At 41.4% G+C, this 69,893-nt stretch overlaps 1 protein-coding gene and 1 pseudogene across 4 annotated transcripts; both read right to left on the bottom strand.

Moving 5' to 3' along the window:
* Nucleotides 1-16,693: 16,693 nt before the first annotated feature.
* On the bottom strand, nucleotides 16,694-59,423 carry TMEM87B (transmembrane protein 87B). Of its 3 annotated transcripts, XM_079792044.1 has the most exons (20): nucleotides 59,132-59,423; nucleotides 55,820-55,880; nucleotides 48,857-48,948; nucleotides 45,755-45,886; nucleotides 44,861-44,914; nucleotides 43,326-43,416; nucleotides 41,854-41,915; nucleotides 41,448-41,631; nucleotides 38,728-38,827; nucleotides 35,912-36,005; nucleotides 34,176-34,249; nucleotides 28,729-28,835; nucleotides 28,587-28,645; nucleotides 26,956-27,059; nucleotides 25,107-25,180; nucleotides 24,120-24,193; nucleotides 21,497-21,549; nucleotides 20,649-20,679; nucleotides 19,438-19,536; nucleotides 16,694-18,829 (listed from the first exon to the last, which is right to left on the bottom strand). In XM_079792044.1, exons 1-19 carry the CDS (start codon nucleotides 59,258-59,260, stop codon nucleotides 19,477-19,479), a joined length of 1,635 nt encoding a protein of 544 aa, XP_079648170.1. In that variant the 5' UTR covers nucleotides 59,261-59,423; the 3' UTR covers nucleotides 16,694-18,829; nucleotides 19,438-19,476. The 3 variants fall into 3 exon arrangements, with proteins under 3 accessions (XP_079648170.1, XP_079648169.1, XP_079648168.1); XM_079792043.1 differs by lacking the exon at nucleotides 34,176-34,249 and adding an exon at nucleotides 30,494-30,567 and having other exon boundaries at nucleotides 16,694-19,536; XM_079792042.1 differs by having other exon boundaries at nucleotides 16,694-19,536.
* A 7,215-nt stretch (nucleotides 59,424-66,638) lies between these two features.
* LOC307112084 (dehydrodolichyl diphosphate synthase complex subunit NUS1-like) lies at nucleotides 66,639-67,660 on the bottom strand (annotated as a pseudogene). The gene has a single exon. The product of its transcript is annotated as a dehydrodolichyl diphosphate synthase complex subunit NUS1-like (transcript).
* Between the last annotated feature and the right edge of the window lie 2,233 nt (nucleotides 67,661-69,893).

A 69,893-nucleotide genomic window follows, 5' to 3' on the forward strand; every position in this document is an offset into this window, starting at 1 on the left:
TCAACATAAGAAAGAAACCAGCACCCACTGTAGGCGAAGCCCTCTGTTAAGCACTTTGCGACAACCCAGCAAAATGGGTCCTACTGTGATCTCCACTTTGCAGATTGGGAAACTGAGGCTTAGGCTGCTTCAGTAAGTTGCCGGAACTCCAAACATCACGTGGCAATTGGGAAAGACAGGACTTACGCTTGGCTATGCGATGCTGGGGAGTGTGCTGTCCGCTGCACCAAACACAAGGACCTGCTCCTGTGCTCCCTGGCTCTTGGCCCACAGCTTCTAAGGCAGATGTATCCACATTAGCCTCAGAAGAAACTTTCCAGGGTACATTGTTACTGTAAGCTGAGATTGCAAGTATTTGGGTTAGGCCCAATTACAGTAACCTCCAAGGCACTGTGGAAATTAATTCCTGGGTCTAGCATTTCATCTTCAACAGTGTTCAAAACAGACGGCTTCGCCAGGCGACTCTGTGTGGCCCTCAGATGCACTCTGCACCTTTCCCCACCCGCTGTCTGTCCCGGAGGCCAGCCTGCAGGGACAGCATCAGGTGACCGTGCCTCACTGGTTGGGTGTGACCTGTGAGAACACAGTTGGACGAGGGTGATGTCATGAGGTTGAGTCAAGCTGGCTGTGTCCCTTGATGGAAGGTCACTACCCTTTTCAAGGAGACCTGTTCTCCACAGTCTCTCTCCTGGGGGATTCTGGCCTCAGCATAGTAACAGCACCTGCATTAGGAGCCCTGGGATAAGGCCCTCCTGGTCGGTACTTCTACCAAAGATAGGGTCCTGTCCATAACTTTGCAGAAAGGTCCTCCTCACATTATCCTCACTTCAGCAAGCCATCTCTTGGCTTTTGACTGATAAAATGAGCATCAGAAAATATGTTTTGCCTCTAGAATTGTGCCTCTAATAGGAAATGAGGTAGAACGCACATTTGATCAAGCTTGTACACACACACACTCTGGGGAAGGCACTGAGATGATATTGACTGACCAATATCCAGTCTTCTCCCTTACCAACACAATCCAATTTTTGTACAGGGCTGTAATATACCCAGTTAAAAATGCCCCTCCTCTCACCCCTGTAGATTGGTGCAGCCACTATGGAAAACAGTATGGAGTTTCTGCCGGAAGCCAATTCCAGCATGTCAGCAGGGCTGAATCATCTGGAAATGGCTGAGGGCATTTCCCCAAACCTAAAAAGGATGCATAAATTGATTGTTTACTGCCAGACAGCTAAGGGCATCTCAATCTACATGTTATTGCCTCCTACTGGCCAAACACCTGAAGGGCCGTAGGCAGTTTCACCAATCAGACAATGGACTCTGTAGACCAAACCCTGGCCTTTGAAGTGTATATCTACCTTGCCTTAGGAAAATTTGTGTTAATAAAAAGCAAGGGGTCCTGAGACAAGGGACAACTTGATTTCTTCAGCCAAGCTCCTCTGGCACCCTAAATGCCTTCCAAAATTATGTTTTGTCTCTGGACTCTTTAATAATTTACACACAGGTCTTCTCCAGATTCCTGAACCCTTCTAGATGCTGGATCAAGACCAGCATCTAGTTTCCTCAAAAAGTTAAAAATGGAACTTTCATTTGACCCAGCAATCCCAATTCTGGGAATATATCCCAAAACATCAAACAGAAAGAATATATGCATCACTATGTTCATAGCAGTGTTATTTACAATAGCTAAGATTTGGAAACAGCCCAAGTGCCTATCAGTAGATGAATGGATAAAAAAGCTGTGGGACATTTACACAATGGAATACTATGCAGCTATAAAAAAGAGGGATCTTTTACCCTTTGGGACAGCATGGAAGGACCTGGAAAACACTATGCTAAGTGAAATAGCCAATTTGAGAAAGACAAATATCACATGATCTCACTTATTTGTGGAATCTAATGAACAAAATGAATTAACCAACAAAGCATGAAGGCATGGAACAGACTGACATACTTCAATATGGGGGTTTGGGGGACAAGAAGTGGTAAACCAAAGAAATTATATGCATAGCCCATGGACACAGGCAATAGGGTAGTGAAGACCTGGGAGGGGGGGGGGGTGAATGGGGGCTGGGAGGGGGGATAAAGGGGAATAGACAGGAAATATCTATAATACTATCAATAATAAAAAATATTTACTTTTTAAATGCCCCCAAACTCTTCAGACTTCTTTGCAATTTAGACTCCCTTAATTCAGACCCTGTTGGCTGTGTGACCTGCTCTGGCTAATGAGATGCAAGTGAAATATACTGGGTGGGGCTTCTTTGAGATTTCCTATTTATTACAGACTCTTTTTTTTCCTGTTAGCTCCTTGAGCACAGACATAATTGCTGCTTTAAAATCCTTGACTGATAATTCGCCATCTGTTATACTCTCTGGTCAGTAGCCACTGATTGTCTTCTGAGTGTGGATCATTTTTTCTGGTTTACTGGTATGCCTAGTTGTTCTGGGTTGTTATCTAGGGATTGTGAGTTCTATCTTATAGATACTCCTTTTTCTGTGATGTTACTCTGAATATCATTTTGAAATGGAAATATAATTCACAGACCATAAAATCAATCACTTTACAGGGTATACTACCATGGTGTTTTCCAGGATATTCACAAAATTGTGCAACCATCACCAGTCATTGCTGAACATTTCATAACAACAAACAAACAAAACAAAAAAAAACCATACCCATCAGCAGTCATCCCCCATCTCTTCATTACCTCAACACCTGGCAACAACTGATTTCCTTTCTCATCTATATGGATTTGTCTATTCTGAACTTTTTGTAAAAATAGAATTATACAATATGTGGCTTTTTGTGACTGCCTTATTTCACTTAGTATAACATTTTAAAGGCTCCTTTCATATTGTAGCATGTATCAGTGCTTCATTCCTTTTTATGTTGAATAATATTCCATTGTATGGACATACCATATTTTATTGATTTATTTGTCAGTTGATGGACAATTGGGTTGTTTCTAATTTGTGGCTATTATGAATAATGCTGCAAGGAGCATGTATGTAAATACATGTTTTCATTTCTCTCAAGTATATACCTAGGAGTGGAATTACTAATGGTAATTCTTTAATCATTTGATGAACTGACAAACTACTTTCCAAAGTGGCTATGCCATTTTAACTTCATGCCAGTAAATTATAAGGACTCCAAGTTATCCACTTCCTTATCAACACTAGTTTTTTTTTTCCTTTTTCATAATAAATAAAAATCAATATTATTGTTATAGCCATTTTAGTGGGCATGGAGTTATAATGTGGCTGTGATTTGCATTTCACTGATGACTAATGATGTAGAGCAGAGATTTTCAACCTTTTTCATCTCATGGCATGAATAAACTAATTACTAAAATTCTGTGGGCTATAATTTTGACCAAAAAAAGATAGCTATAATTTTGATTGATTTACAAAAAATACCAATCCAATTAGAAAATGGGCAAAAGACCTTGATAGACATGTCTCCAAAGAGGACATACAAATGGCCAATAGTCATACTACTGGTAATTATCTACCCTTTTTGCTCCAAAGTGACTTTTTAAAAAGCCAGGTGCCTATCTAGTATATAAAAGCCTAAGCCAGTGATGGCGAACCTATGACACGCGTGTCAGCACTGACACGCGTAGCCATTTCTGATGACACGCGGCCGCTGAGGCGGCCGCATGCCGAGGATGAAACATTTGCTGCTCCTGAGGATGAAACATTTGCGAAATAATGTTTTTTCCTCAAAGTGACACACTGCCCGAGTTATGCTCAGTTTTTTGGCGAAGTTTGACACACCAAGCTCAAAAGGTTGCCCATCACTGGCCTAAGCAACCATTTGACCATTCAACCGGTAGCTATGATGCGCACTGACCACCAAGGGGCAGACGCTCAATGCACAGACATGAAAACATAGAACAGACTGATGAATCTCAGAGGGAAGGGGGAGGGAGGAGGGTGGGAAGAGATTAACCAAAGATCTTATATGCATACTAGAGGCTCGGTGCATGGATTCGTGCACCGATGGGGTCCCTCAGCCTGGCCTGTGGGGGATCAGGCTGAAACCGGCTTTCCAACATCCCCTGAGGGGTCCTGGATGGTGAGAGGGTGCAGGCCAGGCCGAGGGACCCCACCAGGGCACGAATCCATGCATTGGACCTTTAGTACTTATATATAAGGATTTCTGGTACCAGGAAGTAACTGATCAGATGCAACCTTACTTTGTGACATGACTAATAAGATGCAACTCTATTATATGATCTACATAATTATGGTTCAGGATAGGGCATTCACAACAGACAGCTATTGTGTTGGCTTTTGTAATTTTTTTTTTTCCAATCTAAGTAAAAAGAGGTGAGTGCCCCAACCAAATAGTCAGGTATTGCATGTTTTAAAAATTCTTGGGGCATACCAGTTGAAATTGCTGATGTAGAGCAACTTTTCATCTGCTTATTGACTAATTGTATATCTTCCTTGGGAAAATGTCTACTTAGGTCCTTTGTTGTTGTTGTTTTTTTTTTTTTTGGTTGAGTTATTTGTCTTTTTATTATTGAGTTAATGGAATTCTTTAAAATTTTTACTATTATCATTTTTTTTAAATCTACTTGATATTTATTATACTTAGTTTCTCCAATGATGGTTTAGCAAATGAATTCTTTATATAGTGTAGATATATGATTTGAAAATATTTTCTCCCATCTGTGGGTTGACTTTTCCTTTTTATTGAATTTATTGGGATGACTGATTAATAAAGCTATATGTTTCAGGTGTACAATTCTATAATACAACATCTGTATATTGTATTGTACTGGGGTTCACCACCCCAAGTCATGTCTCCTTCCATCACAATCTATCACACTTTTACATTTTTCTACCTCCCGCACCTCCCTTTCCCTCTGGTAATCACCATACTGTTGTCCGTGTCTGAGGTTTTTTGTTTGTTTGTTTGTTTGTTTTCTTTGCTTAATGGTTTCACCTTTTTCACCCAGCCCCCAACCCCCTCTCCTCTGACAGCTGTCAGTATGTTCTCTGTCTATGAATCTGTTTCTATAGTATTAGTTTTTTTCACTTGATTCCACATATGAGTGAAATCATATGGTACTTTTCTCTAACTGATTTATTTCACTTAGAATAATGCTCTCCATGTCCTGGCTGGTGTGGCTCAGTTGTTTGGGAGTTGTTCTATGCACATAAAAGTTGCTGGTTTGATTCTCATTCAGGGCACATGCCTGTGTTTGGGGCTTGATCCCTGGTTAGGGGCCTTGCAGGAGTCAGCCGATCATGTTTCTCTTCCACATTGATGTTTCTCTCTCTCTCTCTCTCTCTCTCTCTCTCTCTCTCTCTCTCTCCCTCTCTCCCTCTCCTTCTTCTCTCTATAAAATCTTTTTAAAAAATGCTGTCTAGGTCTATCCCAGTGACACAATACTACTTTTTATGCTTGAGTAGTATTCCACTGTGAAAATGGAATACCACAGCTTTTTTTTATATTCTCTTCTATTGATGAACACTTAGGCTGCTTCCAAATCTTAGCTATTGCAAATAACACTGCCATGAACATAGGGATGCATATATTCTTTTGAATTAGTGTTTCAGGTTTCTTTGGACATATTCCTAGAAGTGGAATCGCTGGTTCAAAAGGCAGTTCCATTTTTATTTTTTTGAGGTAACTGCATACTACTTTCCACATTGGTTGCACCAGTCTGCATCCCCACCAACAGTGCACAAGGGTTCCCTTTTCTCCATATCCTCACCAACATTTGTTTGTTGGTTTATTGATGATAGCCATTCTGACAGGTGTGAGGTGAAATCTCATTGTGGTTTTAATTTGAATTTCTCTGATGACTAGTTACATTGAGCATCTTTTCATATATCTATTGGTTATATGTATGTCCTCTTTGGAGAAGTGTCTATTGAGGTCCTTTGCCCATTTTCTGATTGGATTGTTTTTTTTGTGTTTTTGGTGTTAAATTTTATTAGTCTTTATAAATTTTGGATATTAACCCCTTATCAGATACATAATTGGCAATTATGTTCTCCCATTCAGTGTTTTTTTTTTCATTTTTTTAATGGTTTCCTTTGCTGTGCAAAAACTTTCTAGTTTAATGTAGTCCATTTGTGGTTTTTTTCTTTTGCTTCCCTTGCCTGAGGCCATATATAAGAAAAAATATTGCTGCAACAAATGTTCTAGATTTTACTGTTTATGTTTTCTTCTATGGTTTTAATGGTTTCAAGTCTAACATTATAGTCTTTAATCTATTCTGAGTTTATTCTTGTGTATGCTGTAAGAAAGTGGTCTAATTTCATTTTTGTGCACGTATCTGTCCAATTTTCCCAACACGGTTTATTGAATAGATTCTCTTTATCTCATTTTATGTTTTTGCCTCCTTTGTCAAATATTGACAATGGATTTATTCCTGGTCTCTCTATTCTGTTCCATTGATCTATATGTCTATTTTTATGCCAGTACCATGCTGTTTTGATTACTATGGCCTTATAGTATACTTTGATATCAGGTAGTGTGATTCCTCCAACTTTGTTCTTCTTTCTCAAGGTTGCTGTGACTATGCTGTTCCGTATAAATTTTTGGAATATTTGTTCTGTGAAATACACCATTGGTATCTTGATAGGAACTGCGTTGAATCTGTAAGTTGCTTTGGGTAGTATGGACATTTTAATAATTCATTTCTTCCTCTCGATGAACACTGTATATGCTTCCACTTATTTGTATCTTCTTCAATTTATTTTTTCAGTGTCTTTTTGAAAATTTTGTGTTTTTTTTAAATTTTTAGAGAGAGAGGAGAGATAGATAGATAGATAGATAGATAGATAGATAGATAGAATGAAAGGAAGAAGGAAGGAAGGAAGGAAGGGAGGAAGGAAGGAAGGAAGGAAGGAAGGAAGGAAGGAAGGAAGGAAGGAAGGAAGGAAGGAAGAGAGGGAGGGAGGGAGGGAGGGAGGGAGGGAAGGAGGGAGGGAGGGAGGGAGGGAGGGAGGGAGGGAGGGAGGGAGGAAGGAAGGAAAACATCAATTCATTATCTCACTTATTTATACATTCATTAGTTGCTTCTTGTATGTACCCTGATGGGAGATCGAACCCACAGCCTTGGCATATTGGGATGATGCTCTAACCAGCTGAACTACCCAGTCAGGGCTCTTCAGTGTCTTATGATTTTCTGAGTACAGGTCTTTTACATCCTTGGTTAAATTTATTCCTATGTATTTTATTTTTTTTGAAGCAAATGTGAATGGGATTGTTCTCTTAGTTTCCCTTTCTGATAATTCATTATTGGCATATAAAAATGCAACTAACTTCTGTATATTTAGTTTGTATCCTGCTACTTGCCTAAATTCATGTATCAGTTCTTGTAGTTTTTTGTTGTAATCTTTAGGATTCTCTATATACAATATCATGTTATCAACATATCTCAAATAATGACAATTTTACTTCTTCCTCTCCAATTTGGATACCTTTTATTTCTTCTTGTCTGATTCCTGTGGTTAGGACTTCCAGTTCTAAGTTGAGTAAAAATGGTGAAAATGGATATCTGTGGTTTTTTTCACTTTCTTTTTCTTATTTTCTTTTAAAAAATTATTTCTTTAAAATAAATCTTTATTGTTGAGAATATTACAAATGTGATCCCCTCTTGTCCCTCCTCCCCCATTACCCCTCTCCACCGGATCCCACCCCACCCCATGCCTTCACCATCCTATTATCTGTGTTCATGGGTAATGCATGTATGCATATAAATTCTTTGATTAATCTCTTCCTGTCACCTGCCCTTTCCCTCTGAGATTCGTCAGTCTGTTCCATGTTTCATGCCTCTGGTTCTACTTTATTCATAAGTTTATTTTGTTCATTAGATTTCTTGTTCACTTATTTTGATTTTTAGGTTCAATTATTGATAGATATGTATTTATTGACATTTTATTGTTCATATTTTTAATATTTTTTGTTATTCTTTTTCTTACTGACGACCCTTTAACATTTTATGTAATACTGGCTTGGTGGTGATTAACTCCTTTAGTTTTTTTCTTGTCTGTGAAGCTCTTTATTTGACCTTCAATTCTAAATGTTAGCTTTGCTGGGAAGAGTAATTTTGGTTGTAGATCCTTGCTTTTCATCACTTTGAATATTTCTTGCCACTCCCTTCTGGCCTGAAAAGTTTCTGTTGAGAAATAGCTGACAGTCGTATGGGAGCTCTCTTGTAGGTAACTAACTGCTTTTCTCTTGATGCTTTTAAGATTCTCTCTTTGTCTTTAACCTTTGGCTTTTTTTTTTTTTTTTTGAAAATATTTTTATTGATTTCACAGAGGAAGGGAGAAGGAGAGAGATAGAAACATCAATGATGAGAGAGAATCATTGATCAGCTACCTCCTACACGCCCCCCACTGGGGATCAAGCCCACAACTCGTGCATGTGCCCTTGACCGGAATAAAACCTGGAACCTTCAGTCCGCAGGTCAACACTCTATCCACTGAGCCAAACCAGCTAGGGCAGACATTTTAATTATGATGTGTCTTTGTTTGGGCCTTGGGTTCATCTTGTTTGGGATTCTCTTCACTTCTTGGACTTGTATGTCTATTTTTTTCACCAGGTAAGGAAAATTTTCAGTCAATAATTTTAAATAGATTTTCAATTTTTTGCTCCCTTTTAGCACCCCCATGATGTGAATGTTGGTACACTTAAAGTTGTCCCAGAGGCTCCTTAGGATATCTTCATAATTTTGGATTCTTTTTCTTTCTCTTCTGATAGGGTGTTTTTTGCTTCTTCATATTCCAAAACACTGATTTGATTCTCAGTGTCTTCTAACTCTACCGTTAAATCCCTGTAAATTATTCATTATTTCAGTTGGTGTATCCTTCACTTCTGACAGGTCCTTTTTTATGTTGTTGATGTTCTCAATAAGTTCCTTGAAGTTCTAAGTTCTTCAAAGTTCTCATTAAGTTCCTTGAGCATCCTTATAACCAATGTTTTGAATTCTGAATCTGGTAGTTTGCTTGCTTCCATTTCATTTATTTCTTTTTCTGGCATTTTCTTCTGTTCTTTCATTTGTGATATTTCTTTGTCTCTGCATTTGGCTGCTTTCCTGCGTTTGTTTCTATGTATTAGGTAGATCTGCTATGTCTCCTGGAATTGGTAGAGTGGTGTTGTGTAGTAAGTGTCCTATAGGGCTCAGTGGTTCAGCCTCCCCAGTCACCTGAGCTGGGCACTCTAGTTGTACCCCCCTGTGTGGGCTGTGCACACTGTCCTGTTGTAGGTGACCCTTGATTGCTATTGGTGTCACTGGGAGGGATTGACCCCCCAGGCCAACTGGCTGTGCAGGCCAGCTGTGACTACAGTGGAAGAGCTGCTGTGCAGGAGACACCCCAGTCTCAGAGTGGCTTATTTCTCTAGTTGTAGAACTTCCATTCAGCCAGATTTCAGGCAATTCTGAATGATAGTTGTTCTGTGGTTTAGTTGTAATTTTGATGTGGTTGTGGGGGATGCGAGTGCTGTGTTTACCTATGCTTCCATCTTGGACCTGGCAACTTTCACTTTCTTGATACTATCCTTTGAAGCACAAAAGTTTTTAGTTTTGATGAAGTCTAATTATTTTTTTCATTGCTTATGGTTTTTATATCATATCTAAAATTGCTTTGCCAATTCCAAGTTCCTGCAGATTTATTCATGTTTTCTTCTGAGAATTTTATAGCTTTGATCCATTTTAAGTTAATTTTTACATATGTTGTGAAGAATCCCACTTCATTCTTTTGTAGATGGCTATCCAATTTCCCCAGCAACATTTGTTGAGGAAACAATTGTTTCCCCATTGAATGCTCTTGGTACCCTTGTTGAAAAATGAATTGACCATAGATTTGGAGGTTTATTTCTGGACTGTCAATTTTATTCCACTGACTACATCTGTCCTTCTGCCAGTATCACACTGACTTAATTACAGTTGCTTTATATTGCTGTTTTGAAATCAAGAAACATGAGTCCCCCTATTCTTTTTCAAGATTATTTTGGCTATTCTGGGTCCTCTGAAATTCCATATGAATATTATCATCGATTTAGACAAGTAAGCTTTCTGGAATTCTGAATGGGATTGCATTGAATTTATAGTTCAATTTTGGAAACACCGCCATCTTAAATCTTCTGGTCCATGGAGATGGGATTCCCCCTCCTTCCCAAATTTATATCTTATTTAATTTCTTTCAACAGTCTTTTGTAATCTTCAGTATAAAAGTTTTGTACTTCTTTTGTCAGATTTATTCCAAAGTATTTTATTCTCTTTGATACTACTGTAAATGAAAATTTTCATTCAAGTTGTTCATTGTAAGTTTTTAGAAGTATGATTTTTAAAAATATATTGTTCTTGCATCCTGCAACCTTTCTGAACTCATTACTAGTTCTAATAGTTTTTTCAGTAGATTCCTTAGAATTTTCTAAACACAAGGTCATGTAATGTGTGAACATACTTTTGCTTCTTCCTTTCCAATTTCATTAACTTATTTCTTTTTCTTGTCTGGTTGCCCTAACCAGAAGTTCCAGTACTATGTTGAAGAGAAGTGGTAAGAATGTCCATCTTTGTCTTGTACCTATCTTAGAGGGAAAACACCTAGTTTTTTGGTTATTAAATATGATATTGGTTGTGGGTTTCCATAGATGCCCTTTATCATGTTGAGAAAGTTCCTAGTTTGTTGAGTAGAACATAATACAGGTGTTCAATTTTGGCTAATACTTTTTTCTCCATCTATTAAAATCATTATGACATGTTTGTTAGTTTGTCCTATTGATATAATGTATTATATTAATTGATTTTCAGATGTTAAACCATCCACGCATTCCTGGGATAAATCCTGGTTGGATTTTAATTTCCTTGTCATTTTTGTACTATATATTTTTTTAGATATTTCCTTAGTGATTGCCTTGGGGGGGGGGGGGTTACGTTAACTTTTTAAAAAATATGTTTTTATTGATTTTAGAGAGAGAGGAAGGGAGAGGGATAGAGAGACACAAACATCAATGAAAAATAACAATTGGCCGCCTCCTACATGCCCTCCCACTGGGAACTGACCCTGCAACTCTCACATGTGCCCTGACTGGGAATCAAACTGGGGATCTCTTGGTACATAGGTTGACTCTCAAACACTGAGCTACATTGGCCAGGCACCATTAACATGTTAATTCCATTTAGTTCTGATTAATACCAACTTAATTTTAACAATATGCAAAACTTTGCTTCTATACAGCTCCTTTCTCCCCCTATTTTTATGCTGTTATTACAAAACTAGAGGCCTGGTGCACGAAATTCATGCATGGGGGACAGGGGGTGGTCCCTCAGCCCAGCCTGCACCCTCTCCAATCTGGGACCCCTTGAGAGATGTCCGACCACTCGTTTAGGCAGTTGGATATCCCTCTCACGATTCAGGACTGCTGGCTCCCAATCACTTGCCTGCTTCTGCCTGATTACCCCTAACCGCTTCTGCCTGCCATCCTGATCACCCCCTAACCACTCCACTGCCAGCCTGATCGACGCCTAACTGCTCCCTGGCCGGCCCGATTACCCCTAACTGCCCTCCCTTGCCAGCCTGGTCACACCTAACTGCCTTCCCCTGCAGGCCTGGTCTCCCCCAACTGCCCTCCCCTGAAGGCCTGGTTCCCCCCAACTGCCCTCCCCTGCAGGCCTGGTACCCCTCAACTGCCCTCCCCTGCTGGCCATCTTGTGTCCACATGGGGGCAGCCATCTTTGACCACATGGGGGTAGCCATCTTGTGTCTTGGAGTGATGGTCAATTTGCATATTACTCTTTTATTAGATAGGATAATTACATCTTTGTACATTTTGTGCCCATCAACCTAGATTTATAATTATTTATTTAATAAAGATTTAAGTTTGAAAGAAGAAAGTAGTTATAAAGAAACATTTACACTTTTATATTTACCTACATATTTATTTCTTCACGTAGATTTGAGTTACTGTTTAGTGCTCTTTGTTTCACCCTGGAAGACTCCCTTTAATATTTCTTATAGGGCAGCATTGCTAGCAACAAAATTTTCTGGGTTGTTTTTGTTTGGGAGTGTCTTTATTTTTTTATTCATTTTTTTTATTGATAGTTTACCTAGATATAGAATTTTTGGTTGACAGGTCCGTTCCCCCCCCACCCCGCCCCTTTCAGAACTTTGGATATGTCATCCCATTGTCTTTTTCCACCGAAGTTTCTAGTAAGACATCAGCTTACCTTACTGAGTATCCCTTTTAAGTCCCTTCTCCCTTATTCTTTAAAAATTCTTTGTCTTTGATTTTTTAAATATATATATTTTATTGATTTCAGAGAGGAAGGGAGAGGGAGGGAGGGAGGGAGGGAGGGAGGGAGGGAGAGAGAGAGAGAGAGAGAGAGAGAGATGAGAGAAAATCATTGATTGGCTGTCTCCTGCAAGCCCCACACTAGGGATAGAGCCTGCATCCTGGGCATATGGATTGACTGGGAATTGAATCGAACTGTGACCTCCTGGTCCATAGGTTGACACTCAACCAGTAAGCCACGCTGGGCGGGCCTGTCTTTGACTTTTGACAGTTTATGATTTATGGGTCTCTAGTTTATTCAATGTGGAGTTTGCTAACATTCATGGATCTATAGATTGAGGGTTTCTAAAACAAATTTGGAGAGTTTTCAGCCATCATATCTTCAACTGTTTTTATCATTTTTATGAAGGAAATAGCTTTCAGAGGTCCTTAGTCCCCCATTTTCTCTGACGTTACCCCCAAATTACTTTTTTTTAAAAAAAATATCTTTATTGATTTCAGAGAGGGAGAGGGAAAGAGAGATAGAAACATCAATGATGAGAGAGAATCATTGATTGGCTGCCTCCTGTGCCTCCCCCAATGGGGAACAAGCCCACAACCCAGGCATGTGCCCTTGACTGGAACCGAACCCGGGACCCCTCTGTCCGCAGGCTGATGCTTTATCCACTGAGCCAAACCAGCTAGGGCCCAAATTACTTTTTAAACAAGAAGTTTACATGGTTGGTCTTAATCTAAATTTTTTCTCCTTTTAGCAGAAATCTCACTTTTCTGTTTTCAGCCTCAGAGGGGTATGTGGAGTCTGTTAACAAAGAGGGAGAGAGAGAGAAACATTGATTGGTTGTCTTTCGTATGACCACAACCTGACTGGGAATTGAACTGGGAATCTTTCAGTGCACAGGACAATGCTCAATGAACTGAGCCACTCCAGCCAGGCTCACTCTCATCTTAACATGTCTAAAATAAGTCTTTGGAAGCAGATATGTTAATACCCAAAGCTTTTTTTTTTTAAAGGGAAAATACAGTATATGGAATAGAATGTCTTATTTTCAGTATGTTCATAGTGCTAAAAATAGACACTACCCCTAACTCTATGGACTCTACTCTGCCCCAAAGAAATCTCCATTTATCAAATTAAGCAACAGAGAATCAGAATTAGGACTGTTTACAGAAATAGGAATTTGGAGGCTAGACTGAAAGATAACAAAGTCACATAAATTCATGCAGCAAGAGATAACTAAAGCATATAAAGTGTATTTCAAGTTCTGGTGTGCAGTTCAGCCCTCCCCTTGTCTCTCTCTCCCTCTGGCCCCAAGAACCCGAAGGTGAGAAGAGCAACCTAGGAGACAGGCTCCAACTCTGGCCTGAGGGACTCCGGGCCAAAGAAGCTTTGTGATTCCCCATTTTCTTGTCTGTAAGGTGCTATCCGAGGCACCTTCCAGCTTTCACGTTCTAATTCTGAGGAAGACTGGAACTATACCAAAACGGTAAGTGTGGTGCCAGGATGGAGGGACTCCGTGTGCACATTTTAGATTTTTACTTCATGTCAAAATTTGTTTAATAGTATTTTAGTAAGTAAACATACATTTGTAAGTTTTTTAAATGCAAGAATTCAAGACCAAAAAATGATGAGATTAGATCTCTTCAGAAATGTTACTTTGGCACCATCTGCTGGGGAGCTTTTAAAATCTTTCCTGTACATAAATTTCTTATTATCTTCCCAAAATGACTTAAAGGAAACACTGTCTCTCATTTACACCTGAATTGAGTATCCTAGCAGCGTTTGTTAGTAGGAATTTATGTGTAAATTCAGCATCACTAAAGGGGCATAGAACTTGTCCTGGGTAACTTCATTCTAACACGTGTACGCAAGTCTTAGAATGTGTTTGGATTTTATGTGGGGCACCTGTTTCAGCTGTCTCAGCGGCACCTGACAACCGCTGCACTTTTTGTGGCGACCTGGGCTTCTTTTGAAGGCCTGTGCACCAGGCACCTGAGACATATTTACTTACTGAACGCTCTAACAAGCAAACACTTATTTGTCAAGTGAAACTTCCTGCCTCCCAGGACTTTGACCACTCTTCAAGAATGCTTCCCAGCACCATTACAGCAGCTTGTCACTTGCCAGGAGGGTGACCTTGGGCAAATAATTTAACCACTATCTGTCTTCTCCTCTATACACTAGCTGGCTGACCTGTTACATGGGTACTGAGACTATAATGGTTAACAAAGCCTGGCACTAAGCACTCCCTAAGTTACCATCACTATTATTCCCACAGACCCTGCTTTGCCTCTGGGAATACTCCTAAGACTGGCAGAATTTCCAGGAAAAAATTTCTAGGACAAGATGGATTTTATATATTAATGGATTAAGCTGAGATCACACTTATTTCTAGAGTTTCTGATATCAAATAGCCTCGTTATGGCGCTATCAGTTTTTAAATAATTATTTCTCAATGTTTACCTGAGAAAATTGGAAAGACATAGGCTTTTAAGTCTCCCCTTGTCCATTCACCCAAAAATCATCTGTGGTAGAAGCCAATGGTTGTCCCCCAAATCCAACATCCATCCTCTCCTTTCACAGAGCGAGAATAGCAGGCAGGCACAGAGCTGTTGACATTCCCAGTCTAACTGGCAGTCTGGTGTGGCCACGTGACTAAGTTTTTGCCAATGGAATATGCTGAGAAGTGATGTGCACCACGCACAGGTTGAGCCCCACAAAACTTCCCAGGCTGCATGAACTGTCCTTCTGCAGGATGGATGCAGGTGACAGGCCCTGCAGATGGTGGCCCACAGACGGAAATAAACCTTGGTTCCCGGAGGGACTGGGGTTGGGGAGCGGAGGGGGAGGCTTGCCCTGCACACCTCTCTACCCACCCTAGAACTGCTACACAGTCAAGAAACACTTTTCTGCCTTAACTACAGAAATGTTGTGATGAGGTTGTGACCACAGCTGAGCTGAACCTAAACGCTAACCATGGTGCCACTGTGAGGCCTTTCCACTCAGTCCTTCCTGTTCACACGGACAATAGTCACATATGTGACTTTGTAACGTATTTCTATAATAAGTATTTTTCTGTATATTTTACATTCTTCATAATAATTTAATAGTTGCAGGCTAGTCCATAAAGTACCATTATTCCATAAATTTTAAGTCACTTTCCACTCTCTAAATAATGCTAAAATGAACATTTTTGTGCAGAAGCCTTATTCTATATTTGAATCATTTTAAAAACACTATTGCCCTAGCTGGTTTGGCTCAGTGGATAGAGCGTTGGCCTGTGGACTGAAGGGTCCCAGGTTCGATTCCGGTCAAAGGCAAATGCCTGGGTTGCAGGCTCGATCCCCAGTGAAGAATGTGCAGGAGGCAGCCAATCAATGGTTGTCTCTCATCACTGATGTTTCTATCTCTCCCTTTCCCTTCCTCTCTAAAATCAACAACAACAAAAATATATAAAAAATCATCAGAATTGGCATTATTCACAGGTTATAAACACACTGTTGAACGTCTTTTCACAAAGACTGAATCGATTACATTACTATCTTAATATACTCATTTTATCAGACTTGGAAAGCAAAAGGATTTAACAAATATATAATGGTATAAACGTAAAATTTGATTTTTAAAAATTTCCCCATCTTTTTAGTTTGCATTTCTTTGATCACTACTGAGGTTGAACACCTTTCCATGTTTGCTAATTAGCTGTGTGGATGAAACAGGAGCCACATACTAAACCTGACAAGCTCAGGGGAGGCCTGCATGGCAGCCTTACAAACGCAGAGACCTAAAGTGACCACAGAGGATGGTCGGACATTAAAACTTTCTAACTAAAAGCTGCTCATGGCAGGGAGTCATGACAAAAGTCAATGTTTACCGTAACGGAGCCTGTCTGTTTTCTTTTTCTTTTTTTGCATCTATGATAAACATACCTGGTAATATACCTTTGAAATGTCAAAGTAATTTCTTTTTTTCTGGAAGCACAACCACACCAGAGCAGAGACCACAAATCCCCTCACTGTTGTTATCAGGTTATCCTATATCCACCTATGTAAAAGTATGTGTCTATCATTTCACTTTTTATTCAACCTCAGAGATTTCCCTGCTTTGCTTTCTCCCGCCTCCCTAATCTATCACCAGTGGATTTCATGTAACCCTCTTATGCCTCCTCCTTTGATTACAAAGTATAAAATAAGTAGTAAAACTGCCATTTTCCAGAGCATTTTCTCAATCTGTTGAGATTTTGTTTCCCAACAACTATCATCTGTTTGGCTCAAATAAACTCATACAAATCCTTACAGGATTGGATGCTTTTTACATTGACAGCTGTACCTCCTCTTTTAAAAATTTTATGTCCTGCCATCAAATAGTGTAAATTTATACAATCTAGCACTAATAGATATTATCAAGAATCAATCATCCAAAACTTCAGAAAGCAATTTATTAAAAGTCAGAACAAATATTAAGGCACAAAATATATCCTTTTTTTCAAACAAAAATCTTTGAAATAGTTTTGTCCTACATTCAAAGCAACTTTTTCCAAATTATACAATAATTTAACCATTTAAAATAGAAAAATATAACTTCTTAAGCCCCTAACCTTTCTCCCCAAATACGCTTTCCTAGTTCTAAGGAAGCTTTTTAGTGTATAGTGAGTTCCTGTGTTATATGTACATTTCCTTAAAAGTCTCATTTGTCACTTATATACATCTGATATGCTGAGGACTTTAATTATCAGTATAAGGCCTGGTGTTTCGTACTGCTTATTGCATGCTGTTGATCATGCAAAGACACAAGTACCAAAGCCAGTGACTTATAAACTAGCACATCTCGACTTTAGACCATTCATGTGCAGCCTAGCACAGCAGACGCAAACCCCTTTTCAGAAAAGGATATAAAAATCACCTTGTATGTACATTTTTTACACTTCAGTCTCAATATTCTAGTAGTGCAAACATAATGTACCATATTACAGGGGGCAAGTCGATATTCTCTATAGGACATGAAAGATTTAAAAAATTATTCTTTACAGGAAATGTATGGAAACATTATCTCTCAGCCTTAGAAATTCACGTACTCATCTATTTTTTCTCATTTTTGAAATAAATTAACTATCTTTTAAAGCAAATCACGAAAATTCCCTTTTAATTTTACACAGCATATAAATCTAGCATGAATTGCAAATGTTTTCTAAGCATTTTGCGTAGAAAAACGTAAAAGTGGACTCTGGTCCTCAGGTCCCTTCATTAACAGGAAGGCCCATCTTGATGGCATCCTAAGAAATTAATCAGACCTGGATGGCCAGTTTCTGGAACCTTCATGCAGAAGCAGGATGACAGCTGCATGGTGGCCATGGGTGTCACTTCTCCCCAGGTCCTCTGTCTGAGCTACTCAGCCCTAGGGCGCCCCCACCTGTTCACATGAGGGGGTTCAGTAGGCCCGCCACAGGAATCCTCTATTCAGAACACAAGGTATCAACCGAGGACACAATGATCACTGGCAGCGACAGGCACAGTGCATGCCTTTGAAAAAACAGTACTTCTGACAGGCCATCAGGAGGGAACCTACTTTCTCTGGGTGATGAGGAAAGCCTGCATTTCAGCCTCAGGCTAAGCCATCCAGGGTCCAACATTTATTTTTCCAGCTGCAGAACACAGGGTTTTTATAAACACTTATTGAGGTTACGTCAGAGGCAGTTTCCGGTCTCACACTGGCCATTGTTCCCACTCCCACCCCACTAGCTGGCAGCTCCTGCTGGCTGGACGCCCAGGATTCTGCATTCAGAATTCAGCTACAGCTGTATGATTTGGGAGTGAACCTGTCTCGAAATCTGCGCAGTGGCATTAGGTAAAAATTTTAGGAAGAGGACAGTGGTCACCTCTGGGTCTGAAACAACTTGGGGTAAGGGTGAACTACACCCTCAGGAAGGACATCAATGCTGGGAAATGTACAACACTGCTTGATATTCACGACTGAAAATAAAATTGAAAGTATCTTTTAAGAGACATTACTACTGGAAATAAATCTTTTTTACTAGCCCCTGTGAAATGGGTAAATGAGAAGTAAATTCCAAAGAAAAAAGTTTGTTTTGTGGCTTCACAATGAGGTAAAAAAGAAAGATTCTATTTAAGTGTTTGTACTGTAATGCTTCTCAATCAAAATCTCTGGGATCATTCTTCACTCACAAGAAAGACATGTATGACTCTAGCTTTAATTCCTACTCTAAATGTCCACTAGAGCTTTGATCATGAAAGCAGCAAATATTCACATTTCCATCAGACAACTTTCAACTGCCTTTCAAATTTAGAATGTTCTGCATTAGAAAAATTTCAAGTTACACATAATAAAATAATGTATAAAACATGGTTGAAGGTTAAGACATTAATTACAAGACTAACAGTGATGTACTGTACCGTTAGTACTATGCAAGATTACATACAAGATAAGGTTCTAGTTTCCTCCACGGTCGCCCAGCTGGTCGGGAGGACATGCTCTGAGGGAGCCACTAGCCAGGTGTCCACCTCCTGCCCAGCAGGTTCAGCAGCAGCACATGCACGTACAGCCTGAGTGAGGGGACAGTGGGAGAGCAAATCTTTGGAAGTGACCCTCAAGACCACTCTCTCCATGCACTTGTGTCCACTGAGCTGAGAGAGTGAAGACGTCCAGGATTTGATGTGCACAGTGATGACAAACAGGGCTTGTGCAAATGTGTGCACCCTAGCCAAATAAATATCCGATGTTCCAGCGTTAACCACGTTCTTATTAGCAAGTCACTTCAGTATAAAAGTCAAAGGAAATTACTATGGCATCTAGTGCCTATAAACCCAAAAGATGGAGGCAGTGTTTGACCACGCTTTATTTGCCTCAAAGGTCAGTGGAAGAATAGTAGGAGTGTTTAAGTAAAAAAAATGCTTAAATCTGGAACTGCCATATTTTCCAGAAAAAAGAGACAACCCAATCCACACGTCTGCCACCCATCAGCTTAGGGCTTTGGGGCATATGTTTTATCAAAATATTTTTCTTAGATTATTTCCAATTAGGGCAATTTAATGGACATTAAACTGACATTCAAGAGCCAGCTTAAAAAGGGTACAGAACCCATCCACCCACTGAATTTTTAATTTGAATACATAGATTTCCAAGATAACACCATAAAAACGTGTTGTGTGACCTCTTTTAGTCCTGGGAGTCCTCCACTGTTAAATAGGTTTCACATTATCTTTTCTGAAGAGAACATTTTTTCTGCCATTTCAGATCTGGTCATAATTTCCTGAAAAGGAAAATAAATAAATAAAAGATTTTCATCAAAATGTTGATACTTCTTCCAGTACCTAACAAAATTCTCTAATCTTTCAACAGTCATGGTTTTTGTGGAGAACTGAGTATATTCCACAATATACAAAGAAATATTAGGTATAGAAAATAAAACCACATAACCCATACTCCCTAGTACGTCTAGTCAGTTACCCACTGAGAAGTACAGGGAACGTTAACATTCCACTAGCTAGAACACATCCTGAGAGAATCACCAGGGAGAGGCAGGAACAGTTCATCTAGGGATTCCCCTATCTTTACCAATTAACATACTTTTGAATTAGAAATCATGATTTATCAAATGAATACTATAAATGCTCTTTTAAGAATAATACCATGGTAGAGTTATAAATCCTGAAGTTTGACCGTTTTGCATCTGGGTACAAGTACACTGCAGCCTTTCTAAACTCCCCATCCCACAACAGAGTCACCAACCAGGCTGATGGCAAAGTACTGGCCCTGCCTCTCAGTGAACAGAACAGACTGCAGGGTCCCTCGTTCTTCAGCCACCATGCAAGTTACTCCTCAGCACCACTGACCGCCCTCAACTCTTCACATAAGCTCACGTCCTCATCCCTCCTCTCATTCTTACACTTCACACTCCTGCCTGACTTGGGCTACCTTCCAAGGTCCAGATGATCCATAACAAATCCCACGCCCCGCCCCGCCCCGCCAAAAAAAAACTTTCCTAAATCTGCATCCTTTATTCAAATTTCCTTAGTAAATGAAAATCAGTCAGAAACTTGATTTAACACCCCAACACAGTATCTTCAAGTATGAGATTAATTTAGACAAACTGCCATCTTTTAAACTCTATCTATACACAAGATGTAGAAAATCAAAGACTTAAAATCTCATAAAATAATTCTTCCCTTCCTTTACACCAACAAGCATTTATCTTGCTCCTGCTTTCAATGAGGATCCAGTTTCTTTAAACTTTACCCACAAATCAATGCATTATCTTTCAGCTTGCTCACTCTGCGATCATTTTTAAAAGTAACTTTCAACTGAAATGCATTTCTACTTTGTGAAAATAATAGCCCAAGGAAGTCAGCGAAAATTCTTTACCTCATCTGAATCTACCAATACTGGAAGAGCTCTGAAAAAAAAAAGGGAAAATGTTATTAAAAGGCCAGTGTCTCTAAGAAAGCTGAATATGAGCACACTACGCTCCACCAATTTTTCTCCGGGATGGACAGAGCCACAGAGACGAAGACCCGGGCTCACCACTGCGGAAATGGCTCTGGAGTTCTAGTGTCAAACAGAATACTGATAAAGAAGACCAGGAATAGTTCAAAGTTCCTATTTTTCCTATGCTCACGTTTTTCCTCCAGGAGCTTCCTCACCATACATGGTCATGTGGTTATATGTGGTTTACATGTTCGAACTTCTCCATAATAAAAAAGTTAAGCCCTAACCGGTTTGTCTCAGTGGGTAGAGCGTCGGCCTGTGGACTGAAAGGTCCCAGGTTCAATTCCGATCAAGGGCATGTACCTTGGTTGCGGGCACATCCCCAGTAGGGGGTGTGCAGGAGGCAGCTGATCGATGTTTCTCTCTCATTGATGTTTCTAACTATCTCTCTCTCCCTTCCTCTCTATAAAAAATCAATAAAATATATTTAAAAAAAAGTTAAAACAAAATGATTCTGATCCTATAAACTTAGATATGAAAAGGCTGGAATAGGTAATAAGGCACAAGTATTAAAATAGTTGTACAGTGAAAAAGGGAGGAGAAAGAGAGAGCAAGGCAAGGCTGTGTTTTCTTTGCAATTGAATGTGAAGTAAACCAATAATTCACTAGTGAAGGGGGCTATAAAAACACAGAGGTGTGAGGTCTGAAAAGCACATGACAAAGTATGAACTCATCCCTTTACACTCGGGCCAAAATATAGATTCAAGCTCCAACAGGATACTTACACGTCTGTGAATGAAGAGGGAATATTTTCTTCCACCCACTTCAAATCTTCATCCTGGAGAAATAAACATTTACCTATTCATTCTTGCTTAATATTACTTGAAAACAGAATTTTTAAACAGAGTGTATATAAAATTTAAGCATTTAAATTAAAATGCATGACGTTCTTTTAATTTGTACAAATTCTAAGATGTTGGCACTAATGCCACAAAAAATTATGCCAGTATTTTCTTAAACAGGCAAAGCAAAATCTGGATTTTTAATTTTTATATTCTTGGTTTTTGTTAGCTGTGCAGTTATTTTTCATCAAAAAACCCCAAAAACACATAAAAATACAAAGAATGGATTTATACAATAGAAAATAGAAAAATATTGATTTGTATTGATTTCTTTACTCTGAGCATTTATTATGCCTCCTAATTTGTTCAAGTTTTTATATTATGAGTTTTTGTTTTTTCAAAAGAAAAAAGAGGATGGTACAAATATTCTAACTTTACAAAAGTCAAATCACTTATATTTATGCTCTCCTCTCTATAGATAAGAAAATGAAAGCAGGTCATTTAGACTAATTTTTTTTTTAAACAGAAACTTGCTTATAGTTACCTCACTAAGAGAGAGAGAGAAAAAAAAGGTATAATGAATATTTAGGTTTATAATGTAAAATAAATCAAAATGTTTCTTTGTGATCTACCTGGATACATTAAATATTCTGGTTCTAGTATTAATAACAACTTGCTTACCTAGAGAGAGACAAAGCAACTGAGCCAGTATTAATAGGAACCCCATTTCTCTGAGTCTCAAATAGAAATAAGTCAATGAGAGATCAGGCCCCGGCTTCTGATCAAGAACTGAATACATTTAATTTACAGAAATGAAAAGGCTTTCCATTGATGTGTTTGCAAACACTGAGCTTTAAAATAAACTGAGATATATTCCTAAAACAAGAGGAAAATACCTTAACATATTGAAAGTTTAAAAACTGTAACACTAGAGAATTAAAACTGTTGTAATTTCTTGAGATTTATTTAAATTACCATAAAACTACTCAAAGAATACATTATAATTATTAATTACCAAAAATGAAACTTAGAGAATTTACTAAATCCAGCAAATAAAATTGTTCTGACAGGTCATCTATCCTGTCAGAACTTAGGTGCATATATGAATTTTTACACTGTATTAATCTAACATTTTTAATTGTAAGAAAGCCATATAAAACTGTTAATAGACCTGCCCAGGTGGCTCGGTTGGTTGGAGCATTGTCCCATGCACCAAAAGGTTGTAGGTTGGGTTTCCAGTCAGGGCACATCCTAGGTTGCGGGTTCGATCCCCAGGAGGGGCATGTATGGGAGGCAACTGACCAATGTTTCTCATATCAATGCTTCTCTTTCTCTCCCCCGCTTCCTCTCTAAAATCAGTAAAAACACTATTTGGCATAAAGCCTCTTTTGTTTGAGCTGGTTTGAACTTACGTATATAAGTTGCCACTCACCAGCCTGTTGTTAGCTCCCGTATGGCTCCTATGTTGGGGGCTGCGTTGTGGGGAAGATGTATTACTGACCAGCCAGTGCTGGCTATTTTTGCTGGGATGGCTCCTGTGTTTGCTACTGCATTAGCAATGACTGCTTTACTGGACTGCTTTGTCTAATGGCTCATTAGTGGCAATGGCTAGTTGGGCTACAATAAAGACTCTTATATACTCACGAAAATAAAATAAATAAATAAAATCAATAAAAACATACCCTTAGGTGAGAATAAAAAGCAAACAAAAACGGTATGATAGGCATTTCGATTTTGCTTAATTACTTTCATAATTATCACTTTTCTGCATAAATCATATACATATAATACTTTAAAACTAATCTCTGCCTTATATTTTGTCGTTTTGTTCAAGCTTCCACCGTTTTTAAAAAAATGCTAATTTTTTAACTGAATAGGTTATATAGTAAAAGTCCCTTCCCAACAGATAACAAATGTTACCAAAATGTCTTCAAAATCTCTTTCAAATGCTGAGAAACTAACACAAGCTTTTACTCGCACAAAGCTTTTCCACCTTTATGGGCAGGGGAATCACCTATGGATTCCAGCTAGAGAGCAGATTCTGATTCGGCAGCTCTGGGGTATCTGAGAGTCTGCATTGCTAACAAGTTCCCAGGTGATGCTCCTGCTATTGTTGGTTGGAGAACAGCACGGAAGCAGCAGGATCTACAGCAGTTATGGTTATAGGCTTAACCAATATTGCTGCTACTTGCTAACATTTATTTTCATACAAAAAACATTAGTAAAAAATGTTCTCTTGCCCTGGACGGTGGTTAGAGCCGTGGTTAGAGCATTGGCCTGTGGACCAAAGGGTCACAGTTTCAATTCCTGGTCAAGGATATGTATCTGGGTTGTGGGTTCACTTCCTGGCCTGGTCGGGAGGCAGCTGGTTGATGTGTCTCTCACACATCAATGTTTCTCTCTCTTGCTCTCTCCCCCTACTCTTCCCTCCTACTCTCTAAAAAAAAATCAGTGGAAAAATAACCTTAGGTGAGTATTAAAAAAATAAATGTTCTTCTGGTGGTCAATTAAAGTGACAATTTCTTAAGTATTAAAGACTGAACTATTAAACATGTATGTTACTCACAAAATTATCAGAAGTCGGTGGTTTAGCTGTTCCATTGGAAACCGTTTTTGAGGTCCTTAATTTTATTCCTTCAGCTATAATGAGAAATGTTATAGAGACAAGTATATAAAATTATAAAATATTTTCCTTTATAGCCTCATATTTAATAATTCATCAAGAAATAATACTATATATTTTTAAAAAATTAATAGTATTATCTATTTGGTTGTGCTTCCCTTTTCTCCTCTCTCCTTCTCCTTCTCCTTTTTCTAAGTTTTCATCTCTTCTGAAATTTCCTTGTCTTCACCAAACTATTCATGTAGATTCTTTAATACATTTGTAATAATTACTTTTAAAATCTTTCTTGCTAACTGTAATATCTATGCCACCTCCTGATCTCTACTGACTGATTGTTCCATTAACTATGGGTCACAGTTTCCAGTTTCATCCATGTCTAGTAATTTATCATTGCATACTGGACACTGACAATGTATCATACAGACTCTGGGTTCTCTCATCTTCCTCTGGGAAGAGTTGCGTTGTATTCTATTCAAATTATTGATTAGAGTATTATGGTAAAATTAATAAAGTGCTATGTAGAAACTAAATAGAAAGATGAAATTAGCACTAAAACCATAATCAGAAATGCTTTGGACATGACTGGGAAATTACAGATGTGCCCAATTTTAAAGAGCAAGAAGAGGTGACTCAAAGAAATTGAGTAATCACCAGCAAGATGAATATATACCAAATCATTTTTGTGAAAAGCAGTATACCTACCTCACTAGAGCAAATCAGTAACAAAGCTCAAACTACATTAATCATCTTGAAAATTTCATTACTGATTCCTCTTTTCTGAGTATCTAGCATAATAGAAGTTTCTACAGATAGTTTTAAAAATATTTTATAAGAAAAAAAATGTATCTGACCTTACATCACAGGTAAAGATACAATACTTTTTATTAAAATATATACAATTATCACTCAGTAAGAAAACATCTCACTCACTTAAATTTTCAGATGTTACCATGAATTCTTCAACTTCATCATCAGAATCATCAATTAAGGGCATGAAGGCATACCTGTGTCAAAACAACAAGATGTTTAAGACTGTTCAATTTTCAGCTTTTAACTAAAAGAGTCATTACACATAAAAACATCTACAATGTTTTAAGTTTCACATAAGTTAAAGTAAAAATTTAATTATTTTTACTCTCAAATTAGGAAGGTTTTTATTGTGAAGAAATTGTGGCCCTGAGCCCCCAGACCCGCTGGTGAGAGCAGAAATGAGAGAGCTCTGTCTGGAGAGCAGTTCTGCAACGTGTCATGTTCAGGGAGGGGACTCTTGTCCATGTCAGCTCTCCCTCCCTGCTCACACCGTTTAATTCATGCCCCGACAAAAGAGAAATTGCTAATCTGACTGGTGAAAATAAAACACACGAGTGAGCCACATTTACTAGGTCTAACAGCATTCAGAAAACATTGCTGATAATAATGGCAAAAACCCTAAAAACAAATGTTTAATATTCAGGGACTGCTTCTATAAATTATGCTGCATTCATAATGTGGAAGGCCATATAGCCATTAAAAGTAACATGGCAGAATGGCAGATCCACACCAGATAATGTGGATACGTTTTTGTTTGTTTGTTTGTTTTTTAAAGTATTACATATGTCTCCTTTTTCTCCTATTGACCCCTCCCTGACCACTCCTACCCCCAGGAGAAGCTCCATCGCCCGTGTCCATGTCCATTGGTTATGCTAATATGCACGAATACAAGTCCTTTGGTTGATCTTTTACATTCCCGCCCTCCCCTGCCTTCCCTCTAAGGTTTGACAGTCCATTGGGTGCTTCTGCCTCTGGATCCATTTTTGTTCATCAGTTTATGTTGTTTATCATATCCCACATATGAGTGAGATCATGTGATATTTATTTTTTTCTGACTGGCTTATTTCACTTAGCATAATGCTCTCCAGGTCCATCCATGCTATTGCAAATGGTAAAAGTTCCTTCTTTTTTGTAGCAGCGTAGTATTCCATTGTGTAGATGTACCAGTTTTTAATCCACTCATCTGCTGATGGGCACTTAGGCTGTTTCCAAATCTTAGCTATTGTAAATTGTGCTGCTATGAACATAGGGGTGCATATGTCCTTTCTGATTGGTGTTTCTGATTTCTTGGGATATATTCCTAGAAGTGGGATCATTGGGTCAAATGGGAGTTCCATTTTTTGAGGAAACTCCATACTGTTTTAATGTGGATATGTTTTAACAAGAAGGTGCAGAATAGTGTATACATGTAAATATGTATTACTGTTATTGTGTAATTTTAAAAAGAGAGACTCCCTCCCCCTGCTCCCGCACACTGGTACCTACTTTTACACTTTTCCTCACAGTGCTTTTCTTGGGGAAGAGGAATGAGGTGGAAGAGGTGGGGCTTCCCAAAACATATTGTCTAAAGCACAACGTTTGAACTTAGCATTCAAGTCTTCACCTTTCTCCAGTGTACGCAGCATGAACCAAACTGCATGCCTTGATGACCTCCAAAGCATACCTGGTTTCCCCACTACCCAGAAATGTACCCTCCTTTCCAGCTCAGTCCTTCACTGCCTGCTCCTTTCCTTATGATGAAACATGAATCCTGCCTTTTGGAGTCTTCCTCACCTGCCTCCATCTGCCCCTGGACTCACTTGACATGCCTCTGATTTCACTGTCTTGCATCTGTGATGTGTGTCTCCCCACCTGACCGTATACTCCTGACAAGCATGGACTACTCTCCCATAGTCTCTATAGACACGTTAACATGGTAGCAGGTTATCAACAAATGCTTGCCAAACCTGGCTATTCCTCTGTTAGGTACCTTTGATTATTTGCTGATGGTCTCCACAAAAACATTATTACCATAAGGATAAGTGAAAAAAGGAAGCTCCAAAACGCTTCATCAACCCAGATTTCCATCCAATCCTAAAATAAGAACAATTCAAACATAAAAAGTTAATTTTCTAATAAACTTAAACATATAGATTTTCGATTCAAATAGTGTGCAATGACAAGTCCTAATGAAAGCTTTCCAACCAGTTAACGCTTCCAAATAAATAAGTACACATTTTTTTAAGAAAACATAAACTAAGAAATGCTATTTTACAGAATCAACATTAATGCTTACTTTAGCCTTACAGCCAATCAGATGAATAAAACCCTAACATAAATTATATTTTATCGTGTCATAAAAAGAATTAGTTTAAAGGCACTTCAGAAGTCATTTTAATGTATTTTCTTTAAGAGAACAGATATGAGGCAGGTTAACTGCAGAATTAGAATCAAGCTGACAATGGGTGCAGTAGTCCCCTCTTATCCACGGTTTTACTTTCCATGGTTTCATTACCTATGGTCAACTGCAGTCCTAAAATATTAAATGGCAAAGTCCAGAAATAAATAATTCAAAAGAAATTTAGAGAGAGAACATATTCACATAACTTTTATTACCGTATACTGTTATAATTGTTCTATTTTATTTTTGTTAATCTCTTACTGTGCCTAATTTATAAGCTTTATCACAGGTATACATGTATAGGGAAAAAACATAAAAAACATAGTACACTATATATATAGGGTTTAGTACTATCCACAGTTTCAGTCCATTTGGGTCTTGGAATATATCCCCCTGAAGTAAGGGGGGGGGGGGGGCACTGTATTTTTGACAGTAGAATTTCTGATGTAAAAATCTCAATGCAGTATTTCTGCCAATAGATTGTTCTGCTTTTAATGAGACAGGAGATTTTATCATGTTGTTTGAAATGTTTCTAAAGGGCTGTTGTTTAACATTATAAATATTCCCTTCCATAAAATTTTAGGGTTAACAGAAAGATTTAGAAAACAAAGGTGAGGAAAGGAGAGAAAAGAAATTCCAGAAAGTCAGTCTCTTATCTCATTAACTCATCCCTAAGGCAACGTAAGTACAGGACTGTCAGAGGGCTGCTTGTAACTGTTCATACAGAACTAGAGACAAGGTCCTAATCAAGACGCCCCCAAAAGAGGGCCTTTTAGGGTTTCAGTCTAAGAAACATATCTTGCAACTCAAGAACTCATGGCAAGCATCTCCTGAGTGTTCATAATGGATGTAGAAACATTTCAAACTTTAGAAACATGTCAGACTTAAGGTTTACAATCCCATTAGATATGGAACAGCCCAAGTTCATGGTGTGCAGGAAAAAAAGAATTTCCTGTTACCTTAAATTATATATGAGAGAATTATCTTTCAAAAATCTATGAAAGGAAGTTGAGAAAAGGGCATAACTAGAAAAGCAGATTTAGGAGAAACTTTCTCAGATTCATTGGAGGAGGCCTAAGTTTTTATAATTCTATATCAAATAATTCAAGGTAAACAGAAAATCTCTCCTGCAATTACCTCGATTTACAGACTAAATTCTTCAAAAGTACACAAAACAAAATAGTATAATTAAAAACAAAATCTATTTAGATTGTACTTACTGATCGACATTTTGCAAATCTAAATGTCATAGTTGTCCACACCATAAATACGACAGAAGCTGAAACACACCAAAAAAAGTCAGCTTTGAAGGAAATGTGATCCTGAAATAATCTGCTATAATTAGAAAAGTTCATTACTTACCCAGCACAGCAAAGATCAAAGTATTTGTAAAGTGCCTGTATAAAGAAAATTTCACCATGTTCTTTCTTAGCCTCAGAGTCTTCATAGTTTGTGCCGAACTTATAAAAATGTGAAAAAGTTAAGGAAAAACATTTTAAAATAAACTAAAATCAAAATAAGAATCTTTTACATTTCCAAAACTGGTACTGCTGAATATAGTTCCATTAACTTAAAGGTAATAGAAACACAGAAAACGTAATTTTAGCTGGTGCTGTATAATCATGATACTGATTTATCGCAGATTTTGCTTTAAAATCCGCTTCTGAATGAACCTGGAGGAAAACACACAAGCAAGAAGCCCCACGACGTCCTCCTTACTGCTGAGTCCCAACCCACAGGCCAGAGCAGCACAGGACCTGCCAGCCCCTCAGGCAGGCGCTCTTCAGGTCCCACTGGGATTTCCCACTTGGCTTGTGCTTTTCTCTTTCTCTCTAGTTGATTCTCTGACTGTAATTAAGAAATCGGATCATCTAGCAGCTCTATTTTATCAATTAAAAATGGAAATATGTCAAATAAAACAAATCTGGACTTATGTAAGGACAGACTTCTTTCCAAAGACGATTGCAGAAGAATGAATGTTCAACTGTAAGATCTTTAGAAGTCCCAACGGTCACACAGGAGAGGGCTCTGCTCTTCCAGGGAGGAGGAAACAGGACTAGAGAGCTCAGGTGTGGGGAAGTGGGTGGTATGATGGGACAGTCCATCAGGGAACGACTTTCCTGGGGTCTGCAGATTTCCAGGAGGGGCTTTTCCAGAGGCCTTGGGGGACGAAAGCTCAGGAACCTGGGGGAAGGTGACAGCTCAGTGTGGTCCACATCGGTCAGCCAGTACATAGGTCTGAGTATGGTCTTGTCACAGGTAAGCCCGGGGGCGTGGGAATCTCATCTAAGTCCTACAGGAGAAGGGGGTTCTCTGTAGTAGCCTTTTCTCAGAAGGTGGAAGGGCGGGGCTTTCCTCACGGCAGCGGTTCACCAGGAGCTCAGGCTCCTGTGAAGTTCACACTCTCAGGTGTGAAGTATAGAAAGGCCTCTGCACAGGCTCCTCAGCAGCGAGGCTGAGATGCAGCCAGAGTCAGGCTGTACGTGGGAGCTGTGCCTCTGGAGCACAGCACCAGCTGTTCAAGAACCACACAAGGAAATTACAGAGCTGAGCAAAAGAATGCAAGAGGAAAATTTTCCATTTATGCCTATTTTAAATTCCAAATACTCACTAATCAAAAACTTCTTTTTAAAAGCAGCTAAAACTACCAAAACTGCTTTTCTAGATGAGCAAAAAGTTGCAAAAGATCAATGTCTAAAATCACACAATCCAAACAATTAAGCTACTCTCAGAATTTATAAAAATGCAAATGTGCTGTATTCCTTAACCAGTTAACTGCCACGATACTTTGAATTTAATTTAAAAAGTTCCACCGCTTGCATCTATCGACGCTTATGGCGTACAAATGGTTAAACGTTATCAAGACAAATACTTTTTAGAAATTCTTGACTAAAACCAATTTTCTATGTCAAAGATCTGGTGTCATTTAATAACTCAAAAGTGCTGCTTAAAAGCCAAGGAACAAAAAGATCAAAGGCAAACTCAGAACTGCCTAAGTCTGCACTTACCAAAACACTGCTAATGGAGGGAAGCATAACCATTTCTCACATTAGAGCCAAGTGTTAGGAAAGCGGACGGTGCACCATCCCGGAGGAGCATCCACAGGACCCGCTGCGCAGGAAAGGATATCCACCAGCACAAGCCAGAGTCAAGAAGAGACAGAGGGAGGCTGGCCAGAAGCACAAGATCAGAGTCATTGGCCTGCAGCAAAACAGCAAAAAAATAAAACGAGCAGAAAAAACAGGAGGGGGATTCATGAGAAAGCCTGTGGCTTTGAATTTTTTAGACTATTTCTGCTATTACTTTAGAGTTAGATTTGTACAGGATTAGCAGCAATGAATTCACCAAAAGCAAAGGAAGCAAGGGTCCTTATGCAAGCAGGCAGCCCTGCTTCTTTGCTCGTCATTTGTATCAGATGGGAAACCCACTCTCTTTTTGTACAGAGAAAGCAGACCTTCAGTAATAAAAATTATCACAGACCTAGCCAGTCTGGCTCAGTGGCTAGAGCGTTGGCCTGCGGACTGAAGGGTCCCGGGTTCGATTCCGGGCAAGGGCACCTATCTCAGAGGCAGGCTCCTTCCAGGTCAGGGCTCGTGCAGGAAGCAACCAATCGATGTGTTTCTCTCACATTGATATTTCTCTCTGTCTTTCCCTCTCTCTTCCACTCTCTCTAAAAATCAATGGACTAATATCCTCAGGTGAGGATTAAAAAAAAAAGAAAATCACCAAACAGCAACCTGAAAGAAAGCACCTTCTTTTAGGTAAATTTCCTTCTTTCACCATGAAACATGAATTTCTTCATGACTTTTAACTCACTTTTTATTGAAAATAATATTAACATTATGCCTTACTAATCTTTCACCTTGTTTTCCTTATTTTCCCGCCCCAATTCGGCTCCTTCTGTGATGGAACAACCCAAAGCCAATGCTGTCCATAAAGGCGAGAAATTACCCTCATTCAAATCCAGATGGAATTAGAGCCTTCAGAGCTGCAGTCCTGCCTCTCCCCCTTCCAGGGGTGCGCACGCTGCCCGCCCTTTCCTAGGCCAGGTGAGCGGCCCCTGGAGTCCTGCCTCACCCCCTTCCAGGAATGTCCACACCGACTGCCCCTCTCCTAGGGCAGGTGAGCTTCCTGCAGTAATGCACCTGCCAGAACAGGACCTGCAGCCCTAGCGTCACATGCAGAACTGAGGAATGTACTTTATCTTTTAAACAACCAAATGTCTTCAAATGTGTTTTAATATGAAAATTCCTAGTAAGATGTTTATACAACTCTCTGAGGAGATCAGACTTATTTAACTAGAATTTTATTCAATAAACTTGGATTCTAAACTAGTAGCTCTAGACAGAAGTAGAATATGATTTTCAATCAAGTTTCGTCAGAAACAACTCTTCAAATCTCAAGTACTATTTCTTAACTGGACACCCTTAGACACTAGAGCAGTGGTCGGCAAACTCATTAGTCAACAGAGCCAAATATCAACAGTACAATGATTGAAATTTCTTTTGAGAACCAAAAACCAACTTCTGCGCATGGGCCACGAAGTTTCAATTGCACTGAACGTGCGTGCCCGCACGTGGTATTTTGTGGAAGAGCCACACTCAAGGGGCCAAAGAGCCGCATGTGGCTCGCGAGCCACGGTTTGCCGACCACTGCACTAGGGGATCCATGAATATAACTTGGAAGGACTGTAAATGCCCCACTGCAGGCAACCCGCCTGTGTGGGTGGGGCGCACACCTCTACCTGTGCAGAGGCTCCAGGCCTCATTACACTGATCCCAGGACCCAAGCAAGACTGAGGACCTCGGCTTTAGAGAATAAGGCTAATAAAGTTAACGTTTTGTTTTCTTATAACTTGGAAGCAAACTGAGAATTCACAAAGAACAGGCAGACCTGGCCTAGAAGAACCCCCACGAGGGGCTGGGAAAGCCTCCGTGCACATGTCAGGCCCAGCTGCCCCCCTGGAGAAGGGACCTGGGCAGAGGCAAGCCCTCCACCTTCCCCTGAGAGACAAAGATGAGAAAATGAAAAGAAATACAAGGAAGACAAAAGAACCTTTCATGTTAAAAGCTAAAATACAAGTATCAAAGACAATGGGAGCAAAAAAAACTTGGTAAAAATGAAACTGATCTATAGAAGAGTTTCAGAGAGAACATAAATGCGAAAGGAAGAAATGGCAACACGGCCCCAGCCACCCAAACAAGACTCATGGGAAAGCAGTGTTCTGGTCCTGCAGATCCCTGCCTTCTGCTCTGACCAGGCCATAGCTCCTCCAGAATTCCTCCATTTCCGTGAGTACACGTGCAAGGCCCCACCAGACAGGAAACACATGGGGGATACCCAGACTCCAATGAGTCCTGAATCAGGGAGGGGGGTCCTCAAGGATCAACTCACACTGCCCTCAAACTTCTGCAGCACTACGTCTTCTGCCCGCCACCTTCACCAAACCTGCTCTCCTGCTGTCCCATTGCAACCTCTGCATGATGGAAGCCACTGTGCCTTGGGAATCCCTCTCTGCTCCTCTGGCCACTGTAGACCACCCCTGTAACCGAAGCTCTCCAAGTCTCCACTCCCTATCAGCTCCTGGCTCTCCCACCTCCCTTTACCTGGTACTCCTCCTGCGCACAATCCGCCCGCCAGGCCCCCGGGTTCCTCTCCTCTCGCTGTTCTATGTGTTCTCCTTGGGCCACTACCACGTTGCAACCTTCTCTCGAACAAAGGTGATTTCCAACCTTCACCACCAGTTCTGACCCCTCTTGCAAACCCAGGCTGAGATTTCCAACTCTCTTTCTCATACTTATTCCCCAGCAGCTCACACCTCATCCATGTGGCCCCTCCCCCAAGGCACCACCTTGAGAATGGCAACACTGCCCCAGCTACCCAAACGAGACCCGTGGGACTTCCTTCTCTGGAGCCTTCTCCTCTTCTGCCACCATTTCTAGCAACTCTATCATGTGGAGTTTTTCTTTATTTCCTCTGCCCTATTTCTAACCCTCACCACTGACGACGATGTAAAATTTTAAGGAAATATAACAAATGACTTCTTACTAGACTTCCTGTCTCTAGTCTCTCATTTTCCAAGTCATCTTTTTAGGTCATCCTTGAGTTCTTTCTAACACACATTTCATGTTTTTCCCCTGTGCAGCTTCGATTCCCTCTTCTTTCTACCTTCAGAAGGAACTCTCATTGCTTGAGCAGGTCATTCTACCCTTCCCTCTGCCCCACCTTCCATGGCTCCCACACTGTTCCCCACAGGTAGCTACTCTGGGATACTCTGCCACTGTCCATACATTTCATGCTTCCAACTATATGTTCCCCTAAATTCTTCCCAGAATGCCTCTTCCCTGATTCTTAATTCTCTTCCTTCTAAACCTATTTGTCCTCCCAGTCTCAATTTAAACATCATCATCTCTATAAAGTCTTTCCTGCTTTCAAGTTAGAATTACCTTCTCTCATTCTTCTGTTTGCATGACACCTCCCTAAAATGGCAAAGACTATTGCTATATTCCTCATAGTTATTTTTGTCTCTTCTACCTGACCGTGGATTCCTTAAGCACAGAGACAATACCTTTTTCTTCCAGGCCTCCTCAGTATGGGGTACACAGTAAGTACTTAAGTTTGCTGAACTAAATAGAAAAAAACAAAGATATTCCTTTTTGGAGAGTTGTTACTCTTTCACCTTCAATTAAATTCCTGTGTTGAGGTAACAATAATGTAAAACTATATTTCTTTCTATTATTAATAATACAAATTAAAGTAATATGATTTTAATGCTATAATAAACTATTTAGAAGGACATAGTAAAGGATATGAACCATACAAAAATGGAGTCGATAACTGCTAAAATAATTTCATCAAAAGGAACAGCTAAATGATTAGAACCCTGAAAGATAAAATGGGGAAAAAACTGAAAGTAAAAGTTTCATTATATTACAGGAATTATCTGATGAAAAAAAAAAATTCAGCTTACAGCATCACTTTATAAAGGCCACATAAAAGATTTTTACTTCCCAACAGAACTGTCTTTAAGCACATGAAGATGATCTGTTTTGTCACCAACTTGTTTGAGGACAAGGTCCAACTAAACTATGGAATGGCAAATAGCAGGTACGTGTCCCCAGCCCCACCAGGGCAACTGTGTTAACCACCCCTCTCCACACCAAACCTACAGCCACAGATACTAGGGAAACGGACCCTTCTCTTTCCTACTGAATGCAAATGATGTGGAGAAAGTAAAATAAGGAAAAGGAACTGAGTGGAAGGGAAATACAAACCACTGATTAGCCACTTACTCTAATCAATAGCTGACAGAGAAGTGTATGCAAATCACATATCTACAATGTTGACTATGTAAAATTTCAAGGAAATATAACATATATACTGTATCTACATTGGAATATCTTTTTTCCCCTATAGAGATTTAGTTTCCCGTAAGTGATATGTAAATGCAGAGTTCTTCATTGTTATATAAAGGTAAAATAAATACCCCTTTTAAGAATCAAAGATGAAAACAGCAGGGATATCTAACACAGAATGCAGACTACCAAGACAACAGGAAGAAGAATGAGGCTTAACATTATGGGACAGGTGTCCTGTTTTAAGGGTCAGAGCAAACATGTAACTTGAACTCAGACAATATACGAATAAACCGTTCTGTGCAGTAACCTGATTTATACATCTAAGCCAACACACTGAGGCAAAAATTACAAGGCTCTTTAAATCAGGTACAAAATAACTTTCTTAATCACTCAGTTGTCAGTTATATTAAGAAAAACTGAGAGCTAAAAATGTAATGTTCATCACAGACATAACTATTCTGACTTCTCTCGAGAGGAAAGCATTGCTGCCGCATCACCAGCCATTCCTTGAACACTACCTGCTCCTGTCTCTTCAAAGAGTGGGCTCTGCTGAATCCCCCAAATAGCGCATCTACAGAGTCAGAGAAAACTTACCACCAAATGGGACTTAACAGTGAGATATACAGTATAGTCTCCATGCATAAGGGCTACAACCAACTTTCTCCTGACTTGATACATGTGTAAGCCAAGGTGTAAGGAAGAAATGAACGTGTACAGACTGAACAATAGAGACAAACGTTCTTTAAAGGAGTAACTATGAACGTCTTTGAGATGCAGCCAGTCGCACATCATTTTAGGAAGAGCTCTGCCTTGCCTTTTACTTTCAGGAAGTATTAACAAGGAAAATATTCCAGAGAAAATAAAGCTCAAATTGGGCCTTTTTCATAAATTACCTAACTTTGAAAATTCAGCCCTAGCTGGTTTGGCTCAGTTGGCTTGCGGACTTAAGGGTCCTGGGTTTGATTCTGGTTAAGGACACATGCCTGGTTTGCAGGCTTAATCCCCAATGGAGGGCGTGCAGGAGGCAGCTGATAAATGATTCTCTCTCATCATTAATGTTTCTTTCTCTCTCTCCCTCTCCCTTCCTCTCTGAAATCATAAAAGGTATATTTAAAAAAAATTCATCTGGGGAGATAGAAAGTCATAGCAAAAACAAAAGGGGTGGTAGTGAATTATGCAGTTTTTACCCCAACAACTCTCATCACGCCTTCGACTGCTGCAAAGATGAAGTAGAGAAGCCCCAGTCCGATCACCCGGTGCATGACTGTCCCTAAGCGAGGCCTGGAACAAGGAGGAGAAAACGGAAAAAAGGCAAAAAAATAAACAAACCATTGGTAAGTTGGATGCATCTGAGAACAGTCACTGCCCCCATTTCAATACCAGAGAAGTGCCCACCTAATCAGGTCAGTCTTACTCCACCCCCAGGTGCTTTGTTGTAGGAAACACCACATCCCCTGGGAACAAGGCAGCAACAGGCTCAGAAAACAGGCCTCCTTCTCTGGCACTGGAAGCAACAGAGGGTTTTGCTGCCGAGATGGCAGCATATGATGCACATTATCACCCAGCCCAGGTATGATGTCACACAGAAGAGCAGATGGAAGAAACCCGGGAAGCTGAAGGGCAACTCCTGAGTGTCACTGGCAGAAATCGTAACTCTTTTACTGACTCAGTTTACATTAATGGGAAACTGTTCAGGGATATGCTCTGATAGAGATAATCTGCTGATTTATGGCTTGGGCAGAGAAAAAGCAGGGTATTCAGAGATCAAATTCTCTCAATACCCGAAACCAGAATGCTAAGACATTAGTTTTTATTCTTTCAATGCAAAAGAACTAAAATAACAGTCTGAGCCTTTCAAAATACAAGTGAATTAGGAAAATGCAAAGATGGTGATTTCTGCAATTAATAATGTGGAAATAGAACTGAAATTTCATGACATTTGCAAGTCAGAATTTATTAGCTCAACACACCCTCTTCTCAGAGTTAGAAGAAAAAAAGTGGTTTTGAAAAAATATTTAAATTTGTCTTTTTAAAACAATTATCTAAGTAAAAATTAACCTAGCATCCAGAGCTCATACATAAGACTAGCTATCTAATTTAGGTCCTCTGAGTTCTGACTCATAATAGCCAGCTAACTGGAATGCTTCAACAGCCGGAGTGTTAGGCCTCACTCCGTGAGAGCTGACACAACAGGCTGACAATGAAGGAATGCGCTCACCAAGGGCTATGCCCATACACACAGCTCTGCCTCCTGTTCCCTGGAAGCAACACACTCCACACCGAGGCATCTGATGTTCATAACGAGAACAAGGTACCTGAGATGCAACCAGAGGATTTTGTGCTCTGTATGCTGTATCAAGCCCCCAGCCTCAAAGCAAAGCATCTGAGAAGGAATCTCTATAAAAGCCCAATGAAAAGAAGCTCTCCTGGCTAAAACCTCTCTAAGTATACCGATCCTGAGCTCACACACATGCACGTACGCATTCAGTGCTATTTACTGAATGACCTGTGCCAGGGGTGGCACTGGGGCCTCAGGGTACACAGGACAAAAAACAGGCAAAACTCCTACTCCACTCCTGTCAGGGGAGACAACAATGCTAATGCATGCATCGAGTGGTCTTGTATAGAGGGTGGGGCTCTCACGGAGGTGGGTGCGGCATTAGGAATCCTGGCAGGGCTGTCTTCCTGGGGAGACGACAGAGGAATAGATACTGAGGGAACAGAGGGGGCACACCATGCCTGGGTCTGGGAAAGAGGCCCTCCATTGCAAGGAAGTGTGTCTTATTTAAGGAACAGCAACAGCAAGACAGCCAGAGGACTGAGCAACGTTCAAAAGGGAGAAGGCAGGAGAGGGGGGCAGCCATCAGAAAAGCCACAGGAGGAATTTGGGTTTTATTGAGGAAAATGAGCAGAAAATACTAGTAATGAGTCCTGAGTTACATTTTAAAAGGACTGCCTTAGCTAGAGCTGTCTGAATAAACTGATAGGAGACCATGGCAGAGGCAGGGAAACCAGGAAAAGGGCCCAAGGGGTTTGCAAGATGTCAGTGCCCTGCAGGATCAGGAATGTACAGCTGAAGGGTAGGTGGCATGTGACAGGGGAGGGCCAGCGGAAGGTGAGGGCCAAAGGCCCAAGGCCGCACCAGGATCAAAGAGTGACTGGAGCTGACACATCAGACAAAGTGAACAGGAGAGAGGCAGTGAGAGCTGAAGAGTGGATTGTTTAAAACTGTGATGATGATGAGGGTACAGGTGCATAGAGTCATAAAATCTTGAATCCCAGCAGAGGTGAGGTGAAGGGCAAGACAGCAGAGGTGATGAGGTGAGGAGATCAGGTTACTTAACGCACAGGGAATTCTGGTGGAGACAGGGAGCAAGGGCTCAGCAAGTTAAGGGAGAGGAGAACCTGGACAGTGACAGGGGCCACAGCAAGAAGATGGGGTAGGTGGTCCAGCCTGAAGGCCTGAGCTCCAGGTCAGGGGGTTTTAGGGAAGAGGGAAGGATGGTCTGAAGATGATAAAGTGGAGAAGCTCTTTCACATTCAGGCCCCTAGACTCACAGGGATGAGAGGAAAGACCTGCTTGAGAGGATTGGGAAGAAGCCACTGCTGAGGGGTCAGGATTTCAATCAGAAATCTTGCTGACTTGGTGGTGACCCTTCTCTTAAGATGACCAAAATACAGTCAAAAAAGCGTAACTATGCTGTTTAGAAAATAGAAAATGGATTGCACTTCAAGGACTATTTAAATTTTTCCATATCCTTAAAGTTGATTATTCTCTGAACTATAAAAAAAAAAGCTACTGGAATTCCAACTCGGGACCTAGATTTTGAGACCATATCAAATAATTAGTGCGCGGCCATTCCTGAGGAACGCGTTCTCGCAGAGACTTCCCTACGGGGTTTGTGTAATGACACTGAGAGGTGTCCAGCCTCGCAGGGTCACAGTGGGGGTGGCTGGTCGCAGGACTACAGAAGCCATGACTTTCCAGCACAGCAGGACTTACTTCACGATGCCGTATCCCAAGCTCATGATGATCACCAGGAGGCGGGCCAGTGTCCTCTTGAACGCAGATATCAACTCCGCAAATATCAGCAAACCTTGGGCTGAGGAGAAGAAATCAGCTCACTCTGTGTACATCTGGAGGCTGCCACCAACTCTAAACATGTAGCACATATAGTGACATCTGACCTCAGGTGGATTAGCCATTGGATCTCCAAGTTCTAACTCAACTGATGTTGGAAACCTCAGTGAAGGGGATTCACAACCTGCTGAAGAATTCACTCCTTATCCATCAGCTCTGCTGGGCACAGCTCTCTTGTACCAGCGAGAAATCTGTGTACCTGAACTTCCCTCCACGGCCAATCTCCCCCTTTGTCTCCTACAGTCTTTTCTCAGGATGTCTTCATCTTTATTCATGTGTGGCTACAACAATAACAGAGATACCATGGTCCCTGCCTCGAGGAGCCTGTACTCTGGTTAGGACAAGTCAACAGATGAAACCCAGCCTGGTAAGTGACAGATGCAACACAGTCTCTCCTGGATTGTGAGGAAAGCCAAGCTAATCCACTCGTTGGGAGGTGCATGTGAGTTCAGATAAGTTTCTCAGCAGAAGTGACATCTAAATCAGGATCTGAAGGTGCAGCAAAGTAAACTATCTGGGAGAGAGTCAGGAGAAGCAAAAGAATGGCACATCCAAAGGCAGAGACAAGAAAAAAAGCTAAATGTGCTCTGAGAAGTGAAATTCAGCATGTCTGCAGCAGAGCATAAGTAAGGAGGGTGCCAAGGAAATAGGCCGGGACAGGAAAGAGCAGTCACCAGCCGTAGGCCATGTTCTGAGTCTCAACCTGAAGCTAAGGGCAGGGCGTAATCAATAGTAAACCAGTGAGTAAAAAAGGAACCAGTAAACTATAGCCCTGGGCCATATCTGCCCCTAGGCCTGTTTTTATAAATAAAGTTTTATTGGAACACAGCCACGCTCACTTGTTTGTGGCTGCTTTCATGTAACAAGGGTTGAGCAGCTGCAACAGAGACTGTATGGCCTGCAAAGCCTAAAATAGTTACTATACGGCATAAATAGTTTGGTGACCCTTGAAATAAAATGGGTAGCTTTATTTTACTTTATAAGTACAGGATTGCTGTACTTGATGGCTTAAAACTGGAGTGCAGGTGAGGAAATGCTTGGGGCTATTCCAGAAGTCCAGGAAAGAATGCTGGCAGTGCAGATGGAGAGAATAGAAAGTATTCAGAAACGAGGTGTGAATCCACCTCATTCTTCTTTCAGCTCCTTTCTCCACCTTGTCCACAAGAAATCACAAGAGACCTGTCAAGTACCTTGAAGAGGTAAAGATATACGCAGTTTACTACGTTTTCCCACGACCAATCTAGAAGCACAACGGAAAAAAGTCCACCTGATATGACCCATTCTTAATGTTAAAACCCACCTTGGGTCTTAACAATCACTGCTCCCACCCCTTTAAAGTCTCTTCTTCCAGGATCAATGTGAGCAAGACAGCGTCAGTAACAGAATTCCCATCCGGGAAACCACACATCAGCCCCTGCCCGGCCTCCTGGCACTCTCCTCTCCACAGGACTCAACACTGACAGCAGTATGGGGTCTGTCTCCCAAGCCCTGCTGGTGTCATCCCAGTCAGAGGGCTTGAGGACAGCAGATGGGGCGCAGGCTCTGGCTGCCCTTGCCGAAGTCCACTCCACCCTGACCCTCACAGATAAGAGATGACCACCTGCCTCCTCCAACATTCAGGAACACTTCAATCCCAGCCATCAGCAGCAGCCCCATCCTTCCTTCCTTATTTAGTTCGAGACACAAAAATGCCACTAAACTCCTTGTGGAGTAACAGCGCCTCTCACGTGCCTCTCTGGATGCTGTCCTTTATTTATTCTTTTGTACAAGTCTTTTTAAACTTTTTATTTGGGGAAATGACAAACATTCCCTAGCACAGAGAGACAGTAAATGAAACCGCATGTACTATCTATCACTCAGTTTGAGTAATTATCAGCATTATGCCAAATTTATCTGTATTCCAACTGTTTTTTTCTCTCCTAGAGGATTTTAAATAAATACTCGTAGCAGACACAAGCACGCCTCAGAAGCATGCCCCTGAGCGTGGTCAGCCCTTCTGAGCTCTCTCCCTTCCAAGGCTCGGCGACTGAATGAACTGTTCCTTAACTTCTCTGGCTTCTTGACATCTACCTTCTAGAAGTCTGGGCATACACTGTGGATGCCCAAGCACACGCCCCCGCTGCTTTGCACATAAACTTCACATTGATTTCTGCCTGAGAGGAGGCGGGACAATGCAAGAAGGCTGCAGGCACCACTGATTTTATTCCCCGGGGGCAAATATTCTTTTTTTTTTTTTTTTGAGGAGAAAGAAGTAAGGGGTGGGAGGGAAACAAAGAAATATGATACAAAACTGGCAGCACCCAAAGCTCCCCAGCCAGACACTGTGTGGTTTTAATCCAGTCAAGGTGGCTGGCCATAAGGGAATGAGATTTTCTTCTCCCCGGGAGGAAAGGGAGGGAAAGTCAACAAGAAGAAAAATAAAAAATGAAGACGACACACATGCTGGCCCAGATCAGAGTTACACTCCTGGTCTCTCCACAGCCTCCCTCCTCTTCACCTACAACGTGGCTGTTCCCAAAGCTGGGCTCAGACACAGAGGCCCTGTAGATAGTACTGTGTTTTCAGGGAAAGTCACAACTTACTTGATAGCCCAGTGCTGTTGATGTTTTGGTATTCAGCATAAAAAACTGCTTTTTCAAGCATTCCCAGGAATATGACAGCTGCAATCCAGAACTGAATTCTTAATATATCTTTCCAATAACAAGCAGACCACATCAGCCAGAGCAAGCCACATAAAATGTAGACAATGCACATCACCATGTAAAACTGTAGGGAGAGAAGCAACTGTAATCACCTAAGCCTTACTATCATTTGAAATTCAGTACTTCTCATTCAACTATCAAGCCTTTATTTTTCCAGTCACTCTGGACATAGAGAGCATGTCAGGGCACTACTAAGGGATTAGCAATCACTGAGGTCTTTGAATTTTTAATTTTCCAATTAGGATACAAGATTCTTTTTTTTTTTTAAATAGTGAAACATACTCACAATCATGAGAGGCCAATCTGATGCAGAGAGATATCCTTTCGGCCCCATCATAGAAAGAGAAACTGGTGAAAGTGAGGGTGGGGATAAAGAAAGTAAACAGTTAAATTAACAGTTTTCTCTTAAGTTTTAAATGTAAGCTCATTCCCCAGAAGACTCCAAAAATACAAAGCAAGCTGACAGATGCTGAATTTTTACCTAGCACACACAGACACTGGACAGTTGCTGGTTACATAATGTGACCTTATGAAGAAACCTTCACTAGTCACACTCGGTTGTAAAACCTGGGCCAAATCTCACCTCATGCAGAGAGCAGAGTTGCACCGGCTACGGTCTGGCCCCTGCTGAGTCACAAACCTCCTGAGGACTCTGTCTCCCTTCATTACCTGGGATGAACGATTGACCTCAAGTACCTAGTCTGGGTTGGCGTTTAAGACAGTGAGAATAAACACAGTGTCCAGAACAGTGCAGAACTCGCTGGACTTGGCAACTGCTGCAGTTTCTAACTAGCAGGGCCTCAACCCTGCCTCTAGCACCTGGAAGAGGGACCAGCAAGGTAGCAGAATGGCATCAAGATCCCTGCTCCCTCTATGTGGCATGGCCTGGCCCACATATCACCTCCGGGAGGAGGCCCTTCTTCCAGATCAGCCCCTCCACCTGCTTCCCCACGGGTCATTAGCTTCCCCCACGAGACACCAGCCTTGTGCTTCTCTGCAGTGATGCCTGTTCACCCCACTGCTTTCTGCCCCTCCCCTGCACTGGACGCCTCTGAGAGACCGAACCTGGCTTCCTCTCTATGTCCCAGTGGATGAGGCAGAGCAGAATGCAAATCCTCAGGACCCTCACAGGCTGTTGGCTACTGTCAACCCAGCAGGTGCCGCTCTGGAAAATGACAGCAAAAGCAATTCCAGGGTGTGAAGGCCTTCATTCCCTTGCAAACTGCTTGTTGTGAGGATCTCTTTCTCTGGGCATGGAGAACTACGGCTTAATGAGCCACAGAAGGGCTAGCTTGTGGGGGGAGGGGAGCTCACAGACCCCAGAAGCCACAGTTGCCAGATATGCTACTTCTACTCCTAAGCTATAAACTAATGTTTTAAAAAAACTTTTCAAAGAACAATAATTTTCAAACCCTGATGATGGCCATTTTCAACAAACAGAATATAATCTACTTCAAATACAATTAAGATGTTGCCTGCCCGTTTGTTTTTTTGTGTTTTGTGTGTGTTTTTTTTTACATCTGGAAGAATGGTTTTCTAACCCACCATTAAGTTTAAAATTATTTAATTTAATTTGAAGTTTCCAATTCATTAAGATAAGTATAAAGTTTTAAGTCTCCCAAATAAACAGATTATTCATAGATTAACAGAAATTCATTTTTCAATGTGTTTTAACAGAGAATGTAGATTTGGATCAATAACAAAAAAAACACAGAATTCAGTAATTAGCTAATAAACATGCATGCAGTTTAACTGTACCATTCAAATTCCATTTTGCATTGGTTTTTTCCGTTCTAATAGAAGCAATAAGGATGTGAAACCCATCTCTATGTGTTCTTGCAACAACATCCTGAAACAGGAAAAAAAATCCTTTATGTTATTTTTTTAAATTGCTATATAAGACAGAGCTAAACAATTGTTTACCATATTTTAAAACAACTTTTAATACGCAAATTGGATCATTTTTAAAAAACACAAACAGGTAACACAGAGAAAAGGAATAGTGGGCAGTGAAAGGATCCCCCCGCCCCACTTTTTAAAAATTGATTTTAGAGAAAGGGGGGGGAGAGAGAGAGAGAGAGAGAGAGAGAGAGAGAGAGAGAGAGAGAGAGAGAGAGAGAAAAGCATCAATTGGTTGCCTCCAAACATGGGCCCCAACCAGGGATCAAACCCGCCACCTTTCGGTGTATGGGAGGGTGCTCCAACCAACTGAGCCACACTGGCCAGAGCAATCCCCCGTTTTCTACCACCATCCTTCCAAACCCAAAGGGATGGAAGAGGAAAAAAGAGGTCCTTTCCACTCCTTAAGGTTTTCTACTTTTTATATTTCTACAGGTTTCCCTTAATGTTACTACTCTATGTGTTATTTACTATCACCATCCAAATAGTTTCTCTTCCCTTACTTTATCAAAATGTCACCAAGCATTCAGTTTTTCAATGTGTTTTTTAATTGAACTGTGGGAGGAAGAAGTCAGATAACATTGTGAGAAATGACTCAGATTCCATATACAGGCTAAATTATTTAAATTCTTCAAGGTACTAAGTTACTAGCAGTCGCACTGGGGACTGTAACTGCTGCTGCAATGTCTATGACCCCTTCAGGCCCCACATAACTGGGCCAAACTTCTCACATTCCTCCTTGCTGAATATTTCCTGTCCTTCCCTTTCACTTCTTCCTCCTCCACTTGTGGCAGTTAGTGCAAAGAGTGTGTGCCCCACCCCCTGCCGCGTGAAAACCTTTCCACCATCCGGCTACTTGTTAAGATGGTGCAAGAAAACCAGAAACATGAACAACCATTAAGCAAGCATTAAGCTCTCCTAACTCCGCTCGGTTCCTATATACAACTCTTTCTAACCCTCTCAGCCTCTTGGTCTTCTGACTTTTAGCAATTCCCCGAAATACCAAATTTTCTCTCCCCTCCATGCTACACTCATGGTTTCTACCTATTTCTTTGCATCCTTAATGACGATACATACCAGCCCATTACTATGCTGTCTTGGGCAATTGAAAGCAAATTTTATTTTTTAAAGAAAAAGAAAGGCTACATAGAAGTTAAGCTTAAATGATAACTTTAAAGAGATTTTTAACAAACACAGAAACAAGTCTGTATAAAATTCATATAGACATATGTAAGGAAATATATTGTTTTAAATACAGGTTCTTTTTTCTTTCCCAATTCTAATAACCCTATTTTATATCACTCTCCAAGTGCTCCATCCATCAGCAGATTCTTTCAGTCTTACTATATAGCTTATGCATATAATTTGATTTAAAGACAAATAAGATGACCTACCATTTGTTCTTCATGGTTTGAAACATTTCCAATATTTGAAATTAGTTCTTTATTCTGGAAAGAAGAATAAATAACTTCATTTTATACTGCTGCGTTTTTATGGGGATAAATAATTTTAACAATTAAGAAAAAAATGTGTTATAAAAAAAGTAAAAATTTAAAAGCTGAACATCAAAAAACAAATTTCACTGTAGCCCAAACATGAGTGACAAAGTCCTGCTTTGGAAAAATAACTCCCTTAATCAGGATAGTGGCTATGGTAGGGGACAGTACTAGGAACTTAAAAGGGAGCTCCAGGTGCTAAAATATTCATCAAGCCATATACTTCTGATAAGCACATTTTATTATATGTTTATTACACTTCATAACATTTAAAAATAATCCCTTTAAAATTTTTACTAAGACATATTTTCATTTCATAATTCATAGAGCAAAAAATAAGTTAAAATGACCCACAGCCTCAATGTCACCCAGAGATGATTGAGGGTGACATTTTAGAATCTGATCTTCCACCCTGGGAGGGAGCAAGTGCACAGAGAAGGAGAGTGTTGTGCGTTAAATGCTGACAGACTGGTAAGAGGAGCAGACCACTGGATTGAACAACGTGGTCACTGGTAACCTTGACTGGTGGGGTTCTGGTGGTACAATGTAGTGGAGAAAAGAGAGATGAACTGACAGCACATCATGAAATGACGTTGTCGTAAAGGGGAACAAAGAAACAGAAAATGGGGCCAACATCTTACTATGTGCTACCACATTCACAAAGAGCTAAGCCTAAAATTTAACAAATTAAGCACCTTAATAAAAATTTTGGTAAAACAGAGTTTAGGCTGATACTTGTATGCACCAGGAGTAAAATAAATCTCTATTAACATGGCAGGACAAGATACTCACATATAATGAGGGAAACACCTGTAAGTCACTGTTGCAATCTATGTTTTCATTTTTTGTTGTCCAACATTCGATGTTCTTGAAATAATCAACACAAAAGTCTTTGACAACACTTTCAGGCTTTTGTAACAGCTCCTACCCAAGATAAAATTTTGTTATAATTTATTTCCACACTTATTAACCAAGAAGACCAATATAATTTAATATTTAAATAATACTAAAATATATTCAGTTTGGAGCACTTGAAAATATGCAGAACAAAATACAGAAAAAAGTTTGAATATAATTTTAAGTAAAACTGTTGGATCATAATATCTTAGCCATTCAATTGTGCTTGCCCGGAGACAGTAATACAGAACACAACCATAATCTTACAGTATGATAGTGATTAAGGTGTTTTGAAATACATAATACTTGTCCTGGGGCTACTTCCATCTTATCCCAAGTATTAAAGATCTCAGAGAGAGAAAGCAGCATTTAACCAGGAGGAAAGACAAACCAGATACTTAGCAATACAAAGCAAAGGTGCAAACCTGACTGAATGCAGGGGACACTCATTTACTCATTAGGACCTAGGGTTCTTCCCTCCTAGGTATAGGAATAAAACCTAATGGCAGCTCCCAGTCATCAAGAAAAGGGTAGGTGGACTTACACTAGCAAAATATGGGACAATGTGAGCAAAATAACAGGTTACAGCCCATTGACAGATAGGTAAGATAGGAGCAAAGAGCGTTCATCCTCACAGTAGAATGCTAATAAATGTGGGAGAACACATGGATCAGAAAATCACCATGTAGCAAACATCAGAGTAATAATTGATTTATTGGGCAAGACTCAAGGATGTGAAAACCAGGATTGATGAAGAAAGCAGATACATCCTATATAATAAAAGCTTAATATGCAAATCAACCAAATGGCAACCGGCCCAGTTGCTATGATGCGCTCTGACCACCAGGGGGCAGATGCTCAATGCAGGAGCTGCCCCCTAGTGGTCAGTGCGCTCACACAGGGGGAGTGCCACTCAGCCAAAAGCCAGGCTCACAGCTGGTGAGTGCAGCGGCAGTGGCGGGAGCCTCTCCCACCTCCACTGTAGGCAGGTGGTAAGGAGCGAGGGGTCCTGGACTGCAAGAGCCCCATACTTCGAGAGGGATGTCTGACTGCCGGCTTAGGCCCAATCCCCTGGGCCTAAGCTGGCAGGTGAACATCCCCCAAAGGGTCCCGGACTGCGAGGGCGTGCAGGCCGGGCTGAGGGAACCCCCTCCCTCTCCCTGCCCCCCAGTGCATGAATCTGGTGCACCAGACCTCTAGTATTAATATAAATAAACATATTATAAAAATAAAAATATTTTTTCACAAATTACTGTTAATAACAAAAGGAAAAGTAGTAACTTTACAGTGGCGAAACCTGGCAGAAACTCCCTGATAAAAAAATGAAACGAACCAGGATTTTCTGGTATGCCTGCCCAAAAAATAACCCAAATCTAATCATGACAAAACATCCGTAGTACTCAAATTGAGGGACATTTGGTGAAAATAAATGGCTTGTACACTTCAAATATATCGATGTCATGTCATGAAAGACTGAAAAAGACCCCACAGCTACAGAAATGCAATGCAATTCTAGATTGGCTCCTGTACCAGAACAAACAAACAAACAAACAAACAAACAAACAAAGCCTGCTAAAAAGGATGTTACTGGGACACTCTCTCTAAAAATCAATGGAAAAAATATGCTTGGTGAAGATTAACAGAAAAACCCACAAAAACAAAAAAACTAGGAGCCAACAGAACATAGATCTGTAAAGAAAACATGGGGGGCATCATTGAAAGAAATACCTGAATGAGGGCTCAGGGGCTCAGGCTGCAGGGCCAGGGCAGGACAAATCCCGCCTGGCCTCTCTTCCTCTCTCACACAGCTCCACCACCCCCGAGTCTCCCCGCACCTTTTCTTGATGGCTCCTTTCCCTCTGACTTCTTTCTGAGATCTGCTCAAATTAAATCTACCTGTAACTCACATAAGTTCTAGGTGCCCTATTACTAATTTTTTAATGAAGTGAAACTTTTACATTACTTTCTTAAATAAAATTTTTGTTTACATGTGACCCTACATGTCCGATTTAAAGTTTACTAACATTTTCATAAGATACAAGGAAATGAAAAGATCTGTCTTCTTCTCAGAAAGCATATGCTTTGATAGAATTAAAGCATGTATTACCTAAGGCCCAAAATTAATCTGTGGCATTTCTAAGACTATAATCTATATTTCTAGCCTCTTCACCTGATGAGCTAATTTTTATGCTCATAATTTTCCTTCACAGCTTTATATACATCAAAAACTTGTGTTTATGGGATATCACATAATACCTATTAAAATGTGTATTATAAAAAAGACAAGACACAAGTGTTGGCAAGGATGTGGAGAACAGGAAACTCTCATGCACTGTTGGTGGGATTTGAAACTGGTGCAGCCACTATGGAAAACAGTATGGAGGTTCCTCAAAAAATTAAGGATAGAGCTACAATATGACCTAGAAATTCCTCTTCTGGATAATTTGACAAAAATATGAAAACACTAATTCATAAAGATATATGCACCCTTGTGTTCATCACAGCATTCACAATAGCCAAGATATGGAAACAACCTAGTGTCCTTCAATGAATGATTTGATTAAAGAAGATGTGGTATGTATGTATATACAATGAAATACCACTCAGCATAAAAAAGAGTGAAATATTGCCATTTGTGACAACATGGATGGATCTTGACAGTATTATGCTAAGTGAAATAAGTCAGACAAAAAAAATGTATGTTTTCAATCATATGTGGGATAAAACCCAAAAAGTAACAAATAAACTAACAAAATAATCAAAAAGAAACTCACAGACAAACAACAGTATGGTGGATACCAGAGGGGAGAAAGGATGAGAGGAGCAAATTGGGCAAAGGGGGTCAAATATATGGTAATGGAAGGAGACCAGACTTTGGTGGTAAACACACAATAGAGTACACATATGTCTAATTATAATGTTGCATACCTAAAAGGTATATAATGTTATTAATATTACTTCAATAAATATAATTTTTTAAAATTGTGTTTTACTTACATCCAGCTTAGCATAGTCATTTTGACAAGTATAATGCTTCAAATACCACTCTATGGTAAACTTCACAGGCTCTTGACAATAGAATGATTTAACTGTTGAAGAAAAGAAAGTCATTTTTCAATAATAATAATATACATACTCCAATGTAAACTTCAGGTTTTAATAATATAATTTAAAATGGGCTACTTCAATAAAACAATGAGTAAAACATTACTTAATTTCTCCAAAAGTCACTGCAAAATGAAACAGTAAATTCATTAAATTATTACTGTTAGTCCAAAGTTGCTATACTACTGTTCATTTCATCTATATGTTAAGTCCAGTGTTAAAATCAACCGAGTGGCCAGATATGTTAACACTGCTTACTTCACTCTAAGTGTTCTCTTCACTGAGTCATTCAAAAAATACTGAGTAAGCACCCCTTGTGTGCCAAGAAGGGACATAATGGGAAATCTAGAACAGCTCCTCTCCTTTACATAGAGGATTGGGGAAACAGCAGATTAACAATTAAACAAGCCCCAGGAGAGCATGAAGAATGGGGTGCTGGCAGGCTTGCTGGAGGAGAAGATCTGTAATGTGAAGGGGTAGCCAGAGTTAGCCAGGTGAGAAGGAGGATGGGAGAGTAGCATGCAAATGCTCAGGAAAAATGAGTGAATGGCATAAGCAGGCCCATCTGAAAACAGTTTGCTATGCTTAGAATACAGATTGGGGAAACTGGAGAAAATTCACAAGGGCTCTTATGCTCTGCTAGGGAGTTTTCCTTTATTTTTAAGCTAGTGGCCTGGTGCACAAATTCATGCACATTGAAAGGAAATTAATTAAAAGAAGTATTTTAACCCTTTGCACTCGCTAACCCTTTGCTACCGATGCTAACCGTGTCGAGTCACACTCGACATCGAGTGCAAAAGGTTAATATTGCTATTCACCTTCTCTATAATAGAAGTGTCAGAGGTGAAAGAAAATTAAAATGTACATGAAAATAATATATACATTAAGAAATAAATAATATGATATAACAACAGACATGATATGAATACAAAAGCATGATATAAAAACAAAAAGATGATATAAAAACATCAAAAATATAAAAACATTGATAAAAACAATGACTGATAAATTGATTAAACTTATTCTAATATCTCCCTGTATATCACGTTAAGAGTAAGAACACTTTCGGAGTGCTTGACTCATTTCCCTGTGATGAAGTATTTACAACTTTAACTTTAATGTCACATGTTCTTCGAACTCAAGAGAAAGCAACATATAACTGACCATGTCCGAAAACGGGTTAGGTAGGAATATTGCTACTCTGTCTAGAGTTTGTCCTTGTGATTTATTAATAGTCATCGCAAATGCTGGCATCACGGGAAACTGTCTTCAAATTAATTTAAATGGGAGGCCAGTGTCAGACAGGGAGAAATCAATTCTTGGAATCAGAACAACCTCTCCTTCCGCAGATCCTGCTAATACTTAAGCCTCAATTATGTCGCAATCTTGTGACAATAAATCTAGTACCATTACAAAGACCCTCTTTACTATTAAGATTTCTCAGTAGCATGATGATTGCTCCTACTTTCAATTTTAATTTATGACACAGCATTCCTGAAGGAGTAATACTATTAAGAAATTTGATGGGAAAATTTTCCTTTTCAGCATCATTCATTGAATCATCACTCAAATAGGTGTGACAATCTCCATCAAGTATATCCAAAATTTCTTCAGTTAATTTATGAATGTGCTCATTTTTTGGACAAAGAATCACATATTTAGATATATCCTATATAATAAAAGGCTAATATGCAAATTGACCAAATGGTGGAATTACTGGTTGCTATGACGCACACTGACCACCGGGGGACACTCGAGGCAGGAAATGCCCCCTGGTGGTCAGTGCGCCAGACACCAGGCTCACAGCTGGCAAGCGCAGCATGTTGTCAGTTGGACTTCCCCTGAGGGCTCCCGAACTGCAAGAGGGCACAGGCCAGGCTGAGGAACCCTCCCCGAGTGCACAAATTTCATGCACTGAGCCTCTAGTTTTTAATATTATTTATAGACTAGAGGCCCGGTGCATAAAATTTGTGCACTTGGGGGTGGGCAGTCCCTCAGCCCTGCCTGCACCCTCTCACAGTCAGGGAGCCGTTAGGGGAGCAGGCCTAAGCTGGCAGTCGGACATCCTTAGCACTGCCATGGAGGCGGGAGAGGCTCCCGCCACCGCCGCTGCACTCGCCAGCCATGAGCCCGGCTCAGGGCTTCTGGCTGAGCCACAATCCCCCTCTGGGAGCACACTGACCACCAGGGGGCAGCTCCTGCATTGAGCATCTGTCCCCTGGTGGTCAGTGCATGCCATAGCAACCAGTTGTTCCACCGTTTGGTCAATTTGCATATTAGCTTTTTATTATATAGGATATACTATTTCCAAAGGTAACTTTCTTCTAGTTCCAGAGATATGTTGTGCCAGCAGCTGATCTTCAGATACATTCTGTCGATGGTGCTGGCTTCTTTTGGCTTCAGAGATACGTAGTGGCAATAGTTGGTCTTCAGACATATTCTGTCAACCATTTCAGCTTCAGAATGTCAATAAAAACGTGACATCATTACCTGCTGCCCACAGCCACCGGGTCACATTTTGCACCCTGGGGTCTCAGCAGCATCGGCTGCGATTTGGTGGAGTATCACTCTGGGGTGGTGGCAGGGCCAGTGTCCCACTTAGGGGAAGCCGAGTGTTGCTTTATGGGCGCCAGGTCCGTAGTGGCATTTGTTGTTAAATGGCCTGTCACTAGGGTGAGGAAGCTGGCCATTGCCACGTGATGTCATTACTGTTGTGAGCTTCGTGAAGGTGCCCATTTCCGGGCTGGGCTGTGGGCTGCATTTTGCACCATGGGGTCTCGGCAGCGTTGGCTGTGATTTGGTGGGCTGTCCCTCTGGAGTGGTGGCGGGGCCTGTGTCCCACTTGGGGGAAGTCCAGTGTTGCTTTGTGGTCACCAGGTCTGCGGTGTCGTTTCTCTATGCATGTCATGGCAACTTCTGCGTCATGGCAACCCCTGGTGGTCAGTGCACATCATAGCAACCGGTCAGAGAGTCGGACACTTAGCATATTAACTTTTTATGTATATAGATGTTTCCAGAAGGAGGGTAACAATATTACACAGAACTGAAAAGAATTAAGTCTAGAATAAGACAAAGCTCTTTTTGTCACAATATGGCAGCATATCACCAGTGAGGGCAAAGAAGCCACAGTGTCTTTTATGACCTAGCATCATAAGTGACATGCCATTACTTCTGCCATATTCTACTTGTCAGATCAACATTGATATAATGCAGGGATTACACAGGTCATGAGTACCAGGAGGCAGGTACCGTTGTGAGCTTTGTGAAGGTAACCAAAGGAAACTGAAACTGATGTCCAGAGGCTGAGGTTGGTAGGATTTCTGGGGCAGAGCACCCAAGAGTTGGGAGCGACTCATAGAAGGAGTGAAAGAACTCTGCACAAATATCCCCTCGAGGCTCTGGCTGCATAGCAGCTTGCCCGTGCACAGGGAGAAATCCCATAATTCTGAGTTCACATAGGGCTTGCACTGTTTGAGTTTCCATGAGCTAGAGTCCATAGGCCTCATTCAATACGCCAAGCACCAGGGAGAGACACAGAAGGATCACACCTGAGAAGTGGTGCTAAGTCAGCCCTGGAGTAAAGGCTACTCCAGACCCATCCTAAAAGAATTAAAAATAAAACTGGAAAGGACAGAACTGGCAGACTCACCCAAAAGAAACTTAACTGTCTGCCAGAACAAAGTTGTTAAAGAAATAAAATACATCACAGCACTCAAGAATGCAAAATTCACAATATTCAGCATCCAAAAAAACCCCACTAGATTTAAAAAACAGGACAATTCGACTCATACCCATGGTATGAATCAGTCAATATGACAAAGATGATGTAAATGACAGAATTAGCAGATAATGTAAAAACAGCTACTGTAAATATTTCCACATGCTCAAATATGTAAAGAAAAACATGAAAATACTGATAAGAGAAATAAGATATTTTTAAAAAGAACCAAACTTGTAGAGATTGAAAAATACAATATCCAAAATAAAAAGTTCATTGTATGAGATTAACGGCAGATTAGATACTGCAGAAGAAAAATATCACTGAAATTGAAGACAAAGCAACAGAAATATCCAAAATGAAGCATGGAAAGAAAAGTTTAAGAGGCCTCCGTGACCTGTGAGACAGTATCAGCAGTCTAACATTTGTAAATGGGACCAGGAGGGGAGGACAGAGACAGGGATAGAGCTTCTAAGTCCACGATCCAAGGTCCGTGTTTCACAGTGTGGATATCCAGTTGTTCCAGCATCATTTGTTGAAAAAGACTACCCTTTCTCTAATGAATTATCTTTACACCTTTGTTGAAAATCCATGGACTTTATGCATATGGGTTTATTTCTGGGCCTCTAGTCTGATTCCTTGTTCTACAAGTCTTTCCTTATGCCAGTTCCACACTGTTATGATCACTGTAGCTTTATGTAAGTTTTGAAATCAAATAGTAAAATCCCTTCAACTTTGCTTTTTTTCAAAATTGTTTTAGCTATTCTAGGCCCTTTGTATTTACCTATAAATTTTAGAAACAGCTAGTCGATTTCTACATAAAAGTCAACTTTGACTTTGATTAGAATTAAATTTATAGATCAATTTGGAGAGAACTGACAGTATGTTAGCTATAGATTTTTCATAAACGCCCTTCATCAGATTGAGGAAGTTTTTCTAGTTTTCTGAGAGTTTTTATCATGAATGGGTATTGAGTTTTTTCTAATGCTCTTCTGAATATATTGAGATGATTATATGGTGTATTTCTTTCATTCTGTTAATATGGTGAATTTCATTGATAGATTTTCAACAGTGACTTCATGACTACATCTTAAATGAAGCAGCACGAGTGGTCACCTAAGGGAAGTCAGACATCTGGTCCACCAAACTGCATGGCCACATACTAAAGATACCAATTCTTAGCTTTCAGGCACTAAAATCTGGCTCTGTGAGAACACAGACTCAGACTCATCTCACGCCTTCACCACACCACCAATGTAAATGTATGAACTAGAACAGCAGTCGCCAACCGGTGGTCCGTGGACCACTGATGGTCCGTGAGGTCCGAAAGGTTGGCGACCGCTGAACAGGAATTCAATAACTCACTTAAAACGAATAGTAACTGAAAACTAATTATCTCCCTTCAGCATGCCTTCCTGGATGCCCAATGGTGATGAGAAAGCTGCCTGATGAGCATGGCACCAGAACAGGAGGCTCAGGTGGATGCTACATCCACACCTGCCAGCCACATGACACAGCTACAGTCAGAGTTCACTAAGACCTCTCTCCATTGATACTACTGGACACTGCCAGATTTTTCGCCTGACTAAACCCTCATTTTCTTATGCTTTTGCTCCTAACTCCTTCTGCTCCTCAATCCTTCTTTAGATGTCTTGACTGTTGTCTACTCTTAGGCTGATCTGTGACATTACATATTGACTCTTTTATAAATAAAATTCTGTGTTTCACTGGTCCATATAACTTTCCCCCCACGTAATTTCTTCTCTGTCTAGACATTGAGACATGAATTCATTAAAGCAATCAGATGCCAAAATTTTTTCCTCACCCACCTTGCACTTCAATTTCCTCTTACAAACTCTTATCACCACTGATGATCTGATATCACCAGGCTGCTTTGAACCACCTCTGCTTTATAGCTGATGGCTGGCCCAGTTCCCTCAGCAAAGACCCACGTATGGCAGACTCACCCAACAAGACAATCTGTGTTACCCAACAAAATAATACTCCCAATCTCAAAACTTTAACCCTGGCAAAAAAACTTACCCAGTCAAGTTACTGGAAACACCAAGAGGAGTTGGATCACAGTAAATATGATCCAATGTAAACCCATTAAAGATATTGAAAACCTCAAGACCTATGACTTGGTCATCCTTGCACAGCAGTATTTACATAGACAACACAGTCCCTAACAGATATTTTCACTTTCATAAGCCTTAAAGTATTAGTTAAAATGTTAGTGTCTTAAAATTTTTATTTATACTATGATCATATGTATATTTAGAAAATTTTGATGGACATAAAAGTTTTATCACAATCATGACATTTCATATATTCATAAAAGAAATTTACCTAGTTTTAAAAGCTAAGATCTAGAGTCAAATTTAACAGAAGTCAAATACCTTTTGCTAAAGCCTACTTTATTAGACTTTAATTATAATTTTTAAAGAATGATCATTATTACATTTTCTGAAACAGAAAAAGCCATTCTTGAAAATAAGCAAGACTTGACAGAAACAAAAGAAACGCTTAATATGTTACAACCACTGAAAAACAAAACATTTTCCTGTTTTATAAAATATTAGAGGCCTGGTGCACAAAATTTACACATTGGGGGGGGTCCCCTCAACCATGCCTGCACCCTCTCCAATCCAGAACCCCTCAGAGGATGTCCCTACGGGATTGGGCCTAAACCAGCAGTCGGACATCCCTCTCGCAATTCTGGACCGCTGGCTCCTAACCACTCACCTGCCTGCCTGCCTGATCACCCCTAACTGCCTCTGCCTGCCGGCCTGATCACCCCCTAACTGCTCCCCTATAGGCCTGATCGCCCCTTAACTGCTCCCCTGCTGGCCTGATCACCGCCTAATTGTTCCCCTGCTGGCCTGATCGCCTCCTGACTGCTCACCTGCCGGCAGTTCATCCCCTAACTTCTCCCTTGCTGGCCTGATTGACCCTAACTGCCTCTGCCTCGACCCCTGCGGCTTTGTCCGGAAGACGTCCGGTCTAATCAGCATATTACCCTTTTATTATTATATGTAATACCATGTTACATTAGCTTACATTTAATTAATGTATTAGTTTATAATATGTTACTCGTTTATGATATGTTGTTATGGTAGTTAGTTTATAAGACTTACCAGAAAACTTGATGTCAGTGGAATTAAACATAATTTTCCTAAATATCAAAGGTCCTGATTTCTAAAATGAAAAATATAGAAAACCATGTTAAATTATACTCTACTATTTAAGAATATAGCTTTACCCTGTGAAATATATAGCTCTAATCCTTGACATCCTCCCTTTGACCAGAGTGATTATTTTTTAAAACCATAACTCTAATCACATCATTCATTTGCTTAAACCCTTTCCTATGTATCTCCTCCCTATAGTTGATATGAGGTTCCAGACTGTCCTTGCCACCAGCATCCCAGCCAGGGGCCAGCAATACCTAAGAGGTATTGCCAAACCGACACAGGACCTGCCTGCACACCTGCGGTTGGTACTATGTGAACATGCTTCTGATAAAACAACCAGCCCTCTTTCTACATTGTGATGGTTCACCACTGTGTGCTTACAGCAGACCAGTTCTCACTGCAGCTCACAGGACCGTCCATCATCAGGGCCACCCACCTCTTCTGGAACCTTTCTTTCAGCTTCGCTGCAGCATGGTATTCCATGGTATTCCTTTTGCTCTCATGATACTCCTTCCACCAAAAAACTTACTTAGAAGCCTTTATCCCTGTCACTTTGTCTTCACCTCATCTATTCCTTCTTACCCTTTAAAGCCAAGTTCAAAAGTCCCTTTCTTGGGAAGTTTATCACCATATCCCAAACCAGGCCAGACCCTCCCTTATGTGGTCTCTGGGACCCATTCTTCTTCACAGCCTTTCCCACAATTAAAACAAAATAATGTATTAATTAGTTATTATATGTTTGCCCTGAACCAAGAATAAAAATGCTGTGTGAAGGGACTGTGTTAACAAGTAGTTAGGAATGAAAGGAAAGCAGATAGGGCAGGCAGCTCTTTCATGAAAAACCTCTCCACCCTCTCCAACATAGTGTCCACAACAATAACTATAAATAATAGAACCCCCAGGCCGGATCAACAATAAAACCCACAGCCCAGATCTCTCCTCTGAGCGCCAGATCCACATATCCAACTGCCTAAAGGTCATGTCTACTGGGATGTCCAGCACACATTCCACACCACCATTCCCTAAATCAGACACATTCCTCTCTGCTCCTCATCAATTCTTCCTGCACTGTCCACCTTGCTTGCAGGTGATGCCAACCAGTCACCCAAGCCATGGCTCCTTCCAGTCACCTCACCTCCATCACCTACCCCCCAAAACATGCCTACTTTATCTCATAAACACTCCCCAAACTTAGCTTTTACTCTCCATTCCTCCTACCACTGCCCTAATTCAGGCCTTCGACATTTTCTGCCCACATTTCTGCAATAATGTAACTGGTACTCTGCCTCCAGATCTGAGCCGAGAATTCATCCTCAGATACCAGCCACAGTGATTAGCATTTATGTCTAAAATCCTTCAATGGCTCGCCCTCATTCACACCCAAAAGTTGCTACTAATGGCCTGGGGGGCATAATCCAATTTATAAATGGAGTTTGTTTAGCCCACAAAGTTTTAAATCAAATGACATAATAAAAATATGGATTCTAACTTTTAAAAAAGCAGACCTGGCCATTCTGTGCCTTCTAGACTATCCCCCAGCAGAGTGAATGGCGACTACCCACTTCACAAAGGGCACGTAACCTGTAGTCCACTGCACCCTCCACCAACCGCTCCAGTCCCGAACCCAGCTCACTTCACTCACTGATATGACTTGTCCCAGATCCCACAGGTCCTGAGTGTAGACCCTGGCATCAGGCTCAAGGCCAAGCTCAGACACAGAAGGCTTATGGTGGCCTGAGTCCCCTGTAACACTCATGACAGAACACCACTCAGCAGAAACACCATGGATTTCCTTCTCTGCTGCTGCTCTACTCCCTCCTTCTTCACCAAGGTAACACCTAGTCATCTTTTAAGACCAGCCAGCCACTGACTCCAGAAAGCGGAGTTGGGGGACTCCTCAGAGCTCCAGTAATATCCCAAGAATGCTGCCATGTAGGCAACTGCTGTCCTTACTGCATACGCTTCTTGAGAGAAGGGGCTGTTGTCTGAAATTCACCTTTGCAACAGCAATGGCCAGTGCAGTGCGTGGCACACAGTAGGTGCTCTAATCTATTTGCTGACCTCTACAATCAAAACAACTGTCTCTTGATGGATTTGTAGTACAAATGAAAGAAAGCCCACTCTCCTGTCCTGAAGGACAAGTCCTGACAACTTAAAATGGGGGGAAAAATCAGCCGATTCTTTGCAAAGAAGGGCTTTCTGGACGTCTCCTGGCCCGTGTCACCGAGGACTGCAAATTATGTGGGACCCAGGGAAAAGCCTTTGGAGTCTGCACATCCAAAGTACACTTGGCAAAGGTCTTTAGAGATATGGCCAAGTCATTTAACAACCTGTACGCAGCTGATTCACTTCCAATATTGTGTACTGTCTTAGTTTATGATACTGCCCATTCACTACAGAAGCCCTGAGTATGGTTCTGAGTTTTGCTTCTTACTGATCAGAGAAATTCAATACAAGAGATGTGCCACACATATGGGGGCGCCAACCACCAGGGTCCAGGAAGAAATGGTTGCCCTGGGTTACGTAAAGGTTCAGACAAATAGCTACTTTTGTACCTCTGTGCAGCTCTTATGTTACAGGCAGCATAGCCTCTGGTACTACCTTCTTTTTCTGGTTGAGAACATCAAAATGTAAGTTTTGCCTTTAGAACTTGGGACCCCATTCCATGGGTGTAGAAAATACTCGTCAATCTGCATTGGACGAGTCATCTCATCTAGCGATAATGCCTCTCCTCCATTTCCTGGCCCTCTGTGGCAAGACTTTCCAAAATGCTACCCCTGCACTTCCCCGTGCCCATCCCGCCACATCACGTCTTCTATCTACTGGACGCAAGTGCTCAGATGGCCTGTCCTGGAAGGAAATTCCCAGACTGCGGCCTGCAGACTAGCACCACCAAAGCTCCATCTCCCACAAAACGCTCCCAGGACTGCGGGAGTCAGGGGCCCCAGAAGGAAGGTGGGCGGCCCCTGCGTGCCCCCCTCCCATTTACAGAGAAAGCGGAAGTGGCGCGCGCTCTCCTTCTGCCGGAACTGAGCCGGAATTCTCCGAGTGGCCTCGCGGTGCAGCGGGGGACGGTGGGGACGCCGCTGAGCGCCCCGGCCGGATGCGGTCCGCGAACTAGGCCTGACGGGGCCCCCAGGGCAGCTGGCCCCGCGCGGGCCGACCCGTCGGCCCCACTCCCTGACCGGCTGAGGAGGGGCTGCCGCCCTACTTCGCCGGGCTGCTGGGGATGCCCAGCTAAGAGGCGCCACTTACGTCGCTGATCGTCGCTGCCCAGCGCCCAGGCTCAGGGACGGCGCGCACGGCCGCGGGGGCCCAGCACAGCAGGCAGAGCGCGGCGCGCAGCAGCAGAGGCCCGGCCGGCGGGCGGCGCACGGCAGCCATCTTGACGCGGAAGCCACCTGGGCCGGGACACCCGCTGGGCGGCCGCTCCAGGTCGTTCCGCCCGAAGGCGACGTTGCTCCGACCGGGAAGCGGGACCGGAGGAGGATCCGGAGCCTGGGAAGCGGGGCGGGCGGGGGAGAGACAGCGTGGGGGCGGGGCCAGACTGGTGCGGGCCAGATTGGGGCGGGGCCAGGTTGGGGCGGGGCTGGGGGGGGAGAAGCGGGAGCGTGGGAAGCGGGGTGGGCGGGGCGGGGCCGGCGTGCGGCCCGCACGGGGGCGGGGCCGGAGGAGGAAAACTCAGGTCCCAGGCTCGGTCTTGCTGTGAAAGATTCTCAGTGGGGTGTACCGGGTGGAGTTCCAAATTCAAGGGCAGCTCTGCATGTCTCAGTTTCTGGAGTCCTCTGCACGTGCCCCTACCCTGACCCTCTCAGTTTAGGGGAAACAGATGGTCTGTAAATTCATCAAAAGTACTTTGAGGTCAGGGTCAGTTGAACCCAAGGCATTGTGCTGTGTACAGAATAGTTGATTTTCAGAACATATAAAGTTGCTGGGCTTTTGACTTTGCCAGCATTTTGGCTGTCTTGCCGACAAAGAGAACTACTTTTAAACAATTCTTATTGGTCATGCTGGTGTGTCTCAGTGGTTGAACATCAACCTATGAATCAGTAGATCTTGGTTGGATTCCAGTCAAGGGCACATGCTCTGGTTTGGGGCTTGATCCGCCGTAGAGGGTGTGCAATCAGTGATTCTCATCATAGATGTTTCTATCTCTCCCTCTCCCTTCCTCTCTGAAATCAATAAAAGTATATTTTTATAAAAATATTATTGAATGTAAATAAGGTCAAGAGGGAGAATACAACTCTGGATTAACATAGTCATTAAGGTAACCTAGGATCGATTGATAGTCAAGAGCTCCCAGCTGCCTTATCAGTCACCCCAACTACTTTTAGCTAGTAATTTTTGAGGTTCTAGTACTTGAGATTGCACATGCATCCTCCTTTCCCAGCAAGTAGTTCGATCATTTCTGTGTGTGTGGGAATAAAGGTGTCAGAGGTTTAGAGGGTAGGTGAGGTGGGAAGAGAGGACATGAAATGACATTAGGAACCTACAGAAGTTAAAGGTGAGTTAGCTGTGGGAAGCCAGGGGTAGGTTTGAAGATGTTTTAGTTAAGAACAGTCTGTGCCAAGGCCTTAGGGGAATTGAACGACATTCTAGGTGATTAGATTTTGGTGTGAGACGGACATGGGAAAGACAATATTTAAATAGAATCAGAATATGCAGGTCCTCCTAAGCCATCTCAGGAAGAGAGCGATTTAGTTTAAGAACATCAGATAGGCAGTCATGGTTGTTAAGCAAGGAAAAGGATGTGTCCAGAAAGGTCATTTTTGTTGTCATATGAAAACTGTGTTAAGGTGTGCAATGGAAGGACTAGTTAAGAATACTGTAAATTTTTTATGACCAGTTAATAAGTCACAGTATCCCCAGAAGTAGCCATGAGGATGGATTAGCCTGGTGATTGATTAGGTATTGGGGCTTAGGAAGGAGGGGAGTTGAGCCTGCTACCAAGGTTTCTGGCTGGAACAAGTGAGCTGTGGAACACCCAAAGGAGGAGAGAATGTGAACAAGTTAGGTTCAAGCCTCCCCTAGGGATGCCCATGTAGTGGATATGAGTCTGATGTCAGGAAAAGCATTTGGGATTCTGTGATCATCCTCATGTAGATAGGAGTTTGAAGAGGGTTGATACTGCCCAGGGAGACCAGAACAGTGGGAGGAAAGGAGCAGTGGAGGCAGAATCCTGAGGAATTAAGGGTCATGAAAGGGTCATCAGAGCAATTGGGACTCACCCCTGGCCGTGCTGGAAAGTCACTGAGGAGCTTTACACAGTACCCAGTCACCATTCTGGAAAGATGGTGGAAGTGGAGAGGTATAGTTATTAGTCTACCTGGATTTTCCCCTAAGGTAGTATAATCCAAAATGTACAGTCAATATGCACAACACAATCAGGACAAAGTATCCCCATAAAACTCCAAAGACAAGTAGGTGAGATCATTATCTGGATGGGAGGAAGCAGGGGGAACAATGGGATACCAGATGGACCTGAGAGGAAAATCCCAAATCCCCAGCAGGTACTCACAGCCAATCCAAGAACAGAGCCAGAGCAGACCGGGAGCTCCCTAGAATCTGATTTGCAAGTGAGGGCAAAGGTTTGCAAGGTCCTGCAGGACTCTGGGTCTTATACATTGAATCTAACAAATGGACGCTTTCATCCAAAACAATGCTCCACGACGAAGACAAACCTTTGAAAGCAGAATTCAAATTCAGCAGGACAGGGACAATATGGGAAAAAGAAAGAGAAGGTTCAGATAAAAGTGGATGTGGTGAACAGAGCCAAGATACCTGAACACGTTCAAGGCCATTAAAGTAGTTCATGAAAACATGAGGGAGCTAGAAATTGAGGGTGAAGCTAGAAATTGTATTCAGTTCAATACTTCCTAAAAGTTCAGGAAAATTAATTTCACATAAGATAAGCAATAGTTAAGTTATATGTGTGTGTGTGTGTACAGTTATCTATCTATCTATCTATCTATCTATCTATCTATCTATCTATCTATCTATATGGCTAATATGCAAAGTGTCCCCTTGGGAATTTGACCAGGAGACCGGGTCTCTATGACGTGCACTGACCACCAGGGGACGGTGCGGAACGAAGGAAGGCCCTGGCCAGCAGCGGAAGGCCCCGCCAGCCAGGCCTAGGGACCCTATCGTGCACAAATTTCATGCACTGGCCTCTAGTTATAAGATGAAAGAAAATATGGAGCACAATATATTCCTTCAGAGAATGAAAGCATGCCACAAAGAGGTGCCACAAAAGAGCTAAAACTGCAACCTACTATCTCAGAGTGAGTTAAAAGAAATTAACAAAATGATAGGAGATATGTTTTCTCATGCAGGGGAAAGAGATGATAGAATTCAGGAAAAAATTAGAAATAAATATTTCAGAAATAAAGACTAAACTAGAAGATCACAAGGATGGATAAAAATAAGTATTAAAAATAGAAAGTAAAAGATAAAATCTAAAATAAATGAAGGTTATATAAGAATTCATGAAGACATTTAAGATGTAGAAGATAGGTTAAACAAAGCCAACATTCATAAAATAGAAGACCCTGAATTAAGCAATGCAACAGAATACTAAAAAGTATAATTCAAGAAAACTTTCTTGAAATAGAATGATCTAAATAATGAAGGGTATATGGGGAGGGAGAGGAAATTGACCATAAATGACCAACAAAATAAAACATTCAAGTGGAAACTGAGACATTTTGGAAAAAAAAAATTATTTGTGCATTGAGGTAAAAAAATAGTTTTTATAAGAAAAAAATCAGATTGATGATTTTTTTAATAGTCCATGAAAAGAGTATATTCTTTTATTGTTTTGTTCATACATGTTAAATTTTGACTTTCAATCATAAAATTCAATAAATTTTATTCCTTAATCATAAAAACTTGCTTTGCACATTATTTACATGTCACCAAAGTCTACAGCCATACAAAACATCACAAGGATCTTACTAGGCATTGGAACCATCACACAGGAGGAGGAGGGAGCTATCAAGTAACATACATTCAGAGATTAATTTGTGGATAAGCACAGTGTATTTGGCACTGTTTATTAACAATACCTCCCTCTCTTAAGACAGGCTATTATGCATTAGTCACAATATACACAATTTGCTATTCACATCAAAACCAGCTTTCAAACCTTGTAACAGTAATCATTTTTAAGAAACAAAATCAAACCAGATTGGAACTGGAATTCAACCCCTGACTTCTTGCTATGCTCTGAGCTGCCATCTAGAATGTAGGTTTAATTTGATAAATTTTTCCATTATGGGGAGTGTCAAAAAGTACTTAAAGAATATTTAAACAATATCCTTCAATAGACATAAAGACAAACAACACTTTCTTTAAAATTACCAGTTCTTGGGAGTGCAAGGGAGCCCTGATAATGCGTTAACTAGTGATAATTTTGGCAGGAATTACAGAATGCTCAATGCCATTCAAGTTGTGGAGATTGTACTAGTAGTTGAACCCCTGAGGAGAAAGATAAGGAATGCCTATATATGAATTCAGAATCCTTAGCAATTTGTTTTCAGGGTCTCTTCCTAGGACTATAATAAACTCAAGTCACAGGTTATAGATTCACTCTGGTGTGTAGCACTATACTGCTACAAAATGGAAGAAAATAAAGTAAAAGACAACTATTAAACCTTTAGCGACTCTGGCTATATACCAGTGGGTAATTTATTTGACCAACGTCATTTTAACAAATATATCTTTTCACTTCAACTGGGCCCATTATATTTAATTCACTAAAGCTATACATATTCCAGACACATGTTTATAAAAGCCATACATTCAGTCTTAAACTAAGGCAAAAAAATCCTCACTAGAACACGAATCACTGTACAGGGGAACAGAAATAAAAAATTCTCTGGTCAAGTTTAGAGATATGCTGTAGCTTCACATCAAACTTTCAGCAATAAACTGAAAGTTTAAAAAAAAAAGTCTTATAATGTTCAAAGAACAATGAAATGCAAAGCAATATCACTAAACCAAAATTTAGTTTAATAATTTTATTTCAAGTGTATTTTTAAAATCATAAATGGGGTTTTGTAATCCAAAGTTGAAACATTTATTCTTCATACCTTCAGAATTTGACAAGCAATTCCAGATCTTACTTTCCAAATCCAGTCTTCTCTGCTATTTTTCAGATTTCTGAGACCTAGTATTTAAATTTCTCCATTCTAAATGTACAATTTTAGATAATTATTATATAGTTGTTAAGATTTTTCTGAAAATAGTCCATCAAATATAAAGAATGGTTTCTGTCCAAGGATCAGCAGGGAGGAAAGAAATATTAAATACCTATCAAAAATCATTTATTTATTTAAAAAGATAACAGAACCAATGCTGTTCTCTGTCATGAAAGAGAACATGTAGAATTAATTTACTTTTGTAGCCTTTGGTAATGTTTTATTACCTACACAGCCCTCAATCTCACTTAAAGGTCTTTTACAGAAAGTCACCATCAGGATTTACTGAGCAAAAACCCTGGGTACTAACATGGTCCTAAACGTGAGATTCCAAAGAGGAACCGGTTACTTTTGAGGAAAAGAGCTGCCATGTAATTTCCCTCAAGTGCTTATTTTAAACAAACAGTGGAAATACTTTTTTAATATAACTTTGGATGCTATGTAGCACACTATCCATCAAACAACAAAAATCCAAACTTTTATTTTTTAGGAAACTTTCCACCTTTGTTTTTCAGATTACAACTTCTTCACCTTTTCTGGACTGCCTAATACTTAAATTTTAAAAATTCTTTAAATTCTTCATTTTAATGTTGTAAAAGTTCTTTTCAAGTGATCTTCACATCCCAGAACAAAGACACCGGATCAACACTCTCCAGTCACATTGTTTGACAATAACGATGAGATGGAAAAGATGGGTATTTGAAAACAGGTATTCCTTGGGCTTCAATGGTGAGCAAGTTTTTAACACGAGAACAATAAAGATCTCCATTCCTCTGGAAATCCCTCAAACTCACAATGCTTCCATTTAATAAGTCAATATATTATTCTTAAAAATTAAGGTTTGGTCACCAGGAAAGACTGAAAAAAAAAAAATCCTTCCCCCCGCGCCCGCCACAAAATAATAATCTAACAGCTCTAAACATCCACTCATGTCCCTACAAAAACAGGGAAGTAGTTGGGGCTGAAGGCTTTAAAACTGAAATTTCTTATAACATTACTGCTGCTTGCTCAGAGGTGCAAGTCCATGTATTTCCTTCTCTTACACTTCCCATTTATAAGTTTACTAGGGGCCTGGTGCACGAAATTCGTGCACTGGGGGTCAGGGGTCCCTCAGCCCAACCTGCCCCCTCTCACATACTGGAGCCCTCAGGGGATGTCCTACTGACGGCTTAGGCCCACGCCCCACAGGGAGCGTACCTAAGCCGCAGTCTGGCCTCCCTTTGTGGGAGGCAACCGGGCTGGTCAGGGGAAGGCACCAGCCCCATCACCCCACTGCTGCAGCCACTGTCAGTCACCACAGCCACCAAGGTGTTTTCATCAACACGGACTCCAGTCCCTTCACCAAGAAAAAATGACAACTTTCTTTAGGCATTTTCAAGATGTGTTTTTCATAGCATATGACATTTCTTTATTTATTTTTTATCCTCACCTGAGGGTATGTTTCCAATGACTTTTAGAGAATGTGGAAGAGAAAGGGAAAGACAGAGAGAAAACACTTTGATTGGTTGCCTCCTGCATGAGCACTGATCTGGGCCCCGGCCAGGGAGGAGCCTGCAACCTAGGTACATGCCTTTGATCAGAATCAAACCCAGACCCTGCTGCCTGCAGGCTGAGGCTCTATCCACTGAGTCAAACCGGCTAGGGCAGGATATGATATTTCTTAGCCCCTCCAGCAGCGGACCTTCGTTTTTTTCTCCAGAAGTGTGGTGGAAAAACCCTAGATCACCTTTTTGGATTCTTATTACCCAAGTTACTAAGAATATTACCAGTGGCATACAGGAAGCTTAGCCAATGTGCAGTCAGAAAAGGTGTTTCCTCTATAGTTCACACCAATGGAGGGCTGGGCCCTGCCCAGGCCTAAAGCCTCTGGCCGAAGCTTTAGGCCTGGGAAGGGGACCTCCAGCTCCCTATGATCACCAGCTCAGCCCCTGCCCAGGCCTGCCCAGACCGAAAGCATCTTGGGCAGGAGCAGACCCCCAGCAACCTGCGATCAATCGCAGGGGGTCCGGTCCTGCACAGGCCGAAAGCAGACCCCCAGCTCCCTGCCCAGGTGATCAATCGCAGGGGGTCCGCTGGTGTACCAGGCTGAAGCAACTCCCAGCTACCTGGGATTGATTGCAGGGCAGGGGGTCCGCTCGTGCACCAGGCCGAAGAAACCCCCAGCTCCCTGCAATCGATGGCAGGGGGTCCGCTCTTGCACCAGGCCAAAAGCCGCCGCCGCAGGCTTTAGGCCTGGTGCCGGAGCGGACACCCAGCTCCCCGCCTCCAATAGCATGGGTCAGCTCTGGGTGCCTATGTATGCAAATTACCCGCCATCTTGGTCATGTTTATTTGCATACTAGCTGTGATTGGATGCTGGGTGTGGCTTGGCTGGTGGGCGGGTCTGGTGGGCGTGACTTAGGTGTAGCGAAGGTGCGGTCAATTTGCATATTACTGTTTTTATTAGGTAGGATTTACACACACACACACACACACACACACACACACACACTCTCACTCACACTTACTCTCAAGTAAGACACTTTTTTGCGCTTGTTGATAAATTATGAGGGTTATGAACTAGGTGTGTACAGGGTTTCATAGTTGCTTTGTAAACATCAGAATCACTTAGGTCCTTTTCTCCAAAAGCCTGAAATCAAATGATGCAGCCAGGGATCACTACTTTCCCAGACGCTGTTCGCACGCTGCATGCTGACGAAGGGCAGAGAAAAAGTCCTCATATCTGATGTTTAGGTGGGAAGGCAAGGAGAGATAATCTCGGTCAATTTGATGTGCCAGGGAAGGTAGCCTAAAGTGCTCTCCACAGGCCCAAACTTCAGTACTACATCAGGATCAGGAAAACCATTTGAACTAAGTAAACTGTCTAACATATGCACATCCAAATCTGTGGATTTACTTTGCTGCTGGGCTACTAACTGGCAAAATTCCTGAGCAGCTCGTACAATATCTGCTTTTCCATCTTCTGGGGACAGGACCTTCACCGCCACTTGGCAATTTAAAACTTGATCATCTTTGTCATTACTATTTGCAAACTCTGTTGAATATTTGGAACAATCTAAGCCCACAAGTTCCTGCTGTTGTTTTAAAATTTCATCCATCAATCTGGAATCTGGAATTATTTCTTTTGAAAATACCTTGGTGGTCGTAGACGCTAATGTAGGAGATGCCCACGGCCATACACCACACCACGAGGCTCGCGATGTCCGAGAAGTTGGTCTCCGGCTCTTCCTCGGTGATCACCAGGCCCATGTGCACGGGCAGCTTCTACTGGGACCGGCAGTCCGCGCGCCAGCGCAGCCGAGGGTGGGGGGCGCCCGGGCCCGGCCCCCCGCGTGGTGCCGGTGTGGCCGGCGATTCCTGCCTGCAGCCGGGCGCTTGCGGAGCTTGAAACCAAGTGGCGCTAGGACCGCGTCGGAGGCGGCGCGGCAGCAGCGCCGCCAGATCCAGTTCCAGGTGCCGAACCGAACGCGGAGCCAGTAGGTGAGCGTGCGGTGCAGGCAGAGCAAAGCGTGCAGCACCCGCCACACCACCTCGTACAGCCCCGTCATACTCTCCTGGCGCCCGTCGGTCCGCCCCGCCCTCCCACACCCACCGTGCCACGGCTCCTTATCTACCCCTGCGGGCGGCGCGAGCCATCGCTCCGCGGTCCCCCGGCCCCCGGTCCCCCTCCCCCGAATCCCTTTCTACTGCCAGCACCTCACCTCGCGCCCCCCTCCCCCCGCCGCCATCTTCCTCCGGCTAGATTGTGATAATTTTTGATGATAATACTTTGTACCAGAAGACAATGACATAATACCCTTAAGACACACTATGAACGCAAATGAGCTTTAAGGGTTTTAAAAATTCATCCATAAGCCATGTTGCTAATAGTATTATTTGTATTAGCCCCAAACTGGCAACAACCTGAATGTCCATCAGCAGTAGAATAGATCATTATTTATCCAACTGAATACAGTGATGAGAATGAATGAACAACTCTACACAATCCCATGATTGAATCCTACAAAACACATTGGGCTGAAGAAGCCCAACACAAAAGGACACATATGATATGGTTATGGTTCCACTTACAAAAAGTTCAAAAACAGGCAAAACCAATCTATGGTGTTAGAAGCCAGAATTGCATCCAGTGAGTTGGATTCTGCAGGGCCTCTCCCAGTTTCAGCCATTGTTTTCATACTGGCCTGCTCTGTACTTCCCAATTAGTACTGCTGGGGCCCTTGGGGTTCTGTAATTCAGATCTTTCAAATGGCCCTGGAGGGGGCGATGTTACTGACTGAAGTGGGGTGAGAAGGGTTCTCCGGGGGCCAGCAATGTGTATTTTTTTTTTCCTTGATCTGAGTGTTGGTCACAATAGTTCACTGTACCAATCTGTACACTTAGGTGTGCACTTTTCTAAATAAATGTTAAACCAAGGAATCCATGCACAGAAAAGAGAAGAGAGGTAATCGATGATCTTGGCAAGGTCACCACTGAACCACGCTGGCTGGGCTCATTTGTATTTCTTTGATGGCAGTTGTTACTTCTCTTTCATTTCTGATTTTATTTAAGTTATATCTCTCTTTTTCTTCATGAGTCTGGTTAAAGGTTCATTTGAGATTTTTCTTGTTTCTTGAGGTACAAGAAACAAGGACAGCTTTCGCTGTGTCCCATAGATTTGGGGTTGTTGTGTTCTCATTTTCATTCATTTTAAGGTATCTTTTGATTTCTTCCTTGGCCTCATTGTTAACCCAGCCATTGTTTAGTAACATGTTATTTAGCCTCCAGGTCTTTATGTGTTTTTCAGTTTTTTTCTTGGAATTGATTTCTAGTTTCATATCATTACTAGAAGCCCGTTGCACGAAGTTTCGTGCAATAGACTTTCCTTCACCTGGCTGCCAGCACCAGTTTTCCGCCAGCACCAGTTTTTGTCTGGCCACCCGCTGATCGGAGCGCCTCCCGAAGGCTGAGGGCGGGACTCGGGAGGCGCTCCGATCGGGGGTGGCCAGAGGAAAACTGGTGCTGGCGGAAAACTGGTGCCGGCAGCCACGCAATCGGCCACCCCGAGTTCCACCACCGGTGTCTTCCGCCAGCCCCATGGGTCCTCCCACAGCACAGGCTGTTTAGGCCAGTGGGGGGCGGGGACTCGCGAGTCCCTGCCCCCCGCTCCTACCGCTAGCCAATCGGTCACCCTGAGTCCCACCCCCCGTGCCTCCAGCTGGCCCAATTGTGGGCGTAGCGGAGTGATGCAATTTGCATATTACCTTTTTATTATGTAGGATGGTTGGAGAAGGTGCTAGATATGCTATCAATCTACTTAAATTTATGGAGACTTGTTTTGTATCCTAACATGTGGTCTGTCCTAGAAAATGTTCCATGTTGTCTTGAAAAGAATGTATATTCTTCTGCTTTGAAGTGAAATGCTCTGAAGATATCAATTAAATCCACCTGATCTAGTGTGTGATTTAAGGCCACTTTTTCCTTATTGATTTTGTGTTTGGAATATCTATCCATTGATATCAATAGGAGGGTTAAAATGATTATAGATGTGTTATTGTTTTTTAAAATCTCACTCAAAGATATGTATGAAAGAGATACAGACAGACAGACAGACAGACATGTGATCGCTTGCCTCCCATATGTGCCCTGACTAGGGATCAAACCCACAATGTAGTTATGTGCCCTGACTGGGAATCAAATCTGCAACCTTTTGGTGTATGAGACAATGCTCCAACCAACTGAACTGAGCCACATAGCCAGGGCTGATTTTAGTTTTGAGTTGAGGCTCATCCTATATAATAAAAGGCTAATATGCAAATTGACCAAAAAGCGGAAGA

Source organism: Cnephaeus nilssonii (genome assembly GCF_951640355.1).
Source record: "Cnephaeus nilssonii genome assembly, chromosome: 15".
Classification (NCBI taxonomy): domain Eukaryota; kingdom Metazoa; phylum Chordata; class Mammalia; order Chiroptera; family Vespertilionidae; genus Cnephaeus; species Cnephaeus nilssonii.

Bases quoted from the DNA above. Each gene is read 5' to 3' on its own strand.
- TMEM87B (XM_079792043.1), bottom strand. From the start codon at position 59,260: ATGGCTGCCGTGCGCCGCCCGCCGGCCGGGCCTCTGCTGCTGCGCGCC. The intron at 24,194-25,106 runs GTGAGTGAGATG...TTCTCATTATAG, and splicing joins GGTAACATCTGAAAATTTAA to CTGAAGGAATAAAATTAAGG. The intron at 19,537-20,648 runs GTAAAGAATTTT...TTTCCTTTTCAG, and splicing joins TATTGGTAGATTCAGATGAG to GAAATTATGACCAGATCTGA.